This window comes from Rhipicephalus microplus, chromosome 8 (genome assembly GCF_043290135.1).
Source record: "Rhipicephalus microplus isolate Deutch F79 chromosome 8, USDA_Rmic, whole genome shotgun sequence".
Classification (NCBI taxonomy): domain Eukaryota; kingdom Metazoa; phylum Arthropoda; class Arachnida; order Ixodida; family Ixodidae; genus Rhipicephalus; species Rhipicephalus microplus.
In genome coordinates, this window is record NC_134707.1 from 35,328,524 (window position 1) to 35,394,572 (window position 66,049).

General features: G+C 45.8%; 2 protein-coding genes across 2 annotated transcripts; both read left to right on the forward strand.

Moving 5' to 3' along the window:
* The first annotated feature begins 9,540 nt into the window (after positions 1–9,540).
* On the forward strand, positions 9,541–37,039 carry LOC119165771 (uncharacterized). Its single transcript, XM_075871530.1, has 8 exons — positions 9,541–9,844; positions 16,665–16,836; positions 18,693–18,966; positions 21,342–21,494; positions 28,821–29,142; positions 29,903–30,263; positions 31,490–31,838; positions 34,280–37,039. Exons 1-8 carry the CDS (start codon positions 9,659–9,661, stop codon positions 36,189–36,191), a joined length of 3,729 nt encoding a protein of 1,242 aa, XP_075727645.1. The 5' UTR covers positions 9,541–9,658; the 3' UTR covers positions 36,192–37,039.
* Positions 37,040–46,195: 9,156 nt separating this feature from the next.
* On the forward strand, positions 46,196–62,917 carry LOC142761692 (uncharacterized). The gene is made up of 8 exons (XM_075871531.1): positions 46,196–46,458; positions 49,506–49,677; positions 50,291–50,528; positions 52,306–52,461; positions 54,462–54,768; positions 55,849–56,209; positions 57,121–57,469; positions 59,238–62,917. The coding sequence occupies exons 1-8, from the start codon at positions 46,273–46,275 to the stop codon at positions 61,108–61,110; spliced, it is 3,642 nt and encodes a 1,213-aa protein (XP_075727646.1). The 5' UTR covers positions 46,196–46,272; the 3' UTR covers positions 61,111–62,917.
* The last annotated feature ends 3,132 nt before the right edge of the window (positions 62,918–66,049 follow it).

Consider the following 66,049-nt stretch of genomic DNA (forward strand, 5'->3'; position numbering starts at 1 on the left):
TGTAAAAATGAATAAAATTGAAGATGCTCTAGTGAAAGCCGCACTTAGTGGTCCGATACTTTCAATTATTCCCACATCAGTACTCGTATTTATTTTTTCAAACATATTTTGAAGGCATGCCATAATTGAAGACTCTGGTAAAACACTAATCACTCACCTAAACGAACATTAATACCTTTTGTTCCCTTGGCGTAGGACTTTTTGGTCAACACGCGAAGAAAAAGTTATTTTTGACGCAATCACGCAGTAGAGTTCCAAAACTAAATTACTACATGCTTAGAGCTGGTCCCGCTGCTTCCCCTCTTTGTTCATTCTGTAAGAAGGATGAAACAATCGAGCATTATTTTTTATCGTGCACTCGCTTCAAGTCACTGAGGAAAAACAGTATTAAAGCGTCTTTTAACCAAATTAGATTGAATTTCATTATTTATAATATTCTCTTCTAGGGAGCCTCTTTATTAGGTCATTGTCACCAGGATATCTGATCTGCTGTACAAAGATTCTTGATTGAATCAATGCGGTTTTGATTGCGAATCTCTCAATTAGTAAGATTTGCTCTCTTCCATCCATTTTAGAATTTATCAAAATTAAAATTAATATAAATCCCCTATCTAAATTATCGTTTTTTGACCAATCCCCCAGAATGGGTGTGAGCCGATCGTTTAGGTCATGATCATCATCATCTTACTCTACTATAGGATACCACTAGGCCGTCCCGTAGGCCACGCACTTGTTGAGCAACAAAAGTGGAAAAGTGAGCATGGTCACGAGCGTCTTGATTCAAATAACCACCAAAGTTGCATTGGCCAAAGCCAAGCCACCGAAGCTGAAACGTTCGGGCCAGTAGTTCATCACTAGGTTAACGCCAAGAATTTTTTAATGTCTTTCTCAACTGCTCTTTACGTCTTTCTTACTCTCACGTCTTTTCAGAAGTGTCAATCGGTGTTAGCTACCTGTGTGTTTCCCTTCACTGCAAGTGAATTGCTAGTCAGTAGTGACATTCGTACAACTTCTGTGACTCGTATAGATATTCTTACGCACAGGGGACGAACGAACTGTGGTTCAGAATAGGCGTATAGAATGTCGCTGTGAAGGGAAAAATATATGAATGGAAAGTTTCTAACAGATTCTTAAGCAAACAAAACATTTCCACGAGTTTTTAATAATAGTCTGCGCATTAAACCATGGAAGCACTGCGTGACTTAACATGGCGGTTTCGATGGCGCCAAGGCAGTATAATCGAGCGGCAAATAGCCTGCACATGTTTTAACAACAGAGGTATTTTTGTCCGTTTCAGCGAAACGGTAGCTATGGTGCTCGGCTGCTAACATGAAGGTCGGAGGTTCGATACCACTTGCGGTGGTCACATTTCGATGGATGCTAAATCATGGATGCAAGAGTACTGTGCAATGTCCGTGCACATTAAAAAAAAACACCAGATGGCCGAAATTTCTGCAACCTTCCACTACGGCGTTTCTCATAATCATATTGTGATTTAAGGACGTAAAACTCCCGATATTATAAAGCGAACAAAATCGTTCATTATCTACCATTGATAGCCTGCTCGTGATGTCACGGGTGCATTACAAGCTCCAACATAACCTCTCATACAAAGAATAGACGCTATGCTGGGAAAGGATAGGCACTTTACTTTGGCTCCAGCTGTCCTCTTGAATAGTGCACCAAATTATTAAGCCTGCCATCTGAGAGAGTGCGTAAGTAGGGGTTTTTGATGACGTGCACGGCGGGATTATGACATTGTTCATGTCGTGACCAGCGAGTCGTATGATGGCGCCGAATTTTTCAAAGCATTGGTGTTTAGGGACAGTGAAGGCAAAATAGACTTTAAATGGGTAGAAATAACCAAGAGGAGGCTAACTGATTGGTGGCTACAATCGAGGCGAGAGTGAAATTCAATCCCTAAACACACAGGGATGGTACTTAACTTTATGGCTAGGAGGCATGAGCCACCGCTTAACTTGAAGGGCACAGCTGGATACATCCATTCATCCAACTTTATTCAAGAGAGAAATACGATGCCAGAGTCACCCACTTTGGAACACGCCGCCCATGCTGTCGCTTATGCGACGGCATATCTATAGGCACGTTTGTAAATCCTTCATAGCGTGTGACTGTGCTGCGAAAGATAGCATGCTCAGCATGTATTCTTGCGGTCAGAGAGGTTGTGGGTAAGACACCGCAGACGAAACTTTTTTTACTTTATTTCCGGTACTGAAATACGTAACCGAAGTCTTGGTGAACACCGGCGCATAACATGTTCCTGTTAAAGAAAGACTTGTAGAACGCCGTTTAAGCTAATATGGTCGGATCAATTATCGCAGTGCAAGCTGCCTAGACTAAAGCCTATATTCAAGAGGCATTTAGGAACGTGCGGCCGGGATCATACCTTCGGGCCTGCAGACGGCCACAATGACCAGGAATTCAACGCAGATAACCCACAAACCTGCTCATCTGTACAGGCCATTCCGCCCCTCTTTCTCCACCACGAATACCGGTCTGATCACAACAGCATGCACCACATTAAGTAACTGCTAAGTATTGTCAACATAGTCTGTACTTACTTGATTTAATTTATTTCCTATTCATCAGTGAATAAGAAGAATACAGTGACTCAGGACAAAAGTGTTTCATATTACTTTTCATTGCGGTAACGAGGAGAAGCCCATCATAATTATTTCCTCAATATTTCTTGTTTCTCAGGTATCTTCGCTCATTTTTACGAAGTTTAGCCAGAAATACTTAGCAGAAAACGTTGTCAATATACAGTTTAATTATTAAAATAAATAGGTGCTTCGTTGTATAGACAGTTGCAGACAAGTTATGCGCCTGTCAAGATAAACGACGCGCGGGTATGAGCTAAGCTGGTTTAAAAGCCGTTGACAGTGGTATATTGAGTATCAAGCCACATAAATTGAGAAGTCAGTGCAAAAAACTTCATTAATATCCTCAAAATTATTCACCATTACAGGCATTGCTTGGCATAGAAGCGACATCAAATTGTTGAATCACAGCTATAACAAGGTTCGTGTTTTTTTTTTCTCTTGATTTTCTGTAGTCAGTCAATACGTTTCGTTTTGCTATACATGCGTTCTGATGGACGAAATCTGTACTGACCAAGTCATCGATGTACGAGGGGTGGTCTAACCTACACCGCATAATCCACAAATATGCTATCACGAGCGAAAATGTATACGTAACACGAATGTTTGAAGCAATCCTTAGAACTTACAGTGCATGACACGCGCGCGTCGAGTGCATGGGGCTTTCCGATTGGCATTGAAAGTTGTCCGCGAACGGCCTAAACAAGCTTAAAGGGAAGTTGCACAAGGAAGATGCGCTGATACCTGTTACACTGATGTTACTATCTGTTTTCTGAACGCACCCGATGAAGCACAGTGTGATGAAGAGCAGCTGCACGGGCGAATACTCTTTGTAACCTGTGCTGCACTTTGTCAGTCCAGGACTGGACCGGTACACATCGAAAATTAGTGCCAGGCCGGCCCAGGCTTCATAAAGCGCGGACTTGTCATTTTCCGCCAGCGTCACTGCCGTCACATTCTGGCGACGCTCAAACTCATCTACCAGACATTCTACCGTCCCGTTGTTCCCGCTTCGCCCATCGGTCAGACGATCGTGTTGTTGAGCACCGCTGTCATCAGTCTGACCCTTGAGGTACACAGCTGACGCAACCTGACGAGCTATAAGGGAGCCCAACGTCCCGTAGATAATGCTTTCGTAAGCGTCCTCCGGAAATACTTCTTTCGACATGTACACATCTGGCACAACCAGCCTCAGGGGCCTCTCCTTAATGCTTAACTTATATCTTGGAGGATCTGTCCATTTGACGCTGGTTTGGTTCACTTCGGCGTTGTATTGCTGTTTGAAGAGCGCCCACACGTCGTTAGGCAGGTTTTTCGCGTTGTCCAAAAAATAGGGACTCTCGACTGTGAAGTTCTCGCTTGTAGCATTCGCTTCTAGTAAAATACCTTCGAAGACGAGCGGCGCTCGGCCTATCCTCTCGATTAACTCGTCTCTGAACTGCGCAGTAAACCAGGTCGCGTCTCGGATCCCCGCTATGTAGGAAGCAACAACCACGTCGGCGACTTCTTTGGCTTTATGGATGCGTTTGTCCTCGAATAGATATTCGTTGCCCAGAGCTGCAGGCAGTGCAACGTCCACCAGGTGATAGCAGTACGTCCTCTGATACTTACGGCCCACCGCCGACGCTGCGTTGTATATAAGGGCTGCCAGACCGGTACTCGCGAAGCGTCCGACTACCTGGACGATCGTGAGGCCGATAAACGTTAGAACCTCCTTTCTCGGCCTATTTTCTAAAATCTCCGCAAGAGCTTTCAAGTAAGCCGGCTTGTCTACTTTCACCGTAGTAGAACTGAGGATGGTTTTGCTTTGACGAGCATGAGAGGCCACGATCCGTATCCAATGCCTTCCCGAGATACTCGGAGTCGCCTGGGCGGAGAACTGGTAGACGTTTGCGTACGATGTATCATTGTATTCGTGAGAGTGCGGCTCCAGCTCGGTGAGCACCTCTCTTTGAAAGCGAGCCAGGTCATTGCACCACTTAGTGTGGTTAACCGAGTCCCTGTCACCATTTGTATGATCTGACCCTTTGTTAAGCTCGACGTGCAGAGCGCAGATGTAGCGACTGTGTTCCTGCCGTGACTTGTATTCGGCGAAAAGAGCAGGAAAGTCCAAGCCCACTGAAGAGTCCAGGAACGTGAGCTGGCCGGTGGAAGAGGTAACCTTGGCGTAGAAGGTGTAGAAAAGCACTGGACATCGCCATTGGAAGGACAGGTCGAGAAGAATTCCAATGGGATCGACTCTCTTGCTGACTTCGGGCCATGGTGATCCCATCACCACGTCCAGGAATTTTCTGAACGAACCTGTTGCACTCTCTCCCACGACAAGGCAGCTATGGTACAGTGCAACGGCCTTCTGAAAGCGGTTCTGGATTCGCGCGGGAACTTTTGCACTGGTGGCACGTTCTATGACCTCGTCTTGTTAGGCAAGCATCGCGTCTTCCAAGAAAGTGCGTCCTCCAGCTTCTGAAATTGCAAGATAATTTTTATATTGACTCGTCAGCGTTGCCAATTGATTTATCGAGTTAAAGAGCAATCGTCTGCCAGCGAATTTTTTACGTCTATTAGTGGTTGCCTCTAAGTATGTGCTTTTGTTTCGGACATGCGTCTACAAATGAATAGTTGGGAAAAAGATCATACATTAGCACCACAGAACATCGTAGCTACCGGCACACATTCAGAAGGATCACAAGGGGGACGAGCATCTAACAATTGTGGCCATTTAGTATTTAGAAATGTGTTTGCTTTTAAACGAGATGATACTCTTAAGTGGTACTAACCAGACACGAGCATTTCAGGAAGCTTGTACTCTACAATGGAGGGCTTCTGATTTTACAGTCAGTTCACGGAGAGTGTGCAATCATTTACTGTCAAAGAATTCACGTACAACGTTTCAAATACAAATATAAAATCAGGGGCACTTGAAAAGGGTGTGCCCCTTAGCATGAACGCCCCCCCCCCAGCCCAGCCAGAATGGGGGTCAGAACTTCCTCCTGCGTTATTTACGCCACTGATCCTCCCTCAGACCACCATGGACACATCTTATGGCCTCTAGTAAGCGCATTTCTGTGAGCGTGATCACGTCACATGAGATGTAATAAAGCCAGATTCCTGAAGCGCTCCACACATAAGAAGTCGTGTCATCGCTGTCAGGACAAAAAAAAACTCCTCTTGAGTTCCGGAAAACTTACATGGCCTGGTCAGACCCAGCCATCAGCGTTCTCCAATTGTGCGTCCAAGCTCATAATTTGTGCTCAGTGCAGTCTATAGTACCTACCTGGCTTCCAGCGAGAACATACGAAGGCGTAGAAGTCTTGGCATGGGTCCCGAGTGGTGTCCATGGAGGCCTCGAGTAGGTCCATGAAGCGTCGACACGACGGGGATCTGCAGGGTTCGCTGATGCTCTGCGACACCCGCGACCGAGTCAAAAGGAAGACGAACACCATCAGAAGGATGGACACCGCAAGTGTCGACAGCAGCAACGTGGTGATCCTTCTGTACCGCTGGTGGCGGCGACGCTCAGGCCATTGTCCTGAGACGAATGCAGGTGACTGCGGCAGGAGTGTTTATTACAGTAGCTAACTTGGTTGCACATATTGCATACATGTAGGGCTAGAAAGCACCACCAGGAAAGTGAACACTCGGGATAGGCACTTTTATGGCCTTATTCAGGGTCAAACTTTTTCTGCAGCGTTTATATTTACCCTGTAACTGATTGCCATCCTCGTCAATATCATCATCGTCGTCGTTTGCAACGACAGCAGCAGACGGAGTAGATGTTTATCGCATGGCCAATTCATACACGAATCATCGTGTTCATCGCACCGCGTCTATTCCGTGCAAGGTCATCCCTTAAATAAGGCAGCTACACTCCCTGTCATCACCCCTGTGTTCAGATATGTCCGTTATCTGCTCGATGCATTTCATGCCCCTTGCCGGCCCATTTTTTTTTTCCTAATGTCCACTCCTCTCTGGAAGTGTTGATTACTCACCCGATCCTAGAGTGTCGACTGGGTGTCCACTCTCAATCATCGTAGGTGCCATCTTGCCTCCTAATGTTACGGCAAACACTGAAATACCCGCTGTGGACGCTTTCCTAAATTTGATCAATAATTATGCACGATGAGGCTTCCACGGTTACTATCCCGTATGTAAGGTGGCCACGTGACAGCAGCACATTGATACGTGTCACTTGCCGATGCGGCTCGGTGGGTCCTCCGCTGTATATCTGCATCAAAAGTCAGAATGACCAGGAACTTTGCAGGCAACCGAAAGCGCCGTAGGTGGTCGTAGAGTGGACATTAACGATATTATGGGCACCTGCCACGCGGTCACTTTCATCAGTGTCACTCGTGAACCTTCTTCAACTAGGGCGGAGGTAATTTCTTCTCATTTATTGTTGGTCTATTCTGCTCCCGGGAGTTATCTGAGCAACGAAAAGTAAGAATAAAATTTCTGGAATTACTTTAAAGGTATCGTCTCATCATTACAATGCACTTAGTTGTGCTACAATAGTATATATATATATATATATATATATATATATATATATATATATATATATATATATATATATATATATATATATATTGTTATGGTTAAAGTTGAAGGGTGTTTGTGTAATAGGCGGGCGCGAGGTTGATGGTCATGTAATGGCATCAGTATCTGCACCAGTTCACGTCTTCCTCCACTTTTGGCTCATACCCGTTGCATTTCCTGGCTCCCAGACAAAGCCACTGGGCGGGTATGAATCACTCTGAATGTTTAGGGTCAAACCGTTTAAGGCGAGCGCAATGTACCAGCTGTGTCCAGTTTGACCAACGACCAGCTGATGTAAGCCGTGCTACCACGTATGTCAAATCGTTCAAGCGATCAACAATGACGAATGGGCCACTGTACAGGGGTAAAAACTTCTCGCATAGGCCCCGTTTACGTTGTGGCGTCCACAACCTCACGAAGTCTCCTTTGCAGTATGTGACAAACTGATGGTGGCTGTCATAGTTTTCCTTCGATCGGTGTAGCGAAGCCACAGTACGAAGACGAGCTGCTCAATACGCCAGGCTACATGTCTGGTTTTGCTAAGCAATACATATCTGGTTTTGCTAAGGAGGGGTCGTAGCAAATGTTAGTGGGGAGGGGGGAATGTCATGCCTCCCCCCTGGTTTCTAACCTGGTGGGGCACCGGCCCCCACTGCCACCCTGGTTTTGGCGCCCCTGCATGCTTTCGACGTATTCGACTTCGCACCAAGCGCTTAATGGCGTTAATACTCACGACAGGTATGGGCCTTTCGACGCTTGGAAACGCCAACTCCGTACTATTTGAAAACAGGGAGTTCCTCCTTAATCCAGTGGACTCGTATAGTGTCCCGGTTGCAGGAACAGCAGCTGCCAGTGTTTTCACTCTTTTGGGAGGTTGACGCTTGGATGAGTCCGCATCCATTTTCAGTACGTTCTTCTTGCTTGCGAGCGCTGACGCATGCCCACTACGTCAGAAAATTGTCATAGACATATCCGCAACCATAATCTGTGGAGCAGGATCTTGAGCGCACAGCGTTCTTATCATGTCTACCTTTTTATCATGAGTACACTTAAAACATTTGTAATCTTTTTGACATAAACATTCACAAAGAAGATGTCTTTTCAATAATTGTTGACACGCTGGGACGGTTTCTTTTACAGTGGGGAATAGCTTTGCCGAATGTGAGCGTACTTGGTAAGTAAATGTAATTTATCGATAAACTGAATCACACCCGCAACGAATTGCAGGGTGTGTACAAAAAGAACAAGCACGACAATTGATTGATTTGATTGATACTTGGGGTATATCATCCCAAAACCAGCGCATGATTGTGAGAGGTGCCGTAGTGAAGGACTCCGGAAATTTCGACAAATTAGAGTTTTTTAACGTGCACCCAAAAGTGAGTACACGGGCCTGTAGCATTTCCACCTCCATCGAAAATGCAGCTGCCGCAGCCGGGATTCGATCCCGCGACCTGCACGTCAAACAAGCCTGACGTGTTGGTTGCCAATCCCGATTGATCAAGTTTGCTTTAGGTCCAGCTTTTTTTTTAATAGAACAATAGTTTTGACGTTAGTTTTGTGAAATGCAGCTTTTTTTTCGGCTCAACAAAATACAGTAATTCCGGTCGCAAAACAAGCCTTTCTCCAATTTTTGCAAGTTAATATTTCCGAAACTATGACTTCAAGGTCGTGGTTTCACGCGCATAACAATAACTGTTGGCGTTTAACGTCCCGAAACACCGGCGTGATTCTGAAGAATGCCATAGAAGAGGGCTAAGCATATTTAAACCACCTGGTATTTTTAACGTGCTCCTAATTCACGTACTCGGACCTCAAACATTCTTGCCTCCGCCGAAAATCGAAAATTTGGCTGCCGCGGCCTTGATTCTACCCCACCCACGCCAGCCACCGGGGCAGCTAAACGCCTTTGATCCCGGCCATGGCAGTTGAATTTTGGTGTGGGCGAAATGTCAGTTCAAGTTCAAGAATACCCAATGTTTGACCATCAGGAGCCCTCTAATACGCCGTCTCTCTTGATCATATCGTAACTTCGAAACGTGAAACCCCAAATATCATTATTTTCGACATGCACACAATGGCCGCGCGCGGCTGCTCGTTCCAAATTATCTCGCAAACGTGATAGTTTTGAAAGTGGAGCGCATGCAAGCTACACGTATAACTAGATTTATCGAAAAGGAAAAATTTGTCGTTCCATGATACACTATCTTTGTCTGGTTACTGATGTCACAATCTATGCTAAAGTTTGTAGATGCGCTGAAGTTTTCTATCTGTGACCAAGTATTCAAACATGTATGTGTGCCAAAAAATTCGGCTATCTCTTACTTGCAGAAACGTTTTACGTCACGAAAGCGATGGAAAGAAACTGGTTGGGTCATTTACGCTAACTATTCTTGTATGGGACGGTAATAGTTGCGGACGGGGCTGCCATTTATTTCTCGGTCGTGACCGAGTACACGCGCAACTTTGTCGGCTGTGGGAGTGAAGCCTAACACGAAGGAATGGACAAAGCTGAAGACCTCTGGAATCTTAAGAAAACCCGCCAGCGGTATGGTTCAAACAGTGAGTCACCACCTAAGAACCCGAAACGAGGAAGCGATGGGCCAGTGCTTTTTACTGGCGAAGGCATCGAGGAGATGATGCGGACATATTTTTCCGAGAATACTGGCACCTCGGAAACCGTGAAGGTGAGCGCTGTGGCCTCAGTCGTCCACCACGTGATCTATAATATTTTGTAAGAATGGGAGGTGTCACTATCTTAGGTGTAGCATTCCGCACGCCAGCGCTGTGAATCCGCAACTGTCGTTAATTGGGACCAGGACAAAATGCAGTTGAACGGCTCGTTTCGCAGAAATTCAGTTGTGAACGTCATGGGTATTGCGCGAAAAATTGCGAAATATTCAATTAATCTGAGCCATTCGTTGATTGATTGATATGTCGGGTTTAACGTCTCAAAACCACTTCATGATTATGAGAGACGCCGTAGTGGAGGGCTCCGGAAATTTCGACTACCTGGGGTTCTTTAACGTGCACCCAAATCTGAGTACACGGGCCTACAACATTTCCGCCTCCATCGGAAATGCAGTCGCCGCAGCCGGGATTCGATCCCGCGACCTGTGGGTCAGCAGCCGAGTACCTTAGCCACTAGACCACCACGGCGGGGCAATCTGAGCCATTGGTACGAAGGCAAAACAGAAGTCAGGCCTTCTGCAGCGTTCTGTCACTGAGTCATGTCAGGTGTTAAAACCTTGGGCAACTTTTAAGCTGAACATCATATAGAATGGCAGTGATATCATGTCCCACGTGCATACTTCAACCACTTAGAGCATACCTTTTGTTGTATGATGTTCCAATAGCGCATAACTTCAATGTAATCGTTGAAGTCGAAAGGGGCTTGTGTCGGTGAAGCTTTCTTCGCATATGGCTGCATTATTCACAGTGGGTAGCATGTTTTGAACCAAGAACAATTATGATCCTCAAATCTTTTCTAACTCGCTACGTGGTCTTAAGGGAATACGTGGAAGTACTTTTGTGCCTTTTGTAACGGGTAGCCGGCTTCAAGATGCCAAGCCAATACGATAAGCACATGTTGTGACACCCGACGGCAATCTACGCTTGTATACCACGCAATATAAACGCAATGTTACATCTATTGTGCGAGCTGCTCCCAAGATGCGTGTGTTTGTAAATCACGCGTTTTTTTTTTTCACCGCATTTCCAAGCAGATTAGGTTATTTCCAAGTAGGCTCGTGGCTGGTTTAATAGACCACCTGATTGTCACGCAAACGGCCTGCATTCGATCCTCACTCAGAGAACGTAGTATTTATTATTTTTTTACTTGCATCATTTTTTATGTGATAGACAAAATGGTTTTTCGCTCGCAACCAATGACGACGACACGGTAATTTCTGCGAAACGAGCTCTTTAAAGGGGCCCTGCAACACGTTTTAGGTAGTAATGGAATCAATTCATTAAACAAGCTTATTGCTTCACAAATTCTTCACCATAACTTTTTTTTATTTGCACAGTACGAGCGGAGTTACAAGATTAGTCGCACACTGTGACTGCATTTTCTCTTCTCTCCCTCCACAAAAGCGCCGTGAAGATAAGCAGGGAAGGACGGCACGGACATAGTTTCTTAAACTTAACTAGAGGGGACTCTGGCACTGCGATCGTTCAGTGACCATGGGAATGATGGGTAGTACACACATTCGCCTTTTCTTCGTACTTGCAGACGGCGAATCGTACTTGCGGATTCCTTTCTTGCTGGTTATGGTTTTGTTTCGAAGGAAAGAATGAACCCTTTTGAAATTTGTGACACGATTCAAAATGGTAAGCCTAAAAGAATAAGGTTGTGAAGCGCGAACGCTGAACATTTGCTAATTTATTTTTCGTAAAAAAAAACTGCTGCCACATTAACACACACGGAGCCAGACGCAGGCCAGAAGTACGAATATTAAACAAATGTGTGTCCAACCTATCATTTCTATGCTCGCTGAAGCGCCGTGCGTTGCAGCTCCCAAAGACACTAGCGCCAGTGTTCCCTCTAGTGTATAATAGGAAACTCTATGGACGCGGGGAGAAAATATGTCACGTGTGCCTCCTGACCCTGGCCACGTTTTCTTTGTGTGCTTTCTTCAACCGCAGCCTTTACCGCAGGTTTCTGTAACGGCCATGCTCAAATCAGGAAAGGGCCCATACAAAGGCTGAGATGGGTGATTTTTTATGTTCCGTCATTTGTCTAGAGAAGAAAAGTAATTTTTAGCTTATTTCAAAAATTTATTGTGAATTCCAGGCCACGGTGAAGCGCTATAGTATTTGGCTCGCGTGTTCTGTGGAATCTCTAATAAACACTGACAACGTTTTTTTTTTCTTTTCTCCATGCTCATGAAGAGTTGCAGGGCCCTTTAACGCTGTTGCATTAAGAACAAGCTAACCTCGTATAGACGACGCAAGGAGTTCAAGTTACTGTCAGTGATTAACAGCGGAACCAAAACATCAGTCAAGGATTTCAATCAATACAGTACTACCATTGCCTGTAGCACGGAAAAAACAGATACGCTAATTTTTTAAATAGATTTTTAAACAGTACACTCAACTCCCTCGCTTTCAATATGGAAGACTTCTATCTTGCGGCCTATGTAGCGAATATCCCTCGATAAATAGTCTCATCACTTAACGCGGATTTTCAACCACAGGTTCAGCAGTGCGTGGAAAAATATGTTGTTAAAAAGCGATCCCTCGGAAGCAAGGTAGCTGAAGGTTACCTTGCTTCTGGTATTTCCAAAGATCATAGTCTTTCGTGTCATACTTCAACACAGAAATTTTTAGTCTGTCTTTCTGTCAGTCACATTATTCAGCCACCCGGCCTATGTTTAAGCACTTCCTGAACGCCCAGACCTCTTCAAGCAGTGGTTGTGTTCATATTTGTGAACATTTTAGATCAAAAAGCAAATATTACGAATATCTGAGGGGCAGCATGCTGTAGGCATTAGATAGTGTGTGCCTTTACTAGAAAAAAACACAGATACGTAATTTTAAAGATTCTAGTGTTTCTTTGGCTGAGCAGAAAAGGCGACGCTATGCAGAAAAGAAGGCCGGCATACGATTATCATCTTTCGACGAAATTTGCAATGGAGCATGCCGATACGTTTCCAATATTTTTTAATATGATCCCGTACCAATATTCAACGCTAGTTACGTTCAAACAATACCGGAATACACATGGTAGCAGGACGTCACGCTGGGGCTCAGACACTCGCTGCTTTTATAGTAGCTTTGGGAAAGCGTACGCAAAGCTTTGCGTTATACTATCGTGCTACGGTGCATGCGTCATACGCTGAACTCTTCCGAGCTTCTGAAGGAAATAATGGACGAGTGAAGCGAGGGCTAATTTAGTGAACGCATTTCTACGGCTTCCTAGTGCAGCATGCATTGTGGCCCTGCCTCGTTGTAACCAGCTGTGACAAGGCAAAAATGTTGTAGGCCCGTGTGCTCAGATTTGAAGGCGCGTTAAAGAACCCCAGGTGGTCGAAATTTCCGGGGCCCTCCGCTACAGCGTCTTTCATAGTCATATGGTTGTTTTAGGACGTCAAAGCCCACATATCAATCAATCAACCTGCTGAGACAAGTGCGTTGCCACTTTATTGGAATAACAGTTTCTTTGAGGACACTAGACAAAGCACGTCCATGGCAGCCTTTTAGTTGCTGCCGTTGCCATAGAGGCACTTGTACCTAATTTATGAGTTCAAGTTGATGCGCATGGCCGGTAGCTTCGCGATAACGTTAAATGTCATTACTGGAAAAAATTGTATTCATATTGTCACACTCTTTCCTACAGTTTTGTTGTTTCCTCGTTACACTCTGAAAGTTATTCAGCGTGAACTGTGCCTACAGTGTTTAAGAAGCTTCTAAACTGTAGTAGGTCATTTTGTTGAGAATGCTTGCGACGCGAACATCACAAATTATTCTGGAACTTACGTGGTCACTAGCGATAATGCTGGTGCAAAATTAGGGGACCCTTAAGCTTCGTCTTCAAGAGTAGAACACGATAGCGAAATCCGGCGCCTAGTGCACCCTTGAACCCATAACTGCACACTTATTATTATGTTTTGTTACATATACACGCGCGCACACCCTCACGCACACAGTAGAATAAACCAGCGCGCGCTATTATTGCCGAATGGGCTCGTTTTCATCGTGACACCTGTCGAACAAAATGCGTTAAAGGGACCCTGAAACACTTTTTCAGGTAACCGTGAAATGAATTAACTAGAAGAGCTTACTGCCTCACGAATTCAATGCCGCGAAAATTTTAAGAATCCGTCCAGTGCGAGTGGAGTTACAAAGGTTTGTCGCATGCTGCAATGGCGTCAGCTCTTTCCTCGTCCCGATGAAAGCGCTGGAAGCTAAGCAGGTAGGAGTAACAGGGCAAAGAAACTACTGGGCCTCGTGACCTTGAGCACTTTTTTTTCTTTGAAATCGCGGCTTTTTAGTGTGATCAATCGCGCACGCGTGGACAAGTATAGCGGCCTCGCGCAGCTATCTCGGTCACTTGAATTTTCGGTCACAGACGCACACGTGATTTTTCACTCACAACCAACGGGGCCGACGCCAGCGGCGGGTTTTCTGCGACACGAGCTCTCTAACGCTATCACGTTAAAACTCGACTGCGCATGTATAAATTATAGTGTACTGCTGCAATCGGACTTTTCGTTTGCCGGTCACAAGTTTCATCGTGGACATAATGGGTGCTGTCTTCATTAACATTAAGAGCCACGTGACAATATCGAGCATCGCCGACCAAATTAAGAATACCCAGCGCAGCTTACCCAACTTTGTCACTGCGTTTCAACCAATATCCTGACGCCATGAACTCCTTTTACACTGTTAATTTCTGAATCACATTCCAACTATCTGTTCGAACAGATGTAATCTTTAGCAGGTGCATTCGATATATATATCGCTCGCAGGGACTTCCACATTTCCACACCATATATTGTGTGATGTGAACTGTGGGAACTAACCATAGTGCCATCAGTACATCGCACGCTGGTTCTTTTGCTATTCATGTGCAGTGGTCGAGCGCCGTTTCAGTGACGTCGCTCTCACACCGAGGCAGGTTAATCAACGCGTTATTACACTGCTTTGATGTCATCGAAACCGCCAGGTTGGAGCCATGTTGTGAGCCCGTGACGTCACGTGCAATTAATATGAGGCTTCCTGTACTGCGATGACTGATGACATCTATTGAACAGCGCCAATAGTGAGAAAGCAATGCACATGACGATGTGACAGAATAAACTTTCGGTTAAAGTTCTACCCTTTTTAATTCTCTGTTCCTTTTCGCCAGGAATTTACGCATCAAAATCTTCGTGAGATATTTTATTTATCAGCATAAAGCGAGTAGCTTGAGCTTGCTATAAGGTGAATAAAGAGTTGCACGTTAAAGAAGCGCCGAAATAAATAGCATCGTTATATTTTTATGGGATTGTTTCGTTATTAAGCCCCTTGAGACTGCTGAAAAAACTGCAAATTTTGTAGCTTGAAACAGCGAAAATGAACCATTGTGAAGTGTGGTTGCTTCTAAGATGTTTCTATGCTTTAGCCTAGTGATGTAAATTTTTTCTAGGCCATTTGTAGGTGGTTCTAGGTTTTTTTTACCTTGATTACCAGCGCATACAGGTTCGAGTTAAACCACACACAGTGACAGCCACCACGGATGTCCAATCGGCAGATATTTAGCAGCACGTAAAGCAACCCCAAGTGGTCTATGTTTCTGGAGCCCTTCACTATGACGTTTTCCTTAATTACTGTCGTGGTTTCAGGGTGATGCACCATAATTTGCTCTTATTATTTTCAGTGGCTCTGCTGGGATTCTATCCAATGCGTCAAACTGAAAAATTTCCAAACGCGTCATTGGGTGTTAACATAGCTGCAACTAATCTATTACACATGTTTATAAGCCATCTGTGCTCAAGTGTGTCCAGGGGGAGGGGGGGGGGGGCTTCCTTCCTTAGTCACCTAAAAGGCGGGGGCCTAGAAGTTAGCCCCATACACTGACATATAAGAACGAAGGCTGCCACTAGGGTGGGGTGGGAACGCCAAGTCCGGACCATACATTGACATATCTAGTAAGAAGCGTGCGACTAACCTTCACCCCGTCTGAAGGGGTGCAGTTCCATAGATGCACGCATATGCATATATGGACTACAGCTCAGGCGACAATGCTCATAAGCACGTCGTCTGTACGAACTGGTGCAGCTGGTTTGGGAGACTCAATTTAACCGTTTACGACTCTTTTTCGGTTCATTGTTTTTTTTTTGCTTAGCATGGGCAGTATAACTGATCATAGTCTAACAAAAAAAAATAACGGCTATATCCATAAAGTGAACGGCTTCAGGGAAGCTTGCTCAAAGGTGCACAGGACGTTACTTGGTAAGAACATTTCTGTGGGAAGGTTATAATGACCCGGCGCATGATGTGTACGTCGAAGGCAGCGTTGTTGCACACGTTCCGCAGTCGACACTGCAGAGTTTTGGGCGTCGCTCAACACGTTAACCACATGCTCTTTTGTGCAATACTGGCCACTGTAGTGGGTCATATGTGTGACCCTCAAAAATGGCAGACGTACAGCTATGAGGCGTTCTTCAATGGTATTGAGAGTAGGCAGGTGGCGGGGCTTGGGAGGATATCAGCGCCTGTGTGTAACACTGACCGTAGAAACTTGTTACGTCCTACCGTGCCTAGGAAGCGACGAGAACGAAGTGTACGTAGTCGCGAGGAGGCGAGCACGTGGGCTATAGAATTCCAACACCTTGGTTGGCGGCGCGCCATCTAGTGAGCATTGTTGGAATACTGGTGTACACGCCGGCGTCCGCCAGACAAGGCGCGAGCATAAGAAGCTTGCCGAGCAAGCTCCTAAAACATATGTACCAAATGGCTAGCCATCTGTGTTCACAGCAAGTAAAATTAACTGTCCAAGCAAAACGCAAAATCTCGTTTCAGGAAGAACAACCACGGGAGTACGCACATCAGCTTCTGGAATGGTTTACCGGTGTATCGCATTCCGCAAGCCAAGAAATCCAGCCTCACAAACTGTGGCCGCCGAGCGGAAACCCTAAGCCATGCACTATTACCACGAGTCCCGATGAGGATTGTAACAAAACAAGTACTCGGGGTAAGTTTCGTGTAATGAATCGCAGTGCTACAACCGCGGTTTGCCTAGCAGTATTCTTGCACTGCATTAAGTATCATTTCTGGTGGAGTGGTAAACTGAGGCATCTGCTTTCAGAAACGCAACAAGAAAGAGCTCCAAAGCTTGAACCGGAATGCAACCATTAGGAAGTTGTCAACAACATGATCGTATAATTTCCACCGACCCGTATAGTCAATATTGACCCAGTGTATTATTTCGTGTCAGAAAAACTAGCCACCCTCTTTACGAGGTGTCTCCTAACGGGAAGAGTGCCAGAGTCTTGAAAGAACGTTAACTTCATCTTAACACATAAGAAAGGAGATGACAAGGACTTGAAGTATTACAGGCCAATCAGCTTGCTCTCTGTAGTATACAAGCTATTTAGAAATGTAATTGCTAACAGAGTAAAGAAAACGTTAGAATTCAATCAACCAAAGCAACAAGCAGGATTTCGAACAGGCTACTCAACAATTGACCACATCCATACTACCAATCAGGTAATAGAAAAATGCTCAGAGTATAACCAACCACTATACATAGCCTTCATAGATTACGAGAAGGCATTTGATTCAGTAGAAATATCAGCCGTTATGCAGACACTGCGGAATCAGGGCGTAGATGAAGTATAGATAAACATTCTGGAAGAAATATACAGGAGATCAACTGCTACCATAGTGCTTCATAAAGAAAGCAACAGAATAACAATCAAGAAGGGTGTAAGGCAGGGGGACACAATCTCCCCAATGCTATTTACTGCGTGCTAACAGGAACTTTTCAGAAGCCTAGAATGGGAACAGTTAGGGATAAGAGTTAATGGAGAATACCTTAGTAACCTGCGCTTCGCCGATGACATTGCATTGCTGAGTAACTCAAGGGACAAATTGCAACTCATGATTAAGGAGTTAGACAAGGAGAGCAGAAAGGTGGGTCTTAAAATTAATCTTCAGAAAACGAAAGTAATATACAACAACCTCGGAAATGAGCAGCGCTTCGAGATAGTAATAGTGCACTTGAAGTTGTAATAGACTATGTCTACTTAGGGCAGGTAATAACCGCAGAGCCGAACCACGACATTGAAGTAACTAGAAGAATAAGAATGGGGTGGAGAACATTCGGCAAGCACTCCCAAATTATGACAGGTAGATTGCCACTATCCCTCAAGAGGAAGGTATATAACAGCTGTATCTTGCCGGTACTTAGCTACGGAGCAGAAACCTGGAGACTTACAAAGAGGGTTCAGCTTGAATTGAGGACGACGCAGCGAGCAATGGAAAGAAAAATGGTAGGTGTAACCTTAAGAGACAAGAAGAGAGCAGAGTGGATTAGGGGACAAACGGGGGTTAAGGATATCGTAGTTGAAATAAAGAAGAGGAAATGGACATGGGCCGGGCATGTAGCGCGTAGACAGGATAACCACTGGTCATTAAGGGTAACTAACTGGATTCCCAGAGAAGGGAAGTGGCTTAGGGGGAGACAGAAGGTTAGGTGGGCAGATGAGATTAAGAAGTTTGCGGGTATAAATTGGCAGCAGCAAGCACAGGACCGGGTTAACTGGTGGGACATGGGAGAGGCCTTTGTCCTGCAGTGGACGTAGTCAGGCTGATGATTATTATTATCATTATTTTTATTAATATTTCGAGATTATTTCGCGGCAAGGGGACGCAGTATTGTACAAGAAAAAAATAGATGTATATGTTACAATCAGATGAACTTACCTTAACATGGAGGATGGATTCATTTTTACATTACTTTTTTGCTTTCAATGCAGTGTTGTTCATCTGACTGCTGTGCACGCACGTGGGCTAGTACTCTTAATATGGTAATTTTGTTTTTCACAGGCACAGTAAATTCGTTCGCCCCCCTTTCTGTGATACAAGAAGAGTCGACTTCTACTGTGGCCTCCAGCTCCAAGTTGAAGCCCGTTGTCGGCAGTCGGAGACGTGTTGTTACAGAAAGCGAAGACGACGTTTCGGAAGAACATTCTGCCCGCAAAAATGGCGGTAACGCATCGGGGGAACATTCGCACAAGGCGTCGACGAATGAGCTAATGACTATGCAAGAAGATTGCACAGGACCCGGTTCGGATGAACAGGTTGTCCCTTTGAGAGAAAGGTATTTCGGTTTAATGAAGCAGTCTTCGATAATTGTAATCCAAGTGAACGCAATTTTAAAACGGTCGTTGAACAGCGAAGAGTTCTGTTTACTTGGTTGGTGGGGCTTCAAATTCACATTCGTATATATTTATTATAAGTAGGAAATGTTTGTGCTCCCATGTGGCCCATAAAACTAATTGAAGGCAAGAAGACACGTGAAACAATAGGCCCAAATAATCAGCTGCTGCTTGTTTGGGCATGTGAAGCTGTGCTGATAAAAAAAAACGTGTGTCTTGTAGTAGCTGGTGTTAGCTTCACACTTTAACTGCCCCTCATATTGTCGCATCAACGCTGATATGTTCCGCAAGGAATAATTAGACCATAACTCTTTTCAGTGGAGCTCTTTGAAGAACAAATGATTTGGCTTTGAGCATAAAGGAATAATCATTTCACATTTTAAACAGTGAACGTTACAACAGCCGGCGTAGTCGAAGTTAGTGATGAAGATCTTCACCATCCTCAGCTTGACTACGTAAACTGCAGGACAAAGGCTTCTCCTGTGCTCCGCCAGTCAACTCGGTCCTGTGCTTGCTGCTGCTGCTTTATACCCACAGGCTTTCTAATCTCGTTTGCCCACCTAACTTTCCGGCTCCCCCTAACCCACTTGCTTTCTCTGGGAATCCAGTAAGTTACCCTTGATGACAAGTGGCCATCCTGCCTACGTGCTACATGCACGGTCCATGTCCATTTCCTGTACTTGATTTCTTGATTAGTCAATTCAGTCAATCCCTTCCGAATTTCGTACGCCTTCTAATAGTATTGTGTCGTCGGTGAAAAAATCATTTTAATAAATGTAAACCGAATCTTTAGATTGATGGTGTGTGGAGAATTATCTGTATGCAAACAGCGATGCGCACCTATTTACGAACTCTCGAATACATGCAGGCCAGGAATTCATTCACACTCAGCATCACAGCTGCAGTGACAGACTAAATGAAGTAAATGAAAACAATCTGCTCTAGTGTTCGTTGTGGGCGCCCCGCCGCGGTGGTCTAGTGGCTAAGGTACTCGGCTGCTGACCCGCAGGTCGCGGGTTCGAATCCCGGCTGCGGCGGCTGCATTTCCGATGGAGGCGGAAATGTTGAAGGCCCGTGTGCTCTGATTTGGGTGCACGTTAAAAAACCTCAGGTGGTCGAAATTTCCGGAGCCCTCCACTACGGCGTCTCTCATAATCATATGGTGATTTTGGGACGTTAAACCCCGCATATCAATCAATCAGTGTTCGTTGTGGGCACCTATGACAAGAGATGTGGTCACATTTTAGGTAGAGCTGCTTATTACTTAAAAGAGAGGTTGGTCTACCGAGACTGTTTTACTGTTTTTCGTACAAATGTTATCTAAAACTCTTTTCTCCCAACGTTTTACTACAGGAAAGCATTCTACCTAAATTCACATAGTATACACACCGAGCGTTGAGGAATCAGCCAATCTAGTTTAACTCAACCTGTATATGGCGTGTGGTAGCGGGTATGTGAAAGCATATGCTGTGGGCACAGAGCTACGAAACAGCTGTGAAACTCTATGCACGCACTGCCACGCGGAGCGAATAAAGAAATTAGCTGAGCAGCGATCGAATGCTGACGCAATAGGGGAACACAAAGTGACCAACTTCAGCTGCAATACCTTCCATTATGCCTCGATAAAGCCGATGAAACAACGTATTATATATCTTTTGTAACCAGGGGCGTAAGCAGAAATTTTCTCCAGAGAAGGGGTGGGGGGGGTGGGGAACTGGCACCCCCTTGAACTTTTTCATTTTTCGCCTTGTATGCCAAGACGACAAAAAAATTCAGGAGGGAAGGAGAGGGGGAACAGGCCTGATGTGCCACCGTCTGGCTACGCGGCGATTCGTAACAATAATTTATCTAGTGATATACCACTGCACGTTAGATCATATAGTTGACTGACTGCCTGCCTAGCACTTTCCGCTCCTTCTCGTCGTTTGGCACGGTATAGCCCACAACTTCTATTTTTTGGAAAATTTGAATTCTCTGCATCATGAGAGGTGAATTAGTCGCTGGGAGAGGCACCAACATGATTATACATTGTGCAACTATAACGGCGAGAGCGCTTCAATAAATGACCGCCGTCCGGCTATGGAATGAAGTAGTCATGACGTCGTTGCTTCCAACTCCAGTTGGCTGAGCGGCTTGGCGCACGCTCACGAAGAAGACTATCCGCAGAAAAGTTCGATGATGCACGTCTTCTTTTCGATGTAATCGCACATCGAGCATTCATTTTCAGGATTTTTGTAAGATTTTTCAGATTTTTTTTCAGTATTCATTGAATGTTTCCGCCGTAGCATGACGGCCCTCGACGATTGCTGTTTTGCAGTTCTGGCGAACAAAGCCGACTGAACGAGCGCCTTCGCCATTTGCGCTCTCGATGGCGAGCGTCGCAGCGAATCCTAGACGATATCGGCGCTCGGTTAAACGAGCCTGCTGGACCACGTGCACCGACAGAAGTGCCCGCCGTTCAAGCTTACAGGTAAATGGGAAAGGACGGGTTTCACTGGTCTTACGAGCGTTAAACTTTGCCTTGGAGATGTCACGGGGTTCCGCTCCTATGTACTTATTTTTATTTGTTTATTTTACCGAAAGTTCCACCAAGGGCCGAGACTAGATTAAGTATCCTTGAACATGAAGCGCCACTGTAAACAAGGTTTCTGCAGGTCTGACGATAGTTATAGCGCGGGAACAGAACGACAACAAAGACACAAGAAGGAAACGAAGGACACGTGTTCTTTGTGTGATTCTTTTCTCTGCGTCGTTCTGTTCCCGCGCTATAACTATCGTCATGTCATACCAACTAGCCCAAGCTGCCACACTTCTGCAGGTCGTTTTCTCTTTTCCATAGCTGTCTTCTTCATATAGTCTACTTTTCTCCTCACACGTGGTTTATGTTGCGCATGTTCTTCATCTCGGATTCAAATTTAGCACACTGTGAAAGTTAAACTTCCAGAAAACAAGGATGCACGCGTTTTCATTATTCTTAGTACTAATGTTTGCCCGCGTTCGGCGTGCCCATAGTGCCATCTGCCCAGCAGGGGCGTCTGCTCAAGCAGGCATTTGGTGTGTGGCAACACCCTGGGCCCGAGCCAAATAGGGGGGGGGGGGGGCAAGGGGAAGGGGGAGTTTCCATCTTCTTCCACGCTTCGCCGTGTGTGGCTTAGCCGTGTCCGGGTAAAAGGGAAGCCTAGGGGTTGAGCCGATGCTGGGTGATTGGACCTTTAAGGCCCCCCGGCAGAGGCAACAGACTCCTTTGGCCCCGGCTTCACGTATACACACGGCACCCCTGGGCTGACCCACCCAGGGGAAACCGGCTGTCGCTTTTTCCTATTTATCTCTCCCTACATCTTCGTCTTTTCTCCTCTTTAAATCTATCCCGTCATCTTCTCTTTTCTATTTACTTTCAAATGTTCTGACGGCTAGGCTTAACCTTGTGGAATTGCTCAAACTTGGGTAGTTATTTTTGGTTATAGCGGCGATGAATGGCTGGCGTCTTCAAGTGTTCTATCTTGCAGCGTCTCCTTGTTGGGCTCGGTGGTGGGTGGCCACCACCGCCGCCAAACATTATGTTCCATGTATGGCACACTTTTTCCCCCACTCCCTCATCGCCACCCGAAAAGGTGGTGCACCGAAAGAACAAGTTGTACTTTTCAAACCAAAACAATCTTTTCCCAAGTATCATGTAGTACAGAGCCAGGAAAAAAAATAAGACAGTCCGATCGATTTCACCAATTCTTGTATCGAAAATCTTCACATAAGCAGTTGGCCCCGGATATAACGTCTCCAAAATGGGAAGCGGCGACCTTCTTCTGGAGGTCCGCGACAAGCTTCAGTATGGCAGTCTCTCAAAACTTGTAGCATTCGGGGACGTGTCAGTATCAGTAGGCCCACCACGATCAATGAACGCAGTCCGCAGCGTTATTTCTGATGATGATCTTTTCGAACTCTCAGAAAGTGAACCTTTAGAGGGCTATCTAGACCAGAATGTGTCAAGGTAGAGAGAATATAATACACGACGAGACAAGAAAGAAACACCCACCAAGCACATAATTGTCACCTTCAGTACTAGTGATATTACCAGAATCACTTGAAACCGGCTACTGTAAGCACCGTGTAAGCCCATATATCCCCAATCCTCCTCGATGTTTTAAGTGTCAGAGTTTCGGGAATGGTTCGCAGAGTTGCAGAGGGCGCGCCACTTGCCCAAAATGTGCATCCATTCAACACATATCCGACAACTGCACCTCAGAAGCAACTCATTGTTTGAACTGTGAAGATCACTCTGGCTACCCACGATCGTGCCCCACATGGAAACAAGAAAAACAAATAGAACTCAGTGTCAAATTCAATCTGTCAATTCAAGAGGCACGTAAAGGCTTTGCACTGCACAACTCCTCTTATCCCTCCTTCGCAGATGTGACGCGCCGGGGCGCCGCGCCACATCTTTCTGCACCCACGAATGTCACACAGAGTGGGGCCACGGTCGGGCTATCAGCGCCCCCGCGTGGAGCAGCATATACTGCTCCGCCCCGTGACAAACAGCGCTGGCAGATTCCCGTGTCTGCTGGAACCCGAACCACTGCAAGCGCAGTTAGGTCTCAAAGTCCTGTGAACATGCCCGCCGAGCAGGCACCATCCACCACCTTACAAGAGGCGATGAATACAAGTGCCACTCCTCCGGCGACTCTGACACCGAAATACAGGTGCAACTCTTTGCAGCGCGCCAGAAAAGAACTCCGAATTACAGGGCCCCCAAAAGGCCCTGTAACCTGAGGCTACACTTCTTGTACACAAGCCACCGCACAATTTTAAAATGACACAAATACTCCAATATGACGTCAGAGGACTGTTGAGGAACCTCGACGATGTCCGGGAACTTTTACACAAACATACACCGTATGTGCTGTGTGTGCAAGAAACACACCTAAAATCGAAACACACCAACTTTTTACGCAACTGCACTGTTTTTCAAAAGGGCCGAGATGATGCGGTCGTGTCATCCGGTATTGTTGCCATTATGATTAATAAAGGAAAAGCCTGTACACATTTACTGCTTCAAACATCTCTTGATGCAGTGGCTGTTCCAGCTGTTATATTCAACAAACTAGCGAAAATTTGTTGTATCTACACACCTCCGCATTGCCAATTCAACAAGAATTCTAGTCCGTAATTGATGAACTTCCAGAGCCGTATATTCTTCTTAGAGGCTTCAACGAGAATAACAGTTTATGGGGAGTTTCGCGGTGTGATGCGCGAGGTCGTCTAATCAGACAATTCCTTTCCTCTTCTGGCACATGTCTCTTAAATCGGAAAACATCCACATGATACAATATCACGAACAACAAATACTCGTCAATAGACCTTAGCATTTTATCTCCATCGCTTTCTGCGCTCCTCCAATGGAAAGTTATCAACAATCTATATGAAAGTGATCATTTCCCTATAATTCTAAGCACTACAATTGCCAATGAATATCCTCCGCAGGTTCCTAAGTGGCTCACCCAAAAAGCTGACTGGGAACAGTTTCAAAAAGTGACTCTCCTAACCTGGAATGAGATGAGTGCGTTAAGCATAGAGGCTGCTGTGGATTACTTCACTGCTTTTTTTGGTCGACGGTGCAACCAAATGTATTCCACAAACAAGCAGACTGTCAGGCAAACGACGTCTTTCATGCTGAAACGATGAATGCATGGAAGCGTGGAGAATCCAAAACAAAGCGTGGGGTAGGCTGCGTGAATCTCCAACGGCAGAAAATCCTAACTTTAAGCGCATAAAGTGCCAGGGAAATAAAACGTGCCGACAACCAAGACGAGAAAGCTGGGCATGTTTTATATACAGTATCAATTCTTACACTGATGAAGGGAAAGTATGGAATAAGGTTAAAGGAATTACAGGACAGCAAACTTGTATGTTTGGAAGAGCAAGCTACCTTCCTTGTCGCACATTTTGAGCCCATTTCCAGTGCATTACACCACTCCATTACATTCCAAAGATACAGAGCACAAATTTAAAAAAAACTAAAACTTGAACGGAAATGTGTAAAAAACGAAGCAACCAACCATTTGGCTTAGCACAACTGCTGGCTTCGTTAAACAGTTACAATAAGACTGCGCCAGGTCAAGATTGAGTACTGAATAAGATGTTTAAAAATTTACATCTCAAAACACAAAAAACGCTCCTTTCCCTTTACAACATTATATGGTTCTCTGGTGAGATCCCATCTTCTCGGAAGGAGGCCAATATAATTCCAGTTTTCAAACATTTAAAATACCCAACCTGGGCTTCAAGTTACAGACCAATAGCACTGACAAGTCGCCTTTGTAAATACGAAAAAATAATCAACTGCTTTACTACATTTTCTAGAGTCTAAGCAGTTGCTTGACCCATACCAGGGCGGCTTTCGAAAGGGTAGATCAACCACTGACCATCTTATACATATCGAATCGCAAATCCGTAAAATTTTGTTCACAATCAGTTCTTTTTGTCTGTATTTCTCGATACGGAAAGAGCCTATGACACTACGGGGTGATTTGGAACAATAAGAGACCTCTCACACTTAGGTATACGTAGCCGGATGGTAAATATAATCGACAATTATCTGACAAACCACACATTCTGTGTAAAGGTTGGAAATGTTCTGTCACGATTCTTTGTGCAGGAAACTGAAGATCCACAGGGTGGTGTACTTAGTTGTACTCTTTTTTATAAAAATGAACTCATTGCGTCTGAGTATCCCACGAGCTATGTTTTATTCTACATATGCTGATGAAATCCAGATATCATTCAAATCATGCAATCTCGCTATTTGTGAATGGCAGGTCTAGCTCGGGCTGAACAAGGTGTCTAAATGAGCAGATGAGAACGGGTTCTCTTAAATCCACAAAAAAGCACCTGTGTTCTTTTTTCTCGTAAGAGAGGTTTCCACCCCAATCCCGAAATTAGCATACATGGTCAACAATTGCCTGTAGTGGTGGAGCATAAATTTCTAGGCCTGATTCTGGACGCAAAGCTTACCTTTGTACCGCACGTTAAATCTATGAGAAACAAATGCATGAAAACTATGAACATTATAAAGGTACTCGCACGCACTACCCTGGGTAGTAACAAAAAGTGCCTACTGAATTTCTGTAAAAGCCATGTACGTACTCCTCTTGATTAAGGGGCCATAATTTATCAGTCTGCGACACCCAGCATAATAAAGATTCTTGATCCAATCCACCACCTAGGCATTCGCCTCTCCGCGGGAGCTTTTAGAACCCATTTGAAGCACTTTTGAGAGCCTTTATGTAGAGTCCAATGAGTGGTCGCTTCCCTTTCAGAGGACTTACGCAGCACTGGTGTATTTTTTTAAAGTAAGTGGAAACATGGAACATTCAGCACATCCGATAATTCTCGTCTGTTCCACAATCACCCAGCAGGGAGAGCCATACTTCGCGTTAGAAAGGCCTGGTGGAGGAAATGGATGTCGCACTTTTCAAACATCATCTCATGGCTCCTGCTGTGCAGCTTCCACCGTGGCAGTGGAAGCTTGTAGAGTGCGATTTGTCTTTTGTAGAAATTACGAAAGACGCGCCTTCTGCACATATTCACATGTCATGCTTAGAATTACAGCGCAAATCTTCGTGTCCTGAATTTTTCTCAGTTGCATCTAAGTCTTATGATAGTGTGTCTTACGAAGCCATCGGCCCACCTTTCTCCCATGCCGGAGTTTTGCATCCAGAAGCAATCATATGAACAGCCGAAGACCGTGCAATATTTACAGCTGCTGAACACATTAAAGAAATAAATATACTGAGGAGCATCGTATACAGGGACTCTTAAAGCGTCGTAAAACCCTTAAAATTTCACAAAAAAAGCAAAAGAATCGTGTGATTATATCCCTTTATTCTCTTCTGTGTACCATTTACGCTTCCGATCAGCAGATAGTCATATGCTCCAGCTGCCAGGGCACGAGGAGATCGCTGGCAACGTGCTGGCCGACCAGTTGGCCACATCTGTCCACGCAGACACTGCCACTTCTTCCGCAGCTGTCACTGCAATAGATATCAAGCCGTATCTACGAAAACGACTCAGAATGTACCAGCAACGCTTGTGGGATGGCCAAACACAAAACAAGCTCCGTCTACTTAGGACAATTATTGGCAACTGGCTATCAACAACAAAGTCTAGGCAAACTGTTGCAATACTTACACATGTATGGCACACACAGTCACCTCTTGTCTGGTACAGATCTTCCAGTATGCAGATAGACACGGGGAAGCACTCACGGTGCGCCATGTCCTGCTACAATGCTGCGAGTTAGAAGCGGAAGGGAGCCCCGCCGCGGTGGTCTAGTGGCTAAGGTACTCGGCTGCTGACCCGCAGGTCGCGGGTTCGTATCCCGGCTGCGGCGGCTGCATTTCCGATGGAGGCGGAAATGTTGTAGGCCCGTGTGCTCAGATTTGGGTGCACGTTAAGGAACCCCAGGTGGTCGAAATTTCCGGAGCCCTCCACTACGGCGTCTCTCATAATCATATGGTGGTTTTGGGACGTTAAACCCCACATATCAATCAATCAGAAGCGGAAGGGAGAAAGCGCGTTTTTGAACTATATATATACCGTCGGAATATCCCGCTCCGTCCTGTAGTGTTTTTAGGAAATGAACCATTCGTCACACAAAAAGATACTTTGAACTTTTTGAAAGATGCTGCCGTATTGAAAATGGCTTTTACAAGAAATTCGTAGTACATCCTCTCAAGGAGAGTGCTGCTTCGGAATTATATCCGAATGCACCACACTGCGAACCCTTGCTTGCGAAGGTTCTTGCGAGGCCATAGTGCTTTCATTTGGTAACAGCTTTTAAACACACTGATCAATGGCTCCGTTTTAAATCACTAAACGTCACTGTCATAATTTTACTAAATCTACAAGTTTTAAGCACCTTTAGTGCACAAGATTTTGTGCCCTTATACAGATGACATACATTACCGTCCATCACTATCTAGCTATAGTCCTGGTGCTCTATGGCCAACCATGGCCCTTGCACAAGTAAACACAACACATCATCATCGTCGTCATCATCATCATCATCTAAGTGCCCTCAGCCTTTGTCTCTGCCGATGTCTTTTTTTTTTCTTTTCGTTTAATTACATCACTTAAACGCATTTCATCTCTATTCTTCTTCTCTGCCGTCTTTGTGAAAGTTGCAGCAGTGCCACATTTGTTCATTATGTTCCCACTAGCCGCTACAAGAGCTCTTCTAATGAAATACGGTGCTAACTTAAGTAATACAAAGGGTCACACGAGCTTACTGACCATGCGCGAGTCTTATTGACCAAATACCAAACCTGAAGGTAAATTTTTTCTTGTGCGAACTTACTTGAACAACGGATGAAACAGACATGGAGAGGCGCGAACTTCGAAATGACAACCACAAAATTTGTTTTTGTTGTTTTTACATATTTTGCCAATTTCGCTGTTTCTCTTTAAATTACTTCGTGCACTTCCTTTTTTTTCGACCTAATGTTGGGTTGCAGCGTTATTTATTTCTGCCGCTTTGCAGCCTATGGCCTTCAATAAAAGCCAGCAGTATATGAAACAAATCAATAAACAGAAGTAAATTGATAATAAATCATGAGCTACGATTGACCATGGGGTACTAGCTATACCCAACCATTACCTTGTTCAGACACCACAGCTAAAGATCAGGGACGCTTCAAGTTTTTTGTCACCGCTAATACATCATTGCGCTAGAGGGTGCAACTGCGATTCGCGCGATGCGCAATCTTTCAAAGTGACTGATACATTTCTTTCTCCTCTTTCACAGGGAACAATGGTGGGATGATGCCCAGCATAAAAACAGGGCTCTTTCTGAGTCGAAACCGTTCGCACCTGCCCAGACTCGCGGACCACCGCAATCACGCTCCAAGCCTGACAGCCCGGTGGAAGAATGTTCTGGAACTCTCACGCTGTTCGACGGTGTGTTCAAGCGGCCGCTGCCGGTGTCCAGGAGGCCTCGAAGATTGCAGGCGCAGCGTCATGCTACGAGGACTCAGCCTCAGAGCTCTGCAGCCAAAACGAGCACTGTGCACAAACTGGAGCATATCGCGAGCGTTGGCCGGAAATCGCCACCAAAAAGTGCACAAACGGTAACACAATCGGTACTTATATGTTTAATATAAAGATACAAAATACTGAATTGAAGTGAACAAAAACGCCAGAGTCGAGGGAGCTCGTTTAAAGAAACAGGTTTAACGCTCTTCAGGAACACTGTCCAAATTTAAGGTAATCTAGTTCTAGCATCCTGAGGCAGCCATCCCGCAAATAAGCTCTTTGAAGCAATAAAACTTTCAATTTCAGTTACTTTTGTGGGTGTATGCAGCCCGAGAACGCTGGCTAACTGGTGGTATACCTTGCTGCCAGGTAGAGGCTTCAGCAAATTGGTCCGAATCAGCCTCATTTTTCTGTGTAGCCACCATCCGGCAGTGCTCACACTTCTGGTGATATCTATAGACTTTCCGCAATTCCAATACGCTGTTCATCTATCGAGCGTTATGAGATAGACTTCCGATAGACCACATGCGAGTGTCGTAGCAAGGTATTGAGCCGTTTTCTTGTTGTGGCTCGTGATAGTGGCTGCCGATGCACAGACACTTCAACCATCGACCACAGAAGCGACTGTCATGCCCGATGCGGCTACCACAATCGCATCTCGTTTGAGGTGAAATGGTATAAGGTCGTGTACTGTGCAATGCCAGTGCACTCTATAGAACACTGAACGGTCGCAATTTCCGCAGTAGCCGCAATTAGTTGTTCAAACTGCGTAGCAGCAGAGCTAGCTGTACAATTTAAAAAAAAGTCTCTTATGACCTTGCGATCAATCTGGTACTGACCTTCTACTATGTGCAGGCACCGGTGGCCTCCGTCTCACCTCACCTAAAGAGATTCTCCCAGTTTCTGCACCAGAAGGCGCCGCGCGTCTTTCCAGAATGGCAAAGCTTTGGGCATTTCGTACTCCACATTCGTCGAGTCATTCAGGAAGTTCCTGCGAAGGATCTGGACTGGTGGTGTACCAACACAGAGCAGGCGCCCTGCTGGCTCCGAAACTTCCAGGACGCCTTAGCCAGATTGTTGCTTCGATATGACATCGAGATCGCGGAGATTCATCTTGGTACCTTCTCGCTGCATCATGTAGACAGAGACTTTCCTAAGAGAGCCAACGCAGAGGCGATTCGTGACAGAGCGCGTAAGATAGACGTGGAGTCCAAACGTAAGTGCTGTACATAATAGTGTTTGAGATGTAGTCCCCGACACTAATAGGAACTTTGAATGTATACGCAGAGGCCCAATGTTAGAAAGGCCCCGGGAGACGTTCACAGTTAATCATAAAATAGCTTCACCAAAGGAGCGGACTGGCGTATGAATCAAGGAAAACATTTAAAAATCATTCAAGTACTAGCGTTGCGTAATTATTAAGATTTGCTGCATTCTTTAAGAGATTTCTTCCTCCGCACTGGCACACAGCTCCTCCCCGATGTGCCGAAGCTGATCGCCTAGTTGAGTGTGGTGTTTATTCTGGCAACGAGTCAAAGGCACTGACAAAATTGATAACAATTACCTTTTCGCCACTGGCTGCTCAGTGCCGCGATTACGGCGCGTAACATCAGGGAGGAACATTACGCCGATCTTCTTTTCCTTGAATACGTAATTTTGGAAACCGTGATTAAACTTCGCACTGGCATATCTCGGAGCAGACAAGCTAGACAACATTTTTCTCGTGAAACTGTGCAGAAACTCTACCACCTTCGGCTTTTCATTACAAACATGCCCGCTTGAGGCTGCGACTTAAGAGATCATTATTTTTTAGTTCATTGGGTGGCTTACAGTGACGAATACTGTCTCACAATGCATCCCCAAGGATACATATTGTTTTATTCTGGGGTTTGTGTACCTCCCAGTCCTGAATGTTAAGATGGCCATTACGCTGAATATTGAACAGCATGAATTCTCTGCGAAAGGTTTAGAGCAACCAAAATCGCAACCTATGGCGATACCAAAGTTGCTGATTATATTTGCAGTGATCATGTTATACTTTGCTAAACTTCCGCGCTGATGCTTCCTGAGAGGGGTCACGTGTGAAGAGGTGCAAAAATTCTTGAACTTCAAGTGTCAGTGGAGCCATCGTTTCAACAATCAATCTAGTTTTCAAGGTTGCATCTTCAGCCTTTAAGCCTCGAAGAAGACAAGGCCACTTGTTAGAACATTGACTTCACTGACACTGCACGCTTGAAAAATTTTCACCCATTCAAGCTTTCATCTCCTTACTGGACGGTTTCAAGGTCATCGATTGGTCATTCATTTTAACTACGTGTATCTAAATTGTAATAGAAGTTTCAATACAGACGTTTCTTTTCCGGTACGACAACAGTTTCGCGACACTGTTCTCATCACGACATCGAAATGCGTCTACAGCTCTGAACACGTGTCCTCTTGCAGAGTTCCTCTACGAGCGAGAGTGTCTTATCACGTGGCTTCTACGAGTGCACCGATGCATTCGTCGAGTGCGCCTTGACCTCACCGAGGTGGCCCAGTCTCCTGGCACGTTCTGTCGGGGATATCGCCTCCACGAAGACTACAAGATTCTCGAATTGGGAGTCAGTGGGAAAACCCTGCTTAGAGGGCGCCACCTCTTTCTGTTTCTCGGTCACGTGACCCAGCTCACCGAGCTGTCACTCTACGGACTGTACCTGATGCACCCAGACGACAATTGCCGCCTCGCCGCGCTAGTCGCAAGCAACGTGTTCCTGAGGAAGCTCACGCTAAAGAAGTGCCATATCGCCGACAGGTAATAACAGTAGTAATTGCTAGACCTTCACGTGCCGAACCCATGATGTGACTACGAGGGATGCCGTAGGGGGGGGGGGGGGGGTCCTGACGATTTCGACCATTCGGGGTTCTTCGGCGTGCACCTAAATCTAGATTCACTGGCCTATAGCACTTTGCCTCCATCGAGTGGCAGCCATGGCAGAGATTCGATACAGAAACCTTTGAGTCACCAGATGTGTGCCGTAACCAGTATATAGACCACAGTGTTGAATGGTCGCCCACAGGTTACGCTCTTTTTTTTCAGTAAGGGAATCTATTTACTGCGTACGGAAGGTTGGTCCACCTATATTTTATCCCTTTCTTCTGTCTCTTTAATTCTCATTCTCCCCTTCCATGCGCATAACTCTTGAGGTGCCCTCCATTGAGAGAGGCAGTAACGGAACTGCGCTTTTTTCTTCCCTTTTCCTCTCTTCAAAGCCACTTCGAACTATAGCGTCCCCCTGGCTATCAACGACTAAACTGCATTGTTAATGTGGCTTTGCAATGTTTTTTTTAATATGGGCATAAAATACTGCCAATCGGTAGTAGATGTTCTAGAGAACATGTGAACCAAGTGTTATGGTGCCACACGCGGCATGAAATCAACGATTTCACTGTCAGGTATATATCACACTGTCTTTTTTACACTAATGCCAAAAATCAATATGTCCACTTGTGAGGACAAATATTGGCGCACATTGACCATTTATGGTGTATGCGTAATTAGTGCTGCCCCCATGCTATGCATCGACATGCGTGCACTGAGCTCTATAGCATCAGAGCTGCGCATAATATAAAACTACATAAAGTGTACAATAACGCCAGCACACTCTTGATCACACTGCATGGAAGCTCTTAGTTCAAAGAAAAATATCGAGAAAGTGCTCAAAGTCATGACGTGCACTGAGGAACAGACGTAATTTTTTTCCCGTGTCATTCGTCCCTGCGTCACTTTCAGCGTGCTGACAGGCACACATGGAAATCACTCATTTAGAGCGTGCGACACGGCCTTGCTATATATTCCACTCGTAGAAGACATACTTTAAAAATGTTCCCGGCAATCTATTCAAAAGGCAATAAACTGCAATGACGAATTCTTTGAAAGAAAGCGGGGATGTGAAACACTATTTGCCTAAGTGCACCGTGAGCTTAGGAAAGATCGGCAAGGTTTATTCGAGTAACTGCAACATTTAGGGTTGCCGTGCGGCAGCCTGACTGATATTGTGTTTCCGTGTTGTCACAGGATTTTCGGGAAGGAGGTGTCGTGATGTCTCTTGAAATTTTCGAACGCTACAGACCTCGCGTGTGACTAGTGATGAGTGACAAATATGTTCGGGGTGTGGTGCAGTGAGTTAGGAATACCAGCACAATACTGCATGTGGAATAGCACAGGAGGCCACCAGCTTATGCAGGCTTACGTCGTCGTACGCGCGAATTTTTAGGGCCTGCCTGTGCTTAGTTAGGAAACAAAAGGAAATTACATTAAATTAGCAATGAGGAAACCGGGCGGGGCAAACGCCTGCAAAATATTCAAGGCTAGATCCGGCGGCTGCCTACAACATTCTAATGCTAAGTCATTCAAAGATTAGTTCGAAGAGTGTTGCAGGTTGGCTTTGATTTATCAAAGGCACAAATCATTCACGAAAGAGAGAAGTTAATACTGTGGTTTAGTAAGAATATATTGTTATTCTAACTAAAGGAATTTTAACTACGTTATTATTAACTAAATATTTATGCGAATGCCTCAAAACAAAACTTTGGAAAAAACCATATGGTGAAAATCGTTTTGAGAACTTTAAGCGGGTTCGCTCGGTGAGGTGCGAAGCCGCTTTGCGCACCTCCAAGTAACTGACCAACTCTAGACAGTCTAACAAAGCCATGCAGACATATAAAGGCAAGCCAGTGCCGTCACGACATGAAATACCTGAGCTAGACACATTCTGTCAAACAATTGTTAATTTTTTTTCTAATCTAGTCATTCACCATGCATTATCTCGATAGAGAATCATAAGTTTATTAGGAAGATACAATAAAATCAGGGTACAACTTAAAGAATCATTACTCTGGATTTGGCTGTTCCCATGGTTTTCATAGGTGTTGACCAAGAAAGTGTCTGGTGGTGGCGAGTTCGTCACAGTGGAGTTGTCTTAAATTAGGGACAAACTCTGCTGAAGGCTCACGACATGATGGTAAAATAAACCTTACTGTCCTGACGTAGACGCAGCCTGCGTCAATTTAAGGGTCACTCTTCAGGACCGGCACAAGCCTTATCATACCGAAACTGTGAAAATCAGGTAGACCACAATAAAATACTGCTTTTTTTACATATCAGGCTCAAATACATGTGGTCTAAGAAAGAATATATCAATATTTTTAAACCGTCCTCATGGCGTCTGAAAGGTATATTAAATTCATTTTCAGAAACTTGGACGGACTTATTGAAGCGGCTAAGGGTCTGCCGCTCCTCGAGTGCTTCTCCATCTCTCTGCTTAATCCCGGATTGTGGTTCGAACGAAGCAAGCAACTGTCCCTACTCCTGGTCAGACCCGGGTGTAGGCGTGTAAAGCAGGTTCACTTTGACGTTCCATGCGACCTGAAGCTCATCTTTGAACGATTGGGTGAAAACGAACAAATCATCGAAATCCAGATTAGTCGGAAGCTTACCACTCCTTCGGAGCTCATGGCACTCTGTGACCTAGCCAACGCAAACACTCATCTGAAGCACCTTTCTCTGCCTATAGACATGGAATCGACTCTTCCTACTCGCTATTATCAGTTCGTATTGAGCAAGTTTGTAGAAAAAGCCCGAATGGAAGTATTAAATTTGCAGAAATCATTCATCACAACGCGAGGCGTTAAAGCCATAGCGGAAGGCCTGAAGAGAAATGGCGCTAAGGAGGCTTCAGAACCCAATTCGGCAATACGGGCCACAGAGAATGAGCTTGTTCGACAACGATATCTAAAGGTACTACATATCAGAGGCGACCTTACTTGCGAGCACCTTGATATTCTTGTGGACGCCCTGGACACCAACAGGACCCTTGAAGTTCTTGATGTCGGTCGAGTACTGCCTTCGTCATCAGTGAGTCACGCTGACGTGACGAGGAAGATTGTCGACCAAGGCTTGCGACAGCGTCAGCTCTCTGTATGCTCGCAGAGAACGAGCCCCGTGGGCACAGTACGTGTTAACAAAGTGTACTTCGGCGAAGACTTTCATCTTCTTATCATTGCCGTCCGCAACGATGTGGCATTCCGCAAGTTGAATCTCTCGTTTGGTGATTCTCCTACAGAAACGCTCAAAAGTCACTCGTTCGACTTCAGCCACCTTCTAGCCCTGTTGCCCTTTTTCGCAGTGGCAGAGACGCTGGAGACTTTAGAAATAGAAGTGTCTGTGCCCGGGACATATGACGTCGCTTTTCTGGGTGTCTCTCTTCTCTCAGAGACGAGTAACCGCCTGACTGAACTCAACGTGACTTTGGCGGACTCGTGCTGCGAGTTTGTATCCATCCTGTTGCTCCACGGGCTTGCCTCCAGCATCTCGATTCGCTCGCTCACCATGAGTGGATGGTCACTGAAGCATCCGGTGCCGTTCTGGTTCTACCGCTTCTGCATCATGAACGAGAGTCTGCGGAAGCTTCACCTTCATGTCAACGATCTAAAATCCGAGGACAACACCCCATTCTACCGACTCTTGCCCGACGCTCTCGCGAAGTGCCGCTGGCTCGTAGATTTCAGGCTCACGTGCGGCAAGTTGTTCGAGCCAGTATTCATTCCCGAAGTGCTATCCATTATTCGGAGAAATAAGCGAGTGCCACCGCGGGTAGTAAAGCTGGTGGCAACCGCTGACTGCGCACCCGAACGACTCATTCAGGAGTTCAACAAGGATCTCACTCTCGATATGAGCGTTAGGCTCCGGCGTTCCATGGATGTTCCCGATTTCAAACAAGACTTTCTGGAACGTTGCATGTGTTCCACGGCTACGATTGACCGGGCTATAGAAACGACCAAGAGATTGGTGTCTAGCACTTTGGGGCATCGGTCCAAAGTTCACCGCAGGTTCGGCACACTGAGCCCTGATTCGAATGTCAGGGACGCAGTCCGAACTGGTCACATGGACGAAGCCACTCAGGAACGCCTTTTCAGAAGCGTGCATTTTCGTGACACTCAGGTTTTGGATTTTGGTGGTGCGAATGTCGATCATTACATGATGAAAATTTCAATGGTGAGTCATAAGATGAGAACGATTTACAGCGAAGAGCAAAAACGCAACGAGGACTCCCTGAGCAAGCCCCAAGAATCAATCGATGACATTATAGATGTGGAGTCGCAATGAAAACGCGGTCAAAGTTGCTTTTCTGTCCATCAGCTCATATAGTAGTACGAACGGTCTTGTTCCATTCCCACAAATAATTCATGATTGGTGCGTCATCAGTCATCATATGTATATTAGATGAGCTAGAGATGTCCGTACAATACATATACGTTACGCCCTGTGAAGGTGCATATCACTTCGTAATTGAGTGCGGCTGTTAGCTTGCATACCAAACCGCTTTTTTTCGATCGTAACCAGCGTTCACATGCCAGTGCTAGGCATAAAGGGCTTGGCTGTTTATTAAGTTGGGAAGTAATTTTACTTTTTGTTTTAAAGTAGTAAATAAGCTTGATTCCGAGGCACCATAAAGCTCGCGTGCATAGCTGCTTACATTCATTTTATTTATAATTAGGTTCTATTTATTTTATGCATGACAAAGGCCTCTGCTAGCTTTATTCTTCTTCCCATATCTTGCACGAACTCATTCCACGGTGTGGTTGCAGTGTCGTTATTCTTCCTTTTCTCTTATACGGGTGGCACTGCCCACTTCACAAATAGTGTTTTACAATATCACTGATACTTACATACAATACATAACCATCCATAATGACCCCGATTGGGCTTCTTTTTATTAGCACTTTTATTCGTTTAGTCTCAGTACATTTTTGCTATTTTGTAAGTTTACCTATGCATGTTCACGGTACTTTTAGTAGTAGGCGTTGGTGAAAAATCTTGACGACCAGCGACGTCTGGCAGACAAGTCTAACAATAAAGCTCAGGCCCACAGTTTCCTGAACCAAGAATGAAGGCAACCGGATGACTTTTTCCATCGGCTCTGTCTTTTGAATAAAGTTTATTTCTCATACCAATACCTTCTCGGGAACGGCATTCTTTTTTTGTTGCATTTTATGCACAGCATAGTTCAATAGAAATGTTTCATGACCAAACAAAAGGATGTGATGTGTGGGCACTAGAGACTAGATGCTATATATTATCAATATGAGGTGTTGTTTTTCTGTAAGATATGCGCAGAATAACTTTCAAGATTCTTCAATCCTGATCTCTGCTTTGATTTTTTCACTCCTTTGTTGGAAACGTTAAGTATCTAGGAAGTGTTTTGACGTATATATTTTCATTGCGGTTCTCTCACCTAATCATACGAAGTGGACAAGCACGCCCTACTTAGTTAATAACCATGGAGCTCAACGCTCTTTCTTTTTTACTTTAGTTGGTGGACACAAGACGTTCGTTGGCGTTGGCTACTGTAGTTAAATTACGGTTGATTCAGTACAGCTTCGTGGATTTGAAATATTAATCTGGAACGCCGCTTCTGGCTCTCTCTTCTTGTCTCAATTTTTTCCCTTTCTTATGAGTCGACTTGACGCCGTTTGCAGCATTGGCAGTCCACGACACCCGCAGTGGCATGCACCACCAGCAGGAGCCGTATGCAGTAATCGGCTAGGCGCTGGTTAATCGTAATGACTTGTCGGGCCATATATTCGACGCTGGTCTCATGATCCCCGTATTCTTTCCAAGGCTGACAATATTCGAAATCTGTATATAATATGTGTGCGCTTGAGATCTTGGCGCCTTTTAATATCGTTGTGAGCATTACATTCCAAGTATACACAATGTGGAATATCCCAATAAAAAAATAAAATACTAGTTGTGACAATCACTTCTACATTTAAAACAATTGCATGTTCGTCGTTTCATGTTAATCACTTTTATGCGCATGAGCCTGTTCGTTTTCGTACAACCCTTTTAATGCCCACACTTGATATGTGAGAGCATACAACAAATTTCAGCAAACTTTATCCAGAATTTGCGAGTTTGCCGATGCAACCAAATGCATTTAGCTGACCTAAGGAAGTTGCGAACAATATTTTTTGATAAATTTGAAAATGGTCCGCTTTGATAGTGTCTATATTTGTAACTAATTAGCAATAGTGTTTTTTGTTTTTGTTCTTGCTTGAGACACCCAATAAAAAAACTTGTATGATCTCTGGTGGGGGTCAGTGTAACACTAAAGTCAAACGTCTCTTCACAGAGGTAGTTGAGCGTTTTTTGTAAAGTTTCACCATCAGGTCGGAAGAATGTGTGTTATAGCAATAAGTGGTAATATGAAGCGAAGAACAGAAAGCCGCTCGAAAACTTGCAGCATGCTCCTCAAGCAGAAAGAGCGAACGAAAAGGGCATGCACTCGGACGAGCACGAACTAACAACTCTCGGAGTGCTCTAACACAAAAGACGTACGGAACGAACGTACGAGTATCACAGGACGAGCGCTAACGTCTGTCAATCTTTTTTTCTGTAGAAGCAGTGCGCTCATTAGCAAGCGGGGTCAAGCAGCAAGAGTTCGTACAGTACGTACCTTTAGCGCACACTTGTGGTGAAAGCCCGAGGCATACAAACAACCTTACCGATACACAAACGCGCTTGGCGACAACCTTCAAAGCGCGCCCTCCGGATCCTTCACGCCCTCTCACCAGGGGCAACACGCTGAAGACCCGAGCCTGCGTATCACCAGTGGTAAATGGCATTTATAATTAGTCCTTCGTTAGCAAACTTAATTACTTACGCTTTGTGGCGGAGTTGGTTCACGCCGCAGAGCATGAGAGTGTAGGAATGACTCCCTGCGGGAGAACGTTTCTTTTTTTAAGTTTTTAGGTGCGGAGTTCATTAGGCCGGCGCTACGCCAACGCCGCTGGCCGAAGCACCCAGTGCCGAACAAGTGCGTCAAAAAAACAAAAAAAAAACAGGTGTTGCTACCGGCGAGTGCAGGCACGGTGTCAAATGCCACGTGTTTCACCGCGATGTTCGAAACTATCGCATCATCGCCGTCGGCCGCCCGCTGGTTGCTCCGTTCCCTGGGCTGACACGTTGGGCGCGTTGCCAACACTCTCCACATCCGCTTCACACCTTACTGCCTTCGTGAAAGCGAGCAGCGATATCAGGGACGTAGTCGTGCTTTCGTACGTGCAAAAGAAGCACACGTCCGAAGGCACGTCGGAAGTTTCTAGCAGAGAGCACTCGTCCTCGGGCAGAGCGTGCAGGTGTGCAGGTAGCTCGGGTTGTCCAGGGGCGTTATAGTGAAGAATGCGATACACCGGGCTCTCTGCAAAAAAAGATGCAGCCCGTCGTCCTAGAATTCTCGGACAACGGGCTATATCCGGTACAGGCGGACCGAGCACGCGAAGTGGCTGTAAAACGATGAAGTGCATGGGCCACCCTGCCCCAACATCGGTTCCGACAATTGTTCCAGATGCGAGTTTACATACTGCACTTTCGGACACAGTTGCTGCGTGTGTGGTGTATATTTCCTGAAAAACGATCTGCCTGGCATCAGTGGTATTTGTAATGAGGCAAAACGCAAACTCGCAGTCGGAAGGCTCAAGGAAGCAATCCCCAGTGCAGAAGAGCGTGCCAAGCTTGAATTGTGGGGACGTTCAACAGATCGCTTGCACGGGACAATAGGCCGCCGTTTAGCATAATAAATGGCTTCTACTACCTGCAGAAGCCGTATATCACTTGCAAAGGCTGAATATCATAGAATAACAACAAATCTCACCTCGAATTCCATTGACGCTCATTACCCGTCTCACGAAGCTAGGATGACAATATGGTGTCAAGGGAGAGTATACGTCAACGTGCCGGTGGACGTTCAAAATATCTGCAGCAACTAACTTTCCGAGTAGCATGTAAAAAGACGCCGATGTGTACGTCAACATCAAGTAGTTTCGCGCCTATAGCCGAATTTCGTAGTAGGCTGTTCTGATCAAGCCCCTCGAGATACCCCCGCACAAGCACAAGGCAGTCCTCCTTATTCAAGACCAAGTGAAAACCAGAAACTTTCAATTGCACTGCCTGTAATTAACGGTTTCAAAACGTACATATAGCCGTTGACGCCCCCATTTCTGCGGAGCTTCGCTCATTGGTTGCGTTCGTACAAGATCTATCCAGAAATCTGCAGGCGTCCAACACTTGCGGGCTTTGATCAGATTTTGTCTGAGTAGATCGCATGCACTGGCAGAGCTTCACGTTATGGGATGACGAAGACGTTACACCGTTAAAGTGGGATGCTGCACTAAGCAGTACAGACTTGATAACCCTAACTCTGGACAGTTCAACAGGCCCATGATGAGACTAGTGTTATGCCACAGACATGGTCCTCATTCGGGAGCGTTTCTTCCCACGAGAACGAGCACTCTTCCGGCGAACTCTCCCACCTCCCAGAGCAACTCTCCACCCAGAAAGCAGCGAGCCACCATGTAGTTCTGGGGAAAACTGCGCTTCCTCCGCTGAGCCACGTCACAGAACGCCACGTGCAGTTTAGAGGAAGGCTTCTCCACCAAGCGCCGGGAACTGGTCTCAAAGAAAAGAACGAAAATGTAATTTAGGCCGTGTCGGCCCCATGTTTCGAAAGATTTCGCCCTAGCCAATGTCGTCGTACTAGCCAGCTTTGTACAAACTATAACCTGCTACAGAAAACGTTCCTACCCGTTCCTTTTTTTCACAATTGCCTCCCCACTCCGCCTCTGGGCGAAGGCTTCAGCGAAGTATATTCGACTGCTCCCCGCTCTCGGCTACCGCTACAATCGCAACACAGCAAATTCCTAACATTGGGGGAAGTGGTGGGATGCTATCATACCCGAATTCTCAACAATGGTGACAGCGGTGACATGCCATTGAGCCCACCTTTATAACAGTGGTTGGCAGCTTCGGGATACGCTACCCTACGTTTGGCAAGTCTTATCGGATCTCTGAGCAGGAGGGGGACCGCCGTGAAAGCGTTTGGCTACGCTGGCCTCACTACCCTACATTTGGCACGTCGGGTTGAACCCCTGGATGCTCGTGCACGACCGACCAGATATCAGCGTTTAAATACGCTGGGATACGCTACCCTGTTTTCATCGTTCGGCAAGCTGGGACAAGCTACCCCAGATCTCATCATTGGCAAGTTGGACCGGATCGATGAAGGCCAGAGGACTCCTACGACACTGTTTGAAGACAGCCACGGCTGTCTCCATACTCGGCTAGTTTGGCCGCGTGAGTGCCCAACGTTTACTGTTCATTTCGCCAGACCTCTCAAGTACGAGCAGATGCTAGGAGAGTGTTTTGTGTTTTTGTTCGTTATAAATTATTATTCACGTGCTTTAAACAATGATATTCGTTTTAGAGTACGATGAATATCAGTAGTAGAGCATCCCGATTGACGAGATTGCGTTCAAGCAGTAGCTTGTGTGCGGTAGCTCCTTGAAATTTGTAGAGCCATTGGGATTTCTGCAAGGTTCACTAAACCAACGGAAGCGATTCTCGAGGTAATGCAAGCAGAGAATGTGACGGCCAAGGAAGCTGACGAGTTTGGGGAGCTCATTTGTGAGCAAAAGCAGAGGTCTGAGGAGAGTCGCGAAGAGCGAAACGCCGAGAAACGCTGTGAAGAGCTCGATCTCAAGGCACGAACAATGGAAGGCTGAGGAGAGTCGAAAAATGACGGAACATTCCCTCATAGTTGAAGAGCTTGATCGTACAATTGAAGCGATTGAGCGGCAGCGAGCACAATACAGACTTGAACTCTTCAAAATAGATGAGAACATCGTGTCTTTTCTGATTAATTTTGAAAAGATCGGCAAAGATGTTGGTGTTAGGCCAGACTTTTGGTCGGACAAGCTTGTAACGCTGCTTCCGTGCGTCGCAGGCATTTTGGAGCACTTATCCGCCGAAGAAGCGCATGACTTTGATAGAGTTAAACGCGCTTTGTTCGGCCACTTTGCTGCCCTGAGTCCTGTCGACAGCGAAAGTCGACAATACAAGTACAGCACTGAAGCGCGCAGCTGAGCGCTAGAAATCGAGGCCCATCGCAGAGCGTAGGGTACCGACGTGTGCAAGAGAGAGCGAAATGAGGCGCAGCGTAAGGCGATGGAGTTGGAAGAGCGTGAAAATGAGGCTCACCGAAGAGCGCTAGAAGTAGAAGCGCGTCGATAAGCGCGTAAAGACAAGGCATGCCGAAAAGCTATAAAGGCTGAGGCCCGTCGCAAAGCACAAGCCGCTGAAGTGCGCAAGAGAGAGCGGGACGCCGAGGAAAGTTGCGAGGCGCCTGAAATTGAGGCCCGTCACAAGGTACAAGACGCCGAAGTGTGTCGGACAGAGCCAGACGCTAAGGTGCATCGCGAGAATTTAGGGGCTGAGGCCCATCGCGTAGCTAAGGACGCTGCGATGCATCATAAAGCGCTAGAAACGGAGCCGCTTCGCAGCGCACGTGATTAGAATGAATGACGTCAAAAAGAGCAGGAGGCCGGCTACGAAGGCCTAGGAACAGGGGCTATTCTGGAAAGGGAGACCGAACCTTTACGAACTGAAGAGACACCTTCAGGCGAGTTGATTGACTTTAAAGGCATCGGAAATCCTGTTCTGTCGCAAGAAGAGAGAGCTATAAACGGTCCCGAAAAAGAGCTAGCTGACCAGTCTAGAGCTTTGGCAGTGCCTGTCAAAGGCAATGCACTTGAAATTAAGTGTGTCCACATTGTGTATTATTCCCGAGATACGTTGCTCGTGATGCTATTTGTTTTTAGCTCAGTTTAATCTGGAGGAAATATTCTCGTTTCTGCCAGTGTGGTGATTTAATTGATCAGCATTTAGACGGCGCTTGCTTTGGCCAGAGTGGTTTGGCTTTGTGCTCGACTCCATCGTTCCTGGGATGCTCTGCGGGGCTGTAAAAGTCACCACGGCTCAGAGCAGAACAGCTACAATTATCAACGGTCAACCTGCATCTCTCCTTCGGAGCCATGCTAGACGGCTCGAAACTCCGAATGCATTGTCTGGCGGCGGGGATGCTGTCATGGCACAGACATGGTCCTCGTTCGAGAGCGCTTCTTCCCACGAGAACGGGCACTGTTCCGGCGAATTCTCCCCCCTCTCAGCGCTACCTTTCACGCAGACGGCGGCGAGCTACCGTGTAGTTCTGGGGAAAACTGGTGGTGGTGGTGGTGGTGGTTAGAAGAGGAAAAAGGCACCTAATTTCTGCAGCCCAGTTGGGAGCACGGCGCAGTGCATGTGCTTCCTCCGCCGAGCCACGTTACAGAACGCCACGTGAAGTTTCGAGGAAGGCTTCTCCGCCAAGCACCGGGAACTGGTCTCGAAGAAACGAAATAATATGTTATTTAAGACCTTGCCAGCCCCATGTTTGGAGGGGTTTTGCCCCAGCTGACGTCGTCGTGCTGGCCGGCTTTGTAAAAAGTATAACTTGCTACAGTAAGCATTCCCACCTGCTGCTGTTTTCACAACGATTGCCTCCCTACTCCGACTCTGGGCGAAGGCTTCAGCGAAGTCGGTTCGACTGCTCGCCGCTCTCGGCTACCGCTACCATCGCAACAAGGCGAATTCCTCATAGTGGTGGTAGCGGTGAGATGCCATGATACCCGAATTGTTAACGGTGGTGGCAGTGGTGGGATGCCATCGAACCCGAATTCGTAACACCAGGCTATCTGTCTCGACGTGGGAGCGGCCCGCTACTTGCTAGTTCATGCCCCGACGTACTGCAGACACTGAGCATTCCTATCTATCTATCTATCTATCTATCTATCTATCTATCTATCTATCTATCTATCTATGTATCTATCTATCTATCTATCTATCTATTGACACGGTCCCGCCGCGGTGGTCTAGTGGCTAAGGTACTCGTCCGCTGACCCGCAGGTCGCGAGCTCGATTCCCGGCTGCAGCGGCTGCATTTTCGATGGAGGTGGAAATGTTGTAGGCCCGTGTACTCAGATTTGGGTGCACGTTAAAGAACCCCAGGTGGTCAAAATTTCCGGAGTCCTCCACTACGGCGTCTTTCATAATCAAATGGTGGTTTTGGGACGTTAAACCCCACAGATCAATCAATATCTATTGACACGGTCGCAGAATTTTGAGGTTGAGGCACCACTCAGCGAGAGCTCTTGTCGACGTCAGGAGATGGCGTAGGGCGAGCCAGTTGGCCAGAGCTGCGCTGTCGTCGGAGATCACGGGGGCACAACCAGTTGGCACGAAATCCAGCGAGCGAGTCCCAGTTGTAAGCGTCTGTGATGAGTGCAATGTACTATGTCATGTGTTTGAGAAGTTTTTCCGGGCAAAAGTGAAGCATTCTGCAGGTAGTTTTGCTCTCGTAAGAAGAAACTATACGACACCAGCTAAGCTTTAAACCTGCGTGCGCAAGAAAAGAAAAAAAAGGTAGTTGTTATAAATGCGCTACATATGAAACACTTCACGTAGATATACGTTGCGAATAGCGGTTCCTTCATTCTTATGTATACGTGGTATATTCTGGTCCCTACACTCTCCCGCTGGGCCTGCTGGCCCACTCAGCTGCTGAGCTATTTCTCTCTACTGTCAGAGATTATTGCGCAACCGAAATTTGTGCTGCAGATCTTGACATATCCATAGCATTCTAATCGGGTGTACTTTTTGATCGTAAGTGCGAATAATAAGTTATGTTCTTTTCACGTTTTTGCACTGTGTGTTGTCAATGCAAGTTGAATAACACCAGATGGTGAAAATATACGCAGCCCCCACCCATGACGTGCTTCATAAGGATATCATGGTTTCGACACGTTAAACCCCGCGGTAATATTAATGAAGCGCGATAAATATCAAATAAAGCCATGCAACTGCAATCATACGCTAAAATACCGCAGCGCCCTCAGGCGTACTTCGAGCAAAACAGCGTGGATCTTCAGCCTATCGCCACGGCACTTCTTTGACGTGTGCGGCCGACAAAATTGTGACGCATTGCAGCGAAGTCAATACCGAGGGCCGTGCCTCCTCATTTTTCCACTGTCAGCGCCCACACTGTTTCGCTAGAAACGCTAGAGGTAGAGAAGAACGGTGTTCTGACTCGGCACATCTAGCCTTGCGAGGTGATCAGACACACCCGCCGCAGTCGTGTAACGGTTACGTGGTGATTGGTTGGTGACACGAATGTCCGTGGCTTTGATTTCATACACTCTAATTAACTGCTGAGTAAAACGGGTGATTTTTTTACAACAATAATCATCATCTGGCTTGCCTGAACTTTCTTGAAATCGTGGCTCTGGCCACTTGCCTGTCATAAATGTTATCTCACGCTGATAATGCGCATGACACTCAGTGCCAGAATGGGCTTGGCGTGTGGCAATATATCAAATAACGCAAAACAGATAAGATTACTGTCGTGGGAAACAATTACACCCTGTTTCTCGATGTTTTCATATGATGTAGTAATATTTGGGGGGGGGGGGGAATAAACATCCCAAAACAACGATGTGGTTTTGAGGAGTGCTGTAGCGGCGAACTCCAGAAATCGGACCAGCTGGAGTTCTTTACCTGCACCTCAATCTACGTGGACGAGCTTCCAGCCTTTGAGCCTCTGTGGAAAATGTATAGGTGGCTGCTGCTGGGATTTCGTACCATGACTTTCGGGTCAGCAGTAGGGTATAACATAACCACTATAACACCATAGTGAACGCGTGTTTGATTCCGGCCGTGACGGTCGCATTTCTGTGCCGGTGAAATGCTAGCAGCCCGTGTACTGCACAATGTGTGCGTATGTTCAACAACATCAATGCCAAAAAGTTAAGGGGCGCTACACTACAGCTTGCTTGGTAATTATATCAGAGTTTCGGCACGTGAAACCCGAAAAGTTTTGCAGACAATCACCCTGCCCGGTTCCTCGTTTAAGATTACCTTTAAAACGTGACAATCTGTTTTAGGTGAAGCGCGTGCAAGCCGTTCGAAATACTGGACCCATCAATTAGGCGTTCTTGCCGTTGCATGACACAATATATCTTTGTGCCGATGCTGCTGTCACAATCTGTGTTAAAATTTCGTGGGACGTTGAAGTTTTATATCAGTAAACAGCGATCTACACATGTGCCCGTGGCGAAGTTCGATCGCCTATCTTTTTCATGCCGAAGTGCTTGACGTCACGAAAACGAACGAAAGCGATTGGTTGGAGCATTTACGCAGACTATATCCGCATATGAACGGCGATAGTTGCGGACGAAGCTCCCATTTGTTGCACGTTTATAATCGAGTACACACGCAACTTTGTCGGGCTCGGGGTTGCGAAGCGTAATACCGAGGAATGGACAAGGCTGAAAACCTCTGGAGACTGAAGAGAACCCGCCAGCGGTATGAATCAATCAGTGAATCCCCACCTAAAAACCCGAAACGAGGAAGCGACGGGCGAGTGCTTTTTACCGGCGGAGGCATCCAGGAGATGATGCAGGCGACTTTGTCCGAGATTACTAATACCGTGGCAACCGTGAAGGTGAGTGCTGTGGTCCCAGACGTCCACAACGTGATTTAGAATTTCTGAAGAGTGGGAGGCGTAACTGTTTTCTGCGTGGCTTCCGTACGCTACAGCTGCGAATCCGCAACCGCCGTGATTTGTAGTTGTGCCATAAAGAAAATACCGTTTAACAACTCGTTTCGCCGAAACATTCGCATGTTGACGTTGTGTGTAATGCGCACAAAAATGGGTAAAAATATGAAATAATCAACACCACTGGCCCGAGGAAGGTATAATTGAAGTCAGCCCTCCTGTTGGGAAAACAGGCAAGCTCTTTCATTGAGCTTGCCAGCTTTTAAAGAACTGGGCTACCCTTAAGCTTCGTGTTTAAAGACACTCTAAAGACAACTATTGAGTCGACGTTTATTGTTGAAATAGCGGTCCAGAAACCTCGTACTTCCTTAGCACTTTTTTGCCAAGGAAGGGCCTATTTTGAAGAAAAATTACGTTTTAGTGGTCCGCATCGGCTTAGCATACTTCGAATTGCCCACCTCAAGAAGCCGACCGACCGGACCGAATCACGTCACTGTTGCCGTGCACAACGTTGGCCAGCTCTACTGCGCTAGTAGCAGCAGTCGAAAGCAGCGGGAGCCACAGCAGCAACAACGGTCATTGATCAACTTTCCGCCATTAACTTCGAGAATGTAGGCGTTTTTTTTTTTTGTTTCAATTGCACCCCGCTACTCACGCCTTTCCCCATAATAACGTCCGGCAGTTCATTTTTCCGTGAATCAAGCAGGAACGAACAAGTAGCATTTTATTGCGTCTCTTGATGTACGAGAGGTTATTTAGTGCAGCTAGATCGATCATTAAATTGTAGGCGGTCTTTCTGATCTTATCGGGATCATTTTGAAAATGTCCTACTGCGGCGCTTGTGTTCTTGTGCATTCACTTTGATTTCTCGGTAAGTGGGGCACTGTTAATAATACTGCCGTTTTAGATGTTGCCCTACATTGAGATTTCACTCTGTCGTAAACTATTTGACATTATAGTGTTCCTTTAACAGTTGAACGCGATAGTGATATTGTGTCTTTAGTGCGTACTTACCACTCATTGCATACCGTTTGTATGATAATACTCGAGAAGTTTAAGTTGTGCATTACTACAATGTAATTAATAAATTTGAAAGGGGCATGTATCAGTGAAGCTTTCTTCGCATATGATGGCATTCAGTAGCATACTTTAAACCGCGAACAATTACGTGCGTGAAATGCTTTCGTACTTGTCATACACACACTATGTGGTCTTAAGGAATTATGTGCGGTAACGTATGTGCCTTTTGAAATGGGTGGATTGCTTTAAAGGGACACTAAAGGCAACTATCAAGTCGATGTCGATTGTTGAAATAGCGCTCCATAAACCTCTTAGTGTTACGATTGTGCCAAGAAATGGCTTATTTAGAAGCGAAATTTTGTTTTATTGGTCCACATAGGGTCAGCGCACTTCAAGTTACTCGCCTGAACGGAACGTCTGACGTCACTGTTGCCGTCCACAACTGTCCCATTCTTAATGCGTGGTCGCCGACACTATAGTAGTTGCTGAGGGAAAGTAGCTGGAGCCACAGCAGAAACAACGCCCATTGAATGATCTTTAGCCATGACCTTCGAAATTGCAGGTGTGACTGGTACGACGGGGTCCCGCTAGATGGCACGATCTTTCCAGGTTAAGCACCTGAAAATTTCGAACCACTCGAGCCATTCCTCTAGTAACGTCCAGTGAATCTTTTGTTAATGAATCAAACAGGGACGAACAAGCAGCATTTTATTGCGTCTCTTTATGCGCGGAAGTTTTTTTTATTTAGTGCAGCTAGATTAATTACTAGTTACTAATTCTAGGCGGTTTGTCTGACGTCACCCGGATCATTTTGAGAATCTCCTACCACGGTGCATGTGCTCTTGTGTCTTTCCCTTAAATTCTGGGCAAGTAGGGTACTGTTGTTGATAATATTGTCGTTTTGCACGTTGTCATACATTGAGCATTCCCTCTCACGTATATTGTTATTTGTCTTCAGTGTCCCCTTAAACCACAAAGCCATTAGATAATCACCTGCTCTGACACCCGACGGCGATGTACGCGCGCTTGTTACACACAGTATTACTGCGATATTTCATGTGTTGTGAAACCTGTGCACAGCCCGTGTGCTTGTAAAGCAAAAGTTTTCAGTGAATTTCTAAGCAGATGAAGTGTTTTCTAACCAGGCTCGTGGCTGCGTAGTGCAACACCTGCTTGTCACGCAAACGACCTGCGCTCAATCCTGAGTCAGGTCCATAAACTATTAGAATTTATTTTATTGGCCTCTCAAGTTTTCGGTCATGGACAAGATGATTTCTCATTCACAACCAACAATGCCCACGCCGACGCCGGAATTTTCTTCCAAAGCAGCTTTTTAACGCTTTCAAGTTAAAAACGCGTTAACTTAATTTGTATGGCAGCACCAAGGAGGACATGTGAGAGCGTAACCAAAATAACACCAATCAAGGAGTTCAATCAATCAATGCAGTGCTATAGTTACCTGCAGCTGGCGGAAGCATATTCGTGAATTCGTGGTTAAACAGCCTGATAGAAGGACAGTTAGTGCATCCAACTATCTTGCTCTTTATGTGAAAGGCTTCTGTTATTTTGCGGCCCGTATACCTACTTCCTTCGATAAACTGTCGCATCATTAAATGTGGGTTCACAACCACACTCAGAAATCCCATGGTATTGGAAAGCGATCAATCATGTTCCCTTAGTGACATCTCGGGAGACAACGCTCTTGAGGACGTCGTCTGTACGAATAGGGTGCAGCTAGTTTGGAAGCCTCCACTGCAGTGTTGACAACTGCTTTTTGTTTCGTCGTTTTTTACTTAGCACATTCGGTACAAAGGACCATAGGTTAACACAAAAGACATAAGCACCAAATGGCAACACATTGAGTACAACTGACCATAAGCTAACACAAAAGACGCAAGTACCAAATGGCTAGCAATCTATGTTCACAGCCGGTGAAATGAACTGCCTTAGTGAAATACTCGACCCCGTTTCAGGAACAATTACCACGAGAGTATGCACATCAGCCTCTCGAGTGGTTGACCACTGAATCACAGTCCGAAAGCAGAGAGGTCCGGCCTCACAGCCCACGGTCTACGAGGAGAAACCCTAACCCATCGACAGTTAGCAAGAGTCCTGATAAGGATGACAACAATGCAAATACTCGGGGTAAGTTATCTTATGACTGACAATGATACGACTGTGGTTTGACTACCAGTATTCTCACAGCACCTTAAGCATTATCGCTAGTTCAGTGGTAAACTATAACATCTGCATTCAGAAGAGCCAATTATTTTTCTATCGCTCATTGACAAGGCTACGTTCACTGTCGCAGCTCTAAGAGGAAAGGAATTGCTCCAAGTGTGAGAAACGACACGAGGAATCGATCCCAAAGCTTAGACAACATGGAAGCCTTTGGAAGGTTATCAACAATGTTGCCTTGTAAACCGTTGCCGTGTAAAGCATAGTTAATATTAACCGAGAGTATTATTTATGGCTTATTTCTCGGTAAAGTGACAGTGTCACTAGTGGTAAGAACGTCATCGAACGTACTCCTGCCAGTTTCAGTAGATCAAGGGTTGAAGTTAATGTGTTACTCGACTTTCACGTGAATTGAGCGGACCTTGAAATGCATGATTAAATAATTTCTTTTTTAATAAGTTTGCTTTAAATGCAGTGTCGTTCATCTGCATGTTGTGCGTTTGGGTTGGCACCCTCGTTTACGCTGTCAATTTTTGTATTTTTTTCACTGAGTCAGTAATTTCGTTCACCCAACCTTCAGCGGTACGAGAGGAATCGACTGTGGCGTCCGGCTCAGAGTTGAAGCCCGTTGTCGTCAGTCAGAGTCGTCTTGCTACGGAGAACGAAAACGACGTTTCGGAAGACTATTATCCCCGCAAAAATGGCGCTAATGCATCGGGGACATGTTCGCACAAGGCATCAACGAATTGGCAAATGACTATGCAAGAACACTGCACAAGACCCCATTCGGATGAGCAGGTTGCCCCTTCGAGGAAAAGGTATTTTGCTTTAATAAAGCAATCTTTCATACTTGTAATTAGAGTAGACGAAATTTTAAAACGTTCATTTAAAGGCGATTACTTGTCTTTAGAGTGACAGCGACTCTTCAGTTTTGCAGTCACATATATGAATCCAACTTACAGAAGTTTGTGCTTCACGGTGACCCAAATAATAATAAAAAGAAAGATGACACGTGTACACCGGTCGCACTTCGGTGGTGGCGAAATGAGAGAGGCCTGTGTTCTGTACAATGCCCATGCACGTTAAAGAACACGAAATGGTCGAAATTTCCGGCGCCCTCTAGTACGGTGTCTCCCACAAACAAAACCTGATTTCGGGACGTAAAACCTCTTATACTTTATCAGGAGGAAACGTCAACGGGTAGGTGCAAATTATCAACTGCGCTGAAAACTTTTTTTTGCACGAAATCTTTTTGTGGTGAGTGGAAGCTTGTGTTCACGCTACACTTAACTTGCCATCGTAATACCCCCGTAACGCTGATGTGTTCCAGCAAGAAATAATTAAATCAGTAACTCTTTTTAGTGGAGCTTTTTGTGGAATGGTTGACATTGCTTTGAGTCCTGAGGGATAATCGTATCGCGATTTGTATATTGAACGTCATAACAGCCAATGTAGTCGAAGTTAGTCCATGTCTCCAAACTCAGTACGGCTTCTGATCATGTTGCGGCGTCGGGTCTTGAATGTGAACACAAGCTTCAGATGAGTGTTGTGTAGAAAGCTATGCGCACCCATTTGCACTATCAAACACGTGCAGACCAGGAAAGCGTTCACGCTTGTAGCAGCAGCACGTGCTACAGAGATAAACGAAACAAAGTAAACCAAGACTTTCTGCTAAGGTGCACGTTGTGGGCACGTATGAGCAGGGATGTGGTCACATTTTACTAAGGTTAAAGCTTGGGCGAGTTGGTTCAAATACATGATTAAAGACACAGCGCAAACAACGGCAGGAAGAAAGGAAGAGACAGCGCTCTGTCCTGTCTCTTCCTTTCTTCCTGCCGTTGTTTGCGCTGTGTCTTTAATCATGTCACATTTTAGCTATAGGAATGCTTATTACTTAGAACAGAGGTTCGTTTACCGAGAATATTTCACTATTTCATGCAAAGGTACAATATATATGCCTGTTTTCTGCCAGTGCTTAACACACAGGTAAGCTTTGTGCATACATCCACAAATGCGCACACACCAACTGTGACGAGGTCAAGCCGATTTTGATTAACTCAACCTGTAAGTTGCTCGTGGAAACGTGGGTGTAAAAGCAGCTGCCATGTGAACAGTGATATGAAGCGGTGCCTCGACGCGCAAAACAACGAACTGCGCAGTGGTTAAATGTCGACCGCATAAGAGAACACAAAGCACTTCCTCGGTCTCCCACTCTTCTTCTTCGCTTAGCACGGGAGGCTCTAAAAACTTAGTGAATTCACCGCTGCAGGTGACGAGGGACGACAACGTAGATGCATACTGTGCAGCTGTGTCACGGCCAGCACGCTTCAAGAGAGGATGGCCGGCTGCCTGTCGAATCTGGGATTCACGAGCTCCTAGCTTGCGTTGGAAGAGCGGCTTGCTGTATACGCTAAAAAAAACCGTAGAAAATGAGACTACCCACTACAAAGTCCATAATCCATGTCTCCTTTTCTATGTATACTTGTACACTGAGCATTCATTTCCAGCATTCCCGTAAATTCTTCAAATTTGGATTCAGTGTCCCTTGTTTCTGCCGTAACAGACTATATACCCTCAACGATTACTGTTTTGCAGTTCTGGCGAACAAACCCTACTTGAAGAGCGCCTTCACCATTTGCGTTCTCGATGGCGAGCTGCGCAGCGAATTCTGGACGAGATTGGCGCTCGGTTAAGCGGCGGGACTGCTGATTCAAGTGAACAGATAGATAATCCCGCCGTTCAAGCTTACAGGTAAATGGGAAGCGATGGTTTTGCTTGTGGACGTGTTAGACACTGCCTTAGTGATGTTTCGGGACTACGTTTGCGTGCTTGTTCCTATTAACGCTACGTTACAATGCTTGTTCTTGTTTATTTATTTTACCATAAATTCCCCGGGGACCGGGAATAGATTGGGTATCCTTGAACAGGAAGGGCCCCGCCGCGGTGGTCTAGTGGCTAAGGTACTCGGCTGCTGACCCGCAAGTCGCGGGTTCGAATCCCGGTTGTGGCGGTTGCATTTCTGATGGAGGCGGAAATGGTGTAGGCCCGTGTGCTCAGATTTGGGTGCACGTTAAAGAACCCCAGGTGGTCGAAATTCCCGGAGCCCTCCACTACGGCGTCTCTCATAATCATATGGTGGTTTTGGGACGTTAAACCCCACATATCAATCAATCAATCAATTGAACAGGAAGTGTCACTGGAGCAAAGTTCCCTAAAAGCAGTTGTTTCCAACGGTGTCTCTATGTTGAAGAACTCGAACGCATTCGGCTTCATTGAACGCTCAAGGATTTTTCAAGTATTTACCTACATTCTCCTCACACATGTTTTATCTTGCACATGTTTCGTCTTCAATTCTGATTTTGCATGTTGTTAAAGTTATATTTCCACAAAAGAAAAAGGTGATCAAGTTTTTACCATTCCTAGTATTTATGTTGTCCCACGTTCGGTGCGCCCATAGTGCCCTCTTGTTTTGTCTCTGCCAATGTCTTTTTTTTTTCGCTTGATTAAATGAACCAAAGCTATCTACTCTCTGTTGTTTTTCTCAGACATCTTTGTGAAAGTTACAGCTCTGCCTCTTTCATTCATTATATACCGAAGCCGCTACACGAGCTCTTTTATAGAAACACATTGTCAGCCTAAGGAATACAAGGGGGCAAAAGCCCTTTGGCTGTGTTAGGTTCGTTACCAGACCTTGAAGCTTAATGTCAGCTGGTTCTTTCGCAAACTTTCTTCAACAGCGCACCAAACAGACACAGACAGCCGCAAACTTCCAAACTACTACCACAGGGTTTGTTTCAATTTGTTGTTTTTGCTAATTTTACCAATGTCATCGTTTCGCTGTATATTACTTCAAGTACTTCTCTCTCTTTTTTTTCCCTTGGAAGCGGAGCATTTCTTAGACGCACGATGTCGCGCTTCGGCGCAGCCGTCCACAACCCCACTGTGCATGCTCGCGTCTCGTGCGGGCACAGGAAGACACCCGCAAGACTCGCTTCAGAAGCCAATAAAGGATAAGACACCACCATACGTTCAGCAAGCCGACCATGCGCAGTGGGGGTGTGCACCTCTGCCCCGTAATTCTCTCTCCCTCAAACGTGGTTGGTGTGGATATAAGCGGAGAAGCACGCGTTCGGAATTCAGTCAAGGGCGTCTTTACATGGCTTTCGCTTGACTTGACGCCTTGCTTGACTCAAGTAGATGTGATGGAAGAAACAGTACCTTCAACCAGTAGCGGGACACAACCCAACATCAGCGTCCAACCACTCGTTGAAAGCAACGCTTCTCCATCATTCAATAAATAAGAGTAGCAAAGACGCAAACACAACTATGCATTTCCAAATTATACCCAATTATGCAATATTCACCCAATACCCCACACCACCCCCACTCTGCGACACATTTACTCAAGGTTCCTTTGTGAGAAGATGGGGGCGGCTTTTTTTTTCTTTGCGCTTGTGTTATCTTGCTGCGTTATGTGTTTATGCCCCGATCCTACCCGAGGCCTTCATGGAAGGCGGGCAGTGTGTAACAGATTAAATGAAAATAAATTGATCATGATGTACCAGCTAGCTGATCATGTAGTACCTATACTCGCTCGAAACCACACCTTGTTCAGACACTGAGGCTAAAGATCAGAAACGCCTCAAGTTCTTTCGTCGCCGCAAATTCAGAACTGCACGAGGTGGGCCGTCAGCAGCTTGAGCGATGCGCAATCGTAACGCCACTGGTTCACTTCTTTCGTTTCTTAACAGAGAACAGCGTTGGGGTGATGCCCAGCACAAAAAGAGGGCACTTTCTGAGTCTGCACCAACCGTGCCTGCCCAGACTCGCGGACCACCGCGATCACGCTCCAAGCCCGACAGCCCGGTGGAAGAAAATCCTGGAACTCCTACACTGTTCGACGGGGTGTTCAAGCGGCCGCAACTGGTGTCCAGGAGGCCTCGAAGATCTCAGTCGCAGCGTCATGATACAAGGACCAAGCCTCGGAGCTCTGTAGTCGAAACGAGCACTGCGGACACATTGGAGCGTATCGCGAGGGCTGGCAAGCAATCGCCACCAGTAAGTGCATCTATATATGCGTAAAATAAAGTTGTGTCAAAATTTCGGGATCCTTATCGCCTTTAAGATTTCACCGCGATAGCCATATTTTGTTCTTAGTGCGTACTTCAAACACACGCTGGGCATTACAGAGAATGAACTGGGGACAGGATATCACAATCGCGTTCAATTCGCAAAGGCAAAAATTCAGTGTCCATAAATTTTTCTCAGTCGTAGCATTACTCGCAGGACTCACACGGGTCCTATTACCTACAAAAATAAAATACGTCAAACTCAAATGTAATAAGAAAACTACAGCGAGAAACATATCACTCTCGGTATAGCGCCAAAAAAACGCACGAACAAACTGTAGTACACTTGTTGTCATTGCAACCCAATGTCCAATATCTTGGACGTTGCCAATTTCAGAACGTATGCAAAACACTACCACATGTTTTGCTCATACATGAACTGATCTGTGTGCTTTAACTTCTTAAGAACACAAATGAATGCTCAAATACGCTTTAGGACATACAAGAATGAATATTTGCAAAAGCCATTCATGCTCAATCTCGCCATTTTGAGTGCTCCCGAGAGGTGGAAGATGCACCGACTTTGACCATATTCACTAGATAGCTGCACAGGTTTCACAAGCAGCCAATAACATGTTTTCTAGGAGCAGGCAAGCGCTTTCAAAGCTGTGGCGCGCTGGATCACTATGTCCATTATATTGGGCAAATTTCTAATAGAAGGGTCTCGGGAGTCTATAGACTTTTTAGTGGAGAGGAGGATTCCCTGCTTTCTTAAATGTTGCGCGGGAGCACAAAAAAACTGACATCGCAGCCTCGGAAGTGCATTTCTGGAGGTTTATGCATGTTCACCACAACAGTCCGGAGAGGTCTAAGGCAGCACCCAGATATCCCTCTGGGAAAAGTTCTGTAATTTTCTATCTTCATTGCTCATTCGCTCTATTATGTAACACCTGACGAAGCAGCAAGCACTTTATTTGATGCCCTTCTCATCAGGCCGAGTTATATACATGCGACATCAACCAACAATGGCCTTGCAATCAAACCGGTACAAACCTTCTCCCATGTGCAGGCACCGGTGACCTCCGTCTCGCACTACCTGACCGGGTTCTCAGAGTTTCTGCACGAGAAGGCCCCGTCCGTCTTTCCACATTGGCGAAGCTTTGAGCGTCTCGTACTGGACGTTCGTCGAGCTATCCACGAAAAGCCTGCGGCGGAGCTGGACTCGTGGTGTTCTCACAGCGAGCGACAGCCCTGCTGGCTCCTGTCCTTCGAGGACACGTTAGCCAGATTTGTACTTTTATACGACATCGAGATGGCGGTTATTCATCCTGGATCTTTTTCGATGCATCACGTCGACAGAGATTTTCTCAAGAGAGCCAATGCAGAGGCAATCCGTGACAGAGCGCGTGAAATGGGCATAGAGCCCGAGCGTAAGTGCTGTACAGTATAGTGTTCCGAGATGTAGTCCCGGGCAGTTACACGAACTTTGGATGTTCACAGAGACTCGGCTTTAGATGAGCCCTGGAACGCGTTCTCGAGTAATTATCTAATGGCTTCACCAAAGAAGTAAACTGCCTCGTGGATCAAGTAAAAATTATTTTAGGATCCGTGAAGTACGAACGTAGTTACAAGGATTTGCCGCATGCTTCCTCTCTCAACACTTGCGAAATGCTTTTCCACGATGTGCCGCGACGGTTGCGTGCATCGTTCAATCTGACAATGCGTTGAAGGCATAGGCCAAGATGACAGCGGTTACTTTTCTACTACCCACTGGTGGTACCGAAAAATGACTGCGCGTCACATCGGGGTTGAACAATGCAACAATCTTCACGGCCTTGAATGCGTAATCATGCAAACTAGGAATAAACTTTGCAGTGACATATCTCGGAGCACAAACAAGCTCTATTTTGAATACCCTGTTTTATGGTAAGATGTCGTACAGGGGACAAAAGCACAACCTGCAGTGATCTAAACGAAAGCTACGAGATATGTTTGAACCAGCCATATGTCATAGGTGTGAAAAGGTCAAAAACTCTCGAGCGTGTAGTGTCGTGGATACAATGTTTAGACAAATGGCCTTGTATTCTTAAAAGCTGCGCCTCCAAATTTCCACCCATGGAGAAGACCAGGTCACTTGCGAAAATGTTGACTCCACCGACAATCCATTCTTACTGGCAGATCTGTGTCGTATATCTATGCTTGATTATAGTTACGTACATGTAATATGAAAATACAAGTCTGAATATTTAAATTTTTTTCCGGTACGACAACAGTGTCGCGACACTGTTCTCATCACGAAATCGAAATGCCTCTACACCTCTGAACACGTGTCCTCTTGCAGAGTTCCTCTACGAGCGAGAGTGTCTTGTCACGTGGCTTCTGCGAGCGCACCGGTGCATTCTACGAGTGCGTCTGGACCTCACCGAGGTGGCGCAGTCTCCTGGCGAGTTCTGTCGGGGATATCGCCTCCACAAAGACTACAAGATTCTCGAACTGGGAGTCAGTGGGAAAACCCTGCTTAGAGGGCGCCACCTCTTTCTGTTTCTCGGTCACGTGACTCAGCTCACCGAACTGTCGCTCTTCGGACTGTACCTGACGCACCCAGACGACGATTGCCGCCTCGCCGCGCTAGTCGCAAGCAACGTGTTCCTGAGGAAGCTCACGCTAAAGATGTGCCATATCGCCGACAGGTAATAACAGCAGTAAGTTGTAGAGCTTTACGTGCCGAACCCATGACTACGAGGGACACCGTAGTGGAGGGTCCCGACAATTTCGACTATCTGGTGTTTTTTCGACGTGCAGCTAAATCAAGATTCACTTTGTCTCCGTCGAAAGGCGCCCGCTGCAGAGATCCGATTTAGAACCATTCAGTCAGCAGACGTGCGCCGTAGCAACGTAACGAGTAGTTCGGGGCAGGTTGCAGCGTATTTTGAGTATGGGATTGTACTTACTGCGTTCAGAGGGTCTGTTTCATTGTAGTGTCCCCCTTGGTTACTTGCGACTAAAGTGCATTGGTAATGTGGCACCACGACGTTTTTTTTAATATGGTGGAAAAGTGCTACTGGTACAAGAGGGCCTAGAGATCACGTGAATCAAGTGTTAGCGTGGCGCCTACGGCATGGAATTCAACATTTCAATATGAGAAACGAATCACACTCGCCTCTTTAAACGGATGTCGTAAGCCAATATTACCACGTCATAAGCACACATACCTCGCCAATTGACTTACTTTTGGTATCTGCAGTCACTCCGACCGCCGCGCCATGCTGTGACGTGCGTGCACAAGAGCTCTATATTGGTAGAATTACGCGCCATACAGAATTACATGTATACAGTTACACCATCAGGGTCTTGATCACACCGGAATTAAGCCGCTCGTTCAAAGGAAAGACCCAAGAAAGTTCTCAAGGTGATGACGTGAACCAGCGAACGGATGTAACTTCTTTTCTCCTTGCCATCACTCCTTATACGTCGCTTTTAGCGCACTCGCAGGTACGAAATGAGAAAGAAATCACTTATATAAAGTCTGTGAAACAGCCTTTTAATTTCACCCGTATTAGACAAGTCACAAAATTGTACCGGGCAATATATTCAAAAGGCAAATAAACAGCAATAATGAAGTAATTGAAAAGAGTTGCGGGGAGACTTTCATATATCAAACGCGCGGTGCAATCACAAAGAGGTAAAACAAGGTGGTTTACTGTGGTTTAAAAAGCATGGGCTGGTAACGTGGGAATGATATCAATAACTCAAAACTCATGTGAACGCCCGAAGAAAAATCTTTAAAGAACACCATACGGTATCGATTGTTTTGAGGGCTTTCACCGTGATGTTAGGTCCGTAAAACGGCACAAAGCAAAGCTTTGACGTCGTGGCATTGAAGACCTGAGCGTGGGCCACTATTCTGCCAGACAATTATTAGTTTTTCGTCCATATTCAATAAAGGTATTTCATTGAATCAATATATCAATATTCACAACGCACTAGGCTCGTCAGAGCTCGAGTGGGGACTCTAAGATTATTACAAAGAACTGAAATGAATGGAAATTTTATTAGCAAGATATGTTCAGAAAACATGATACAAATCAATGTATCTTTACTATGGATGATAAATGTCAGTGTCTCGGGCCTCTCACAGGCTGTAGCAAAAAGAGAAACTCGTGGTGGTGAGTCGTTCACTGTGGAGTTATATTAAATAAGAGACAGGCTGTCCAGAAGGCCCACAATACGGCGGTAAATTAAACATTACTATCCAAAGTGGAAGTCAACTACGTCAAACTTATGGTTCCTCTTCAGGACCTGAACAATCATCATCATACCAAACCTGTCATAATCAAATAGCTCATGGTAAGGAAGTAACGCTTTTTGTACAGGCAAAATAAGAATTTACATGTCAAAGAACGTCGACAGAGAATACTTGTTCATTGCATCTGAAAGGTACACTCAATTCATTTTCAGAAACTTGGAAGGCCTTATTGATGCTGTTAAGGGCCTGCCGCTCCTCGAGTGCGTCTCTATCTCTGTGCTCGATCCCGAATTGTGCTTCGAGCGAAGCCAGCAACTGTCCCAACTCCTGGCCGGACCCGGGTGTAGGAGTCTGCAACAGGCTCATTTTGATGTTGCATGCGATTTAGGGCCGATCTTGGAACGATTGGGCGAAAATGAACAAGTCGTTGAAGTCCACATCAATCAGCAGCTTACCACTCCTTCGGAGCTCATGAAACTCTGTGACCTAGTCAACGCAAACACTCATCTGAAGCACCTTTCTCTGCCTATCAACATGGACTCGACTCTTCCTAGACGCTATTATAAGTTCGTATTAAGCAAGTTTGTAGAAAAAGCCCGAATGGAAGTATTAAATCTGCAGAATTCGTTCATTACAACACGAGGCATCAAAGCCATAGCGGAAGGCCTGAAGAGAAATGGCGCTAAGGAGGCTTCGGAACCCTCTTCGGCCACACAAACCACTAAAAACGACGTTGGTCGACAGCGGTATCTAAAGGCACTATATATCAAAGGCGACCTTACTTGCGAGCACCTTGGTATTCTTGTGGACGCACTGGACGCCAACAGGACCCTCGAAGTTCTTGATGTTGGTCGAGTACTGCCTTCACCATCAATGAGTCACGCTGACGTGACGAGGAAGATTGTCGACCAAGCCTTTCGACAGGGTCAGTGCCCGACGAGCTCCCAGAGAAGCCCCGTGGCCACAGTACGCGTAAACAAAGTGTACTTCGGCGAAGACTTACATCGTCTTATCATTGCCGTCCGCAAAGATGTGACATTCCACAAGTTGAATCTCTCGTTCGGCGATTCTCCTACAGAAACGCTCAAAAGTCACTCGCTCGACTTCAGCCACCTTCTAGCACTGTTACCCTTCTTCGCAGTAGCAGAGACGCTGGAGACATTGGAAATACAAGTGTCAGTGCCCGGTACATATGACGTCGCTTTTATGGGTCTATCTGTGCTCGCCGCCACGAGCACCAGCCTGACTGAACTCAACGTGACTTTGGCGGACACATGCTGCGAGTTCGTCTCAATCCTGTTGCTACACGGGCTTGCCTCCAGCATCTCGATTCGCTCGCTCACCATGAGTGGGTGGTCACTGAAGCGTCCGGTGCCGTTCTGGTTCTTCCGCTTCTGCCGCATGAACGAAAGCCTGCGTAAGCTTCACATTCATATCACCAACCTGGAAGCCGACGACAACACCACATTCTACGAAGACCTGCCCGACGCTCTCGTGAAGTGCCACTGGCTCGTGGATTTCAGGCTCACGTGCGGCAAGTCGCGTGAGCCAATATTCATTCCCGAAGTGCTATCCATTATTCGGAGAAACAAGCGAGTACAAAAATGGCCAGTTAAACTGGTCGCAGCCGCGGAAGGCGACCCACAAAAAGTCGTGAAGCATTTCGACAAAAATCTCACACTCGACAAGAGCGTCAGGCTCCGCCGTTCCATGGATGTTCCTGATTTCAAGCAACACATTTTCGAACGTTTCATGTATTCCACGGATGTAATTGACCGAGCCATTGAAACGGTCAAAAATTTGGTTTCTAGTACTTTGGGCCATCGGGCGAAAGTTCACCGCAGGGCCACTACACCGGGTCCTGGTTCGAATGTCAGGGACGAAGTACGTACTGGCCTCATGGACGAAGCCACTCAAGAACGCCTTTTCAGAAACTTGCACGTTCGTGACCTTCGTGGTGTGGATTTTGATTTGAATGTCGATCATTACATGATGCGAATTTCAATGGTGAGTCAGATGATGAGAACGGTTTACAACGAACAACAGAAACGCTACGAAGACACGCTAGGCAAGCTCCAAGAATGAATTGAAGACATCATAGATGTGGAGTCTCTGTGAAAATGCGGTCAGCGTTGCTAATGTGTTCATCATATTATATTATAGGACAAACGGTCTTGTTCCGTTCACATAGATAAGTCATTACTGCTACGTCATGATATGTGCATTAGATGAGCTCAAGATTTTCTTGGCGTTTTAAGCGTTGCACCCTGTGAACTTGCACATAACATAGCATTAGAGTACAGCTGTGAACCACTTTCACATGAGAGTATTAGACATGAAGGGCGTAACTTTGTTTACTAAGTCGGCAAGCGATATTAGTCTTTGTGTTAAAGTACCAAAGGAGCTTGCTTCCAAGGTATCATAAAGCTCACGTACATAGCTGCTTACATCGATTATATTTAACATTAGCTTCAATTTATTTCATTCATGACAAAGGAATTTCTCAGCGACGTCCTGCTGCCTGTATTTTGCACGAGCTCATTCCATCGTGTGACTGCAATGTTAGTTTTTCCTTGTCCCTTGTACGGGTGGCACTGTCACTTCAAAAATGATGTCACAATGTCACTGAGCCCTATGTACACGAGCCTTCCTGTTGACCCCGATTGTGCTTCATTTAGTTTCACTTTTAGTCAGTACTGTGTGTTCTGGGGCCTGCACAACTTTGTTCCTAAATCGTACTGTTAACAAAAACACAGACTATCCCTGATTTGCTCGCTTGCATACATCGATCTTTGCCTGTTTACTTAATTTGAAGATAATTTTCGTTCCTCTATCAGCTGCCTGGTCCTCATGTTCTTAGAGTAAGACTCTCTTAGTCATATATTTGCACTGGTATTCAATAACCACTGTATACGCTTTCTTACGCCAGCGTAGAGGAGTGGGTATGTTTTAGTCCCCATCTATTTTAATTGTTTTGTAAGTTCATCTATCATGTTCGATGTAGTTTTAGAAATTGACACAGGTGAAAAGCCTGGAGATATCCGTTCAACGACGTTTGGTAAGCAAGGCTAAACATGAAGCCCAGACCTGCTGTGTCCTAAACTAAGCAAGTCACGAACCTTGGATGACTTTGCCGTCAGCTCTTTCTATTGAATAAAATTTATTCCACCTACTTGTACCCTCTCTCGAAGGGAAAGCTTTGATTTTGGCACTGTATACTACGTCACATTTCTTTAAGCATGAGTGGATGAGGTTTTCTGTAAGAATTTCAATCAATAGCTTTGCAGATTCTTCAAGCCCGGTCCTTTCCTAAATTTTCTTTGAGTTCTCGATTGAAAACTCAACTTATCCAGGGAGTGTTTCCACTTATTTATTCCACGTTGTACTCACATTGTAGCTTATGGTACGATAAAGACAAGCAAGCCATCACGTAGTTAATACTACCGGAGCTCTATGATCTTTTCTTTGTACTAGAGCTGGTTGAATTTAGACGTTCAACGAAGTTTGCTTGTGTGGTTATACTGTGGCGCATTTGGTACAGGTACGTGGATATACAGCACCAATCTGTAACGCCACTCTTATACTTCCCCCTCTCCCTGCCTTAATTTCCCGCCTGGTCTGTGAGTCACCGGTACAGTTTGGAACATGAAGCGACATGCACCGTCAACGGGAGCCGGCTGTAATAATCGGCTAGGCACCGGTTATTTTTAACGGTGTGGCATGTTTTATTCGACGCTGGTCTCGTGACCCACTTGTTCATTTCCATGCTGGGAAAATGTGCCATCTATATATAATGTGTATGCGCTTGCATTTTTGCGCTTTTTAATCTCATTGTATTCTAAGTATACGTCATGTGGAATATATCAATAAAATCTGAAATACTGTTTGACAATCGCATGTTGGTTGTGTTATGCAAATCACCTCTTATGCATGAGTATGAGGTTCTTCGTTCTTGTGTAGCCGTCTTTATGTTCGCATTTGATCTAAGGCAGTGTACATGAACCTCAACAAACTCTAGCCAGATTTTAGGAATACGCCAATGTGACCAAATTATCTCGCTGACAGCAAGTAGTGAGATACAGTCGTTGATAAATTTGACAAATGGTTTAAAGAACCCCAGGTGGTCAAAATTTTCGGAGCCCTCCACTACGGCGTCTTTCATAATCATATGGTGGTTTTGGGACGTTAAACCCGACAAATCAATCAATGAAGTTTGAGAAATGGTCACTTAGACGCCAATCGTCTTAGTAACTAGTGAGTACTAGTGTTCTGCTTTTTTTGTCATAGCAATCAGCGTAACACAAAGGTGAAACTTGTCTTCACAGAGATAGTTGCGCGTATATTGTGCATTGTTTCGGCACAAGGTTGAAGGAATGCATGCTATAGCAACTAACTGTAATGTCACGCGAATAACTGCAACCCGCTCGAAACTTGCTGTATACATTACTCGAGCAGAAGGGACGCACGAAAAGAGTATACACAACACGAGCGCGAACAAGTGTCAGTTGTTTATAGTGTGGGGGCAACGTGCTACTTTCGTAAGCGTGGCCACGTCAGCGAGGGACATGTCCTTCGTGTTCGAGACGTTAATCTCCAAACGTTGGAAACCATCCCACCCAAAGATTAGGGTTGGATTAGGGATTAGGGTGGGTGCACGGGCGGCCACGTCCTGTGGATGCGCGCGAAACGACGACCTTTAAGGCGCGCCCTCCGGATCATTTGCGCCATCTCGCCAGTGGTAACAAAAATACGCTGAAGCCGCCACTCTCGGAGTGCCGCCAGCGGTTAATGTTTATAAACAGCTCTCCGTTAGCAAGCTGAAGAACGTGCGCTTTGTGGCCGAGTCGGTTCGCACAGCACAGCTAAAGAACGAGAGGTGGTAAGCTTGATTCCCAGTTCCGGAACGTTTGCTTAGTTTTTTGTCGTTGCCATTCCTTAGTATATATTTTACAACGTCATCTCCGTGACGGAAATACCTCGGTAGAGCCGTACTGGAGTCCGACGCAAAACACTTTCGTTTTAAAGAATGGCACTTGAAAGCCCACTTGCGCGTCTTAATTTCCGTGATCTGTGATGTTCCGCGTACAAACGACCTGGTACCTCACAGAAGAAACATACAGACGATGTGGATATCGCTTGTGCTGCCGTATAAACAACAGACCGTCATCGCGTAGCCACCACGACCCGACCAATGTAAAATATATATATTGCTTTCATCGGTTATATATATTATAGACAGATTACAGGTTATCGATAAATGCATTAGACTATGCATACGTAATCTGATGCGTTTATCTCCCGCTATGGTACCTAAGAAATTTACTAATATTTCCAAATACTTTTGCAATGTTTTCTTGCGCTCCGATATGAAATTATCATATCGTAGATGCCTTGCACTCAAGTCACTGAAACAGGCCCGTTGGATCCCCAACACGGTGTGACCCAAATTTTGCCATGTCCCGTGTTTTTCAATACATCGCATGATGGTTCACTTGTTATCCATGCAAGGAGACCTAATAACGTCCAAGTGGCGTCTTGATCACAGTGAAGAATGTTGATCCCCGCGTGAATATACAGTCTTCATTCACGCCATCTTATCGCCATGTTATAGTCGTGGGGTGCTTCTGTGACGTCACGTGCAGTTATTGTTAGAAACTCGCCATGCGTTTTTGTCTGCGAAAGAATATTTTCATAACTTTTCTATTTGTATTCTTTCACTGCGGCGTATGTGTATGATGAAATGTTAAAATATTGTACTCTTTACTAAGGCCCTGCACAGCGTGTCTCAATAGGCAGTATAGGCCGCTCGCACATTGGGACTGGAAGGCCAAGGGATGATGGAAAGAACTTTATTTATGTCCTCTACGGGTTGTCGCCACCTGCCTGGCTAATCCCAAAACAGGACCAGGAGGATGTCAAACCTCCTCGACATTTCTTGGGCGTACCGGACAGCCAGTACTTGGAGGATATTGTCGTGAGACTTACTGATCTCTGTAAACCATTGTGGAGAATTGCCAGGGCCAAGCGACCCAGACTTTCAGAGCGTATGCTGAAGAGTGGACATACTCTTTCTTTCTTGTATGCTTTGCAAAGAGCATCCACATATTTTATGTCGTACCAATATTTTCACTCCACCGGAGAATATTATAGGACTGTGTCCGTCTAGGTTTAAGTAAGACCACTTGTCCTCTGTTTAGTCAAGCTCTGTATGGCTAGGAAACTTCGTCCTTCCTATTTTCAGAAGAAGGACAGATCGGGGGCACTCCATCCAGTCTCAACGAGTTGGCCCACAGAACTGCGCGAGGAGTTGTCGACCGCGTAGCTACCGAACGACGTGGCGATGAGGTTCTGAACGTTATGGATACCCCAAGCACGTACAATAAACTCACAACATTTTATCCGAGGAGACAAAAGTATCGGCTTCCGCACAGTAAACTTAACAGAAGCTCAGGCACTCAGGATTTTGCAGAACGGTGCAAATCTCTGTCCCGCACTCTTGTACACGTCTATTCAGAAATCGAGACGTCTAACACTTGCTTGCTTTGCTCATATTTTGCCAGGTTAGATGAGATGCTCTGGTGGTGCTCCACATTGTGGGTTTACGATGACATTACACTTGGATGCTGCACTACGCAGTAACAATCTGATGAAACTATGGGCAGTCCAACGGGCCCACGACGTGGCGGAGAGGATAGGCTTATCTGTCTCGACTTGGGAACGGCCCGTTACGTGTTCACGCCGCCTTGGGACCAAATAAGGTTTTGAATGCGAAGCATTTATTTGCGTACTGCAGACGCTTTGTGCGTTTATCTCTTCGTACACCCATCTATCCTACGCCTGGATGCCTTCGTAATCATCTCCTCAACTTGGGGTAGACCAAAATGACTGTGGGAGAGTAAGATGGTTTGACGATTGTGGCTGTTCTGTCATGACACGAATAATGATAAAATCCCGTCACCTATGACCTCAAAGCCTTTCCTGCAGACACGTGTGGCACATAATTGGGGGCGGGTATGCGTCACAG

What these genes read in the sequence shown, in the direction of transcription:
- LOC142761692 (XM_075871531.1), top strand. Translation starts at nt 46,273, where the DNA reads ATGGACAAGGCTGAAAACCTCTGGAGACTGAAGAGAACCCGCCAGCGG. An exon ending in CAACAATGCAAATACTCGGG is followed by an intron (nt 49,678 to 50,290) that starts GTAAGTTATCTT and finishes CCCAACCTTCAG; the next exon opens with CGGTACGAGAGGAATCGACT. An exon ending in GTTGCCCCTTCGAGGAAAAG is followed by an intron (nt 50,529 to 52,305) that starts GTATTTTGCTTT and finishes ACTGTTTTGCAG; the next exon opens with TTCTGGCGAACAAACCCTAC.
- LOC119165771 (XM_075871530.1), top strand. Translation starts at nt 9,659, where the DNA reads ATGGACAAAGCTGAAGACCTCTGGAATCTTAAGAAAACCCGCCAGCGG. An exon ending in CACCAAAAAGTGCACAAACG is followed by an intron (nt 29,143 to 29,902) that starts GTAACACAATCG and finishes TACTATGTGCAG; the next exon opens with GCACCGGTGGCCTCCGTCTC. An exon ending in AAGTGCCATATCGCCGACAG is followed by an intron (nt 31,839 to 34,279) that starts GTAATAACAGTA and finishes ATTCATTTTCAG; the next exon opens with AAACTTGGACGGACTTATTG.